Below are 72089 nucleotides of genomic sequence, written 5' to 3' on the forward strand. Positions count from 1 at the left end.
CAAATTGATCCCTTGTCTCCCACCGACCAAGTTTTAATGCATTGGTGGTGCACATCAGTCTTTGGGCGGCTGGTGGTTTGAACAATGTTAATCTCTAATGAACATCACGATTTATTATTAGGTAGGTTCGCGTCAGCAACGGAGCTTTCTCAATCATCATTATTGCATTATGGAACTCAAACTCAATGGGGCAGAGACTTGCTGCAAACTCCCAATTTTCTTCAGTCTTCAATATAGTGATGGCAACCAGACCGGCTCGTAGGGTACAAATGTTGTTAGCTGTAAACATTGGTCCCTTTTTTTTTTTGTTGGTGATTGCTGCTCTGGTAGGCATAAGAATGAAACAGGTCAGTCATTTTCACTTTTTCTTTTTCTTTTTTTGGTGAAAGATTTTGATACTCATTAGCAGTTTTAACTCCATTTTCGCGTTTGAAATTGCAACTAGACGATCAAGAGTAAACTAAGTTCAAATTCTTTTCATCACTCTTCTTTAAAACTGTTGGCTTTCTCAAAAGTTGATACAAGTCTTTCCAGCTTGAAAGAGGTGTTGCAAAAGTGGAAAAGGGTAATGACAGAGAGTCAAATTCATATATATTTTTTAGCTATGGAAATGACAAATTTCTCTTAGCTATGGAGCACCCTTTTTAGGGGTGTTTGGACAGCCATTTTCCGCCAAAAAATTACGTCGTTTTCCGTAATCACATTTTCCTATTACCTTTTTTCATCGTATTTATCAAATCGCTACAGTAATTTTTCTACAAAAAATCCAAGAAAATACAATCCAAACAAGGCCTCCCCACCTCTCTGTTTCCTTTTTTTTTTTTTAATAATATGGTCCGTGTGGAGCAGTCTAAATCATATTTTTCTCATAATTATCTTGTCTTATACGGGACAAATTTAATTGTTGGCAAAAGTGATTTAATTGCAATGGGGACAACATGTTATGCTTTTCATCATGGATTCTAAATAAAGCATAATTATTGAATCAAATCTACCAAAGAATAAATTCAGAAGAATATATAATTCAGACTAATGGGCGCAAAGCACCTGGACCTCAAAAGTAAGGACAAATTCGAACTCTTGTCAAAGATGGATGTGTGGCAATTTGGAAATCTAATACGCTCATAATCTTTGTTTTGACCTCTTCATGTGGCATTATGATGCTTTGCACAATATCCATATTTTTCTTTTCTTCTTTTTAAAAAAGAAAAAGTACTCCATCATGGATCCACATGTGGGCTCAGGTCCGATATCTAGTTACTGCTTAGCTTTACCACGTCAACGTATTTATTAAGATTGTTGGGTTGGGCCACTTCTTGTTGGCCCTCACTTTTTATATTTTTTCTTCTCCTTTCCTGAATTCCTTCCGCATGTTCTTAGGGTTACGCCGCATACCCTTTTTTTTTTTACTTTGTTTTTTTTGGCAGCATATCATTATTTTACAAAACATTTTTCTTATTATTTTTAAAACTTATTTTCAAATCATATTTTTTTATTTTAGATGAATCCCATCAAAGAGTGTCATGGCAAATAATGCTATGGACATGAATCTTTAAGTTTTATCTCTCTTGGAAAAATTTTTTTTGAAACATCTCTTGAAAAATGTTATATGCACTTAACTTTTTTTTTTATAGTGGAACTTCCACTATTTTTTTAAAATCATATAATCTAATAAATGAAGGGGGGTCAAAAGGGTGTGGGAACGGACGGCAGGGTGTAAAAAAAAAATATAATAAGTGAAAATCATATGATAAAAATGATACTAGGAGTGCCGTGTAAAAAAGTGAAGTGTGTATAACATTTACCTTTTTCTTTTATCAAATTATTTTAAAATAATATATTGGTTAATTAGCTGTCCCCCACAATATAGATTAGTATAGTGCCTTGTTGTGTATTCTTGGAATCGGAATTACAGCTAAATTAATGGATCTTTCACATTACCCCCCAAAAAAAAAAAAATCATCGTACAACCGATGACAAAAGACTGCTATGTTTGCCCAGTCCAGAATAATAGTCTCAGGATTAAGTGGACTGCAGAGAAGTAATGGCTACCCTCCCTACTCCAAAACATTCTACATATTTCATGCAAGGCCTAGCCCAATGTTTTGGCCCAACCAAATAAATAGGGAGGTTGCATCACACTTGACACGAGGATCGAATTCTCGATTTTTTATTATTTTTTTATTTTTAAAAAATGATGATCAAACTCAAAATTACTAGAAAGCCATATACCATTTTCAACTTTGGGTTCCTTCCTTGTTCTTCATTTCCGTTTCCATTTTTAATCATTCATTCGATTTCTTACAGCAGCCTCCTCTTACCAGTTTCAATGGCGCTCGTCCCATTCACACCTTATTGTTCTTCAACTTCTCCTCTATTTTCTTCCAAGAAGTGCTCCGTCGTCTCTAATTCTCAACTGATTGTCGTCTCTGCTCTGTCCTCTCGCCGCTCGAGTCTCATCAACACCCGCCGTTCTCTGAGAGTCAGAAGCGCCGTAACCTTCGACTCTCCGGCGTCATCATCCGCCCATAGCAGCGACTCGCTCGAGCTTCTCCTGGAAGTTAAGGACCTCTCAGCCGTCGTCTCCGAGTCAAAACAGCCGGTTCTCAAAGGGGTTAACCTTACTATCCACCGAGGCGAGGTCGGTCTAAATTACCCTATCAATTAAATTAAGTGCTCTAGGTTGTACAGTTTAATATAAGTATCCTCTAGACTTCTAACTCTCTCTCTCTCTCTCTCTCTCTCTGGGGGGCGGTGCAGTTACGTTTATAATTTTCATCTTCCGACTGAAATTGATATTTATTCTCTTGACTTTTTGTTTCGGTCTTAATTCTATCTTCCGGAATTGGATATTTTTAGGTTCATGCTGTTATGGGGAAGAATGGTTCTGGAAAGAGCACTTTTGCCAAGGTTAGTTATTTTCTTCCCCGTTTTTGAGGTGTGAGCTGAGCTTTGCTGTTTTGAACTCATAGCTATATTTTCTATTGTTTTTAGAATTGCATTAAGTTAGTCTTAAATAAGATCATCTCCACGATAGTCTTTTGAATTTTACGGATAGAACTTGTGCTGTAGAACCTTTATTTGCTTATTGATGAATTTGGACTTCAAGATTTTGTCTGGGAGAATTTCTAAATAAAATAGGAGTCTTAACTGATTGAACTCAAAAGTGAAAAGTTGTACCCACCATTTATCCATAACATGGAATTTTGGATGAATGTTTGTTCAGGAATGCTTATTCAATGAGGTATCGGATGTTGGATTACCTAGTAATTTATTATTTTTGGTCCTTTTAACACCCGTTCTTTTGCTTTTGTCCTTTTCTGCATCGATCTAGTTAAGATTTACTTGGAAGCCTCCTTTTCTTTGGCTTGAGGTAGATACTTTCTGGATATTTTGGCTACTATCTGCTTTAACTGATGATGCTAGGAAAACTTAATGATTGTAGGTCCTTGTTGGGCATCCTGATTATGAGATTACAGGCGGTAGTGTCACTTATAAGGGTGAGAATTTGCTTGAGATGGAACCAGAGGAAAGAGCTGTTGCCGGCCTTTTCATGAGCTTCCAGACCCCTGTTGAAATTCCAGGGGTAAGCAATATTGACTTCTTGAACATGGCATACAATGCTAGAAGGATAAAACATGGACAACCGGAGCTTGGACCAATTGAGGTTTGTAACTCTATGTTGTTGTGACTTGCTTTGTTTTCAACTAAGCTTGTAATACACTGTTTCAGGTGCATTGTTAATGTAAAAAGGGTGTTTGGTTGGGGCTTCTTTGGCTGACAAATACACTGATGTTATTCTTTCCTGCAGTTCTATGGCTACATTGCGCCAAAGCTTGAGCTTGTAAATATGAAAGTAGACTTTTTGAACAGGAATGTTAATGTAGGATTTAGTGGTGGAGAAAGGAAGCGTAATGAGATTTTACAACTTGCGGTATGATTCAGTATCTTTGTGATCTTCTCTTTTCACATTTTCTTCAAGTTTATAGCTGGCTTGATAGGCTACCATGGTATTTTGTCTGCTTAGTTATTTTGTGTTTTTGGTGATGTCGTGTGTAATGCTGCTAAATATTCAATTTTTTTATAGGTTCTTGGTGCAGAGTTGGGTATATTGGACGAAATTGATTCTGGCCTAGATGTAGATGCACTGCGTGATGTCGCAAAGGCAGTGAATGGACTCCTCACTCCCAAGAATTCAGTTTTAATGATTACTCACTATCTGCGACTTTTGGAGTTTATCAAGCCAACATTTATCCATGTAATGGTAAGCAAGCTTTTGCTTCTTGTAAGCAAGTTCCCGTGTTACATTCTGTATGCAGTTATTTTTCCCCCCTTGGTTAGTTGAGAACAAATATGATGATATCAAGGAAAATAACTTGGGGATGCAGTGGCTGGGATTTTAGAATATTAACTAACCACGAACAAATTGTTCCCATTTGCAGTCACTTAATTTTACCCTGTTGATTCTTCGACTTCCTGAATTCCATTCCTTCTGCATATTATGTTAAGCAATATGCCACATTCTTGTGAGAATCTCAATAACTTCCACATTTGAATTTATGTTGTCATGTTATGTTACTTGAGTTTCTTAATGATAGCCTCATCACTTTTATTTTCTCCTTGTTCCTTTCGGGTATTGACTGAAACATTTCTGTTTATAGGAGGATGGGAAAATTGTGAAGACTGGAGATATTTCCATCGCTAAACTTCTTGAGAAGGAAGGTTACAAGGCAATTTCTGGGTCATAACTGCAGGCACGTCTATTGAAAGTGGGCTTTTCTACTCTGTGCTCTCCTGTAAACGCTTTGCCACCTTGCTCAATGTCCATGGACGAGAAAAGGATGATTGTCTAACCAGCAAAAGAGCGAGATAGCAGACGTTTCAGACAGCTTTGTTACACCAAAAGAGCAAGAGCCGTCCTTTGATCTCGAAGAACTTGGAATTCGTGATGTTCTTGTATAGCTAGTTGTACTGCGTGCACATATTCCTTCTTTACAATTATAATGTCTCCTATTTCCGTGTTGAAAACTGGAAAAAATTTTGAGATCTTTTTTTTGGGGGGCAAAGAAATGGGTTTTGAAACAATCCTGTATTTGTAATGGCTCTAAATTTGGATATTCTTTCCAAGCTGCCACTCTATCGAAAACCAGATGGATCTCGCATGTGCGACGGTTACTTTTAAGGACGTGTCATCAGCTGCGTATGAATTGTGCCTGGCATATGTTGCAACAGGTGTATCATTGTCGCAAGAGCCACTAGAAGCAAAACCCTTTGAGTTGAATGGATCAGGCCATTTAACAAATTATAACACATATAAAAGCAAATTGTAATGGGAAATTTTCTTGTACAAGGGTAAGTCCGAATCAGCAATTTTAAATTTCCGCGGGAACAATCAGATAATGTACATGGCCGAGAGGGGCTACTGGTTATTCTTTAACAAACACAGGACAGGTCTTAATTGAATATACCTAGCTCGGGTACGTCTAGCTGCACCCAGCATCCGTGCAAGAAAATCTCATCTTACAGAAATAGCATATTAACACTTAGGAAAAGAAACAGAGAAAAGCCAACCAATACTCACTATGTTGATATCTTTGGCTTAACCTGGAGATCTTGAAAGAGGAATCCCATGAACCAACCGTATTCCAGATTGATCCTAAAAAATACAAACATCAGTGGCTAAAAGAATTTTTGACATCATAATCACTCAAGTTACAAAAGTTTCTGGTGCTTTCCATCCATTTAGTAAGGAACCCGTCAAAATGGGAGTATTAGGTCATAGCCAACTCAGGTAAGCACGCCTTTATTGGGAATCATAGAAATCTGCAGGCCTAAAGCAGGTGCTCCCATAAATGGTCAATCCTACCAAGGAGTATTAACAAAATACAGATAATCTGTAAAACGAATCATGAAGCGCTTGTGAAGGGGTTTTTTTTAAGCCACATTCCTCTTTGCTGCCAGGAAATCAACTCTTCTTTCTTTAAAGAGTTCAACGTAAATCAAAGAAAAGAGCAGAAAAGTGATCAACAAACTCAGATGCAAAATCTGTCATGATTCAACTTTTTCAAGCTTCTCAATTTCTTCACGTTGTTTTCTTTCTGCTTCTTGAAGTTCCCTTTCAGCATCCTCCTCATCCTCCTGATCATCACGATCTTCAAATTCCTTACTTGCTGCCATTGCTTTTACAACAGGATCTCTAAGCTCAGAAATGAGGCCACCACCAACCCTGTATTCTTCTTCGTCCCCAATTAGGAAAAGGCGCTGATCAGGTCCTGTTGCCATGGGGATGTCTACTGCCAGTAGTTTCATGTCATACTGCAGAAAATCAAACAGTAAATGTTCTTCACAAAAAAGAAGAAGAGAAACTACGCCCTGAATCATAAGCAGGAACGTCAACACCTTTAACTTTTGCTTTTCACCCTTTTGCACCTTTCTCTTCCTTCTAACTAGGACACAGTATGGAACGACAAGTACCAATATTTATCTATGAACAAGCACACATGCCAATCTTACAGAGATATGACTGACAGATGACAAATAGAGAATACACATGTTTACTAAATTGACCACCAAACACTAACCCAGTCAAAGCAGTTTTGCAATATACAACAAATCAAAACGTCTTCTATATATAGAACACTTAGTCAGCTAGTTCAGAAAAAACCTGGCCATTCTTGTTCTTGACCTCAACGCTTACTAAGCCTTTCCTCTCAGAACCTCGTATTGGAAATATCAGAAAACATCTTTTGTTCCTAAACCTTGGCTTGAAGTTCTTCAGTGTCATACCACCTCCTGACATCACATATGCTCTTAAGTCAGTGCCAGTTAGTGGAGCACCCATGACCTCAAGAATCCCAGCGGATGTGTTAAGTCTTCTCATGGCCATTCTATAAACCTTATCAGGATTCACTGTGAATCTTGAACGAAGATATAAAATCTGAACATTACAGGGAAATCAAACAAAATTAACATTAACATTATCTTAAAGTTGAAAGGCACAATAAAAACTCCTTGAAAAACATTTTCAGAAAATACCAGGACATTTCTACAAGCACAATGATTTATGACACAGGGTATCAATCAAGAAACTAAAAGAAGTTCATCGTGAAAAATGAAAATTTAAGACATCAAGATGTTCATACAATATCTATTCAGCAAAATAACTACTCCAAAAAGAGATAACCGAGAACCTAACAAACTTCTGAGCAACTTTTCACGGCTAACATCATTTGAACTGAACTGTGACACAGATTACCATTTCAGGAAGTTGTCATGTTAAAATAGCAGATGTGATAATTTCTGACTCATTTATTCTGTTTCTTGTAATCATTTTTCTTTTTCCAATTTGAAAATAGGTAGAATCCTAAAGACCAATCAGAAGACTCACACTGACAGGGACCACGACATTGTCCACTGTCAGAGTGCAACATTAGTTCAAGAGCTTCATCTAATTTATCCTAATCATGAGCTTGCCTGCTTATGCAATTGACGACAACAAATAACATCATCTATTAACTGGTACTAAGAGGTCTAAAATGCATTGATACTCATTGTCATGGGATACGTGTTGCACTCCATAGTCCATAATAAGATAATTTCAATGCAAAAATAGGTTGTTTAGTAGCTTGCGGAAAAAACATGGATTACAGAAGCATGCTTACTACATTATTTTTGTAAAATTTGGATGAAAATAACATTTGACATAATCATCAAGGGATTAATTGTTAGACAACTAAAAATGAATCTATCCCGAGAGGGTAAAGAACGTAGTATTGGCTTACAATGAGTTGGCTAATTAACGGACTTATTTACAAACGAAGAGATCTAGCTATTCAGTAATTGAAAACTGAATAACAAATGTAAGTTCCAATTGACAAACTGGAGAATTCCAGAGCCATCAAAAGAGCAACAAAATAAAATAATGCAACATTTCAAGCTGAACATAGTACACATATACAAAAAGTATCCAGGGAAGAAGAGTTCTGAAGTTAGAATGCTTAACCTTAAATATCATCTGAAATCACAAAATTTGGGAAGGAGTACTTACAGCAAATGAGACAATGGCAGTGGAAAGAGCAAGAAAACCATATTTGGCCATGCCCTCGGATAGGCCAACAAACGTATTAGCAATCCCAAACATAATCCTCCAAAGCAAGACGCAAACCAGGACCCCTCCAGCACCCACCAGCACCAGACTATTCCTCTTCCAAAACGCCTCAATCTGGAGCCCCACCGCCTCCCTGTACCTGGAAGCAGCATCCTTCACAGCCCCCATTGGGTTCCTCACCGCCCTTTTCCCAAGATCATACTTCTTACTAGTGAAAGAAAAATACCTAAACCCGAGAAAATTCCTAGAATTTGGCAGCATACTGGGGTTTGGGTTGATCAGCAGCTTTTGAGTTGGGTTTTGGGAAATCCTTGAATTCGGGGTTGTTGAGAAATGGGCTTTTGAAGAATTCCCTAGCCATGGTGAGAAAATGGGATTCTTAACTAGTTTTGGGTGATGGGTTAGCAAGTGAGAAAAGGCAGTAGGATTATTATTAGCAAGGCAAACTGGGGTTGTGAGGGATGAGGATTTAATGTGATGGAGGTATGTGAGGACGAACCTTGACGATGAGTATTTCGACATGTTTTACTTTTTCCTCCTGAGTTCTCAGAGTAGAAATAGTTTTTTTGATTTAAAATTGCACAAGCAAACTGCAGTGATCTTTAATACTCGCTACAAAAGGAAATCTGTACAAACTGGGTTTCTTTTTTCGGAGAAATGGAAGCAGAAAAACGCATGGGAAGAAAAGGAGTCAAATATTGGAAATGACGACTTGATTTTGCTTGTCTAAAGCCCCTGTCCAAAGTCTCCCAGCTGCCCGGTCGAGCACCAGCAGCAGTCAGCAGGTGAACTTGAACGGAAAAGGTCAGCGTATTGCAGGCTCGTAGCCTGAGGCATACTCTTGCTTGGGAATTGCTGACTCTGGAAGGAATACCAACAAGGGTCGGGACCCACTCAGGATCCAGCCTCCTAGCTTAGCAAGCCAGCCCGCCAGTCCTTCAAGCTCCGACCCTTCCCTTAGGTCCATTTGGGTTATCAATTGCAAATGTTTTTTAAACCAAAACCGGAACGTTAAAATGCCGAACCGGTGAAGTGAAAGGGTCGAGGTTCAACCGGTCGGACCGATTCAACCCCGGTTCAATGAATTTTTTAAAAAATAATTTATATAAATATATATATGCACAAAATAAGACATGTAATGGATAATTTAATACTTTATATGATGAAAAGTTTACTATTTTCGAATAACCTGGATTTTTAAAAATAATTTTTTTAAATTATAAGTTAAAACAAATAAATTTCATCTCAATTTCAATTATATCTATCAAAAAAATCTTAAATCCAATCCAAAAATATCACAATATTTGAAATTATACAAAATTCACGTCTATAAGAATTTAGACATTGTGAACTTAAATTTTAATTTACATTTTGGAATTTAAATTTACAATTTAAAAAAGGAAGTTTGGAGTTCGAAGAAAATCAAGAGAATTGAAAATAGAAATGCAAATTTGATAAGAAACAAAAAATGAGATAAAAGTGAGTGGTTGTGATATTAAATAAATTGGGTTAAAGAAAAATAATTCTTTTTTAACTTTTTTAAATTTAATGGACAAAAACAAAATTAAAATATGGAAGAAAACATCAATAAATAAAAAATAAAGAGGTTTGATTAAAAAAATGAGTGGCAAAAGAAAAGATGATAGAGAGAGAGTGTGTGTGTGTGTGTGTGTTGAAGATTAAAAAGAAAGAGTCATGAAAGGATGATATTTTATAAAAAAAAATGGAACAAAAGAAATATGAGTGTTTGTTTTATATAAATAAGTTATCAAAAAAAACTAATAAGATGTGATAGTGCAACGGTTACTACATTGGTCTTCTATTACAAAGGTCTTGAGTTCGAATCTTGATAACTACATTTTGCAAAAAAAAAAAAAAGGAAAACTCAAAAACCGGAAATAACCGGTTCACATCCGGTTCAGCGGTTTCGCGGTCCGACCGGTTTTTGACCGGTTTCTTGACAAAGTCAAACCTGGCATTGAACCGGACCGGAGCCATGGCCGGTTCGCGGTTCAACCGGTCGAACCGGCCGGTCCGGTCCGGTTTTCAAAACACTGTTTTTGGCCCCCACTTAATCATTTTTCTTTTCTTTTTTTTTGTTTTCCTTCCTAACCCTCCAACGTCCAACAATCCAACACAAGATCTTGCTTCAAACCTTTCAATCCATGACCATCAGGCTATCCTTCTCGGCCGATTAATAGGCAAGTTAAAATTTTGAACTTTCAGAAGATACATGATAGCACCTTTTCCATTTTGGTGAGTTTAATTATTCCCCTTTCAATATTTTTTTCTATGTGTTCTTTTTGTAAAGCTAATTGATGTTGAGCTATTTTTTTTTGTATTTTTCATCCTTTTTTCCCCTAGTTTTCATCCTTTTCTTTTTGTAATTGATGTTGAATTTTTGTTTGATTAGATAAGGATGAAATTATAAATCATGAATTATTTTACAGTCACGTTTGAGGAACCCTATTTTTTGGATGAAATATCAAATTACCGAAATTAGTCAAGTTCGGCCTTTTAATTCTGCTTCTTAGAGAAAGCAACCATGAAATAAATTTCATCAAACCAGAAAAATATACTACCAATCATTGTGAAAAGCTATACATGTAAAGTAATGGCATAGAGGCTATACACATTGATTTGTCAATTAGTGTTGGAATGTAATATGTTTCTTTGGAGATTAAGCTCTTAATATGTTGTTGGCTGGTGAGTTCTTGTGTTCTAGATACTTGGTTAGCAATTAGCATTTGGATTATACTTATTAGTCTTATTTATGTTTGTAATGAATTTATAAAAATCTTATGATGATATAAATATTTAAATTCCATTTATCGATTGAGGTTCATGTATGATTTTCCACGTTTAATGTATAATTTTCAGGGATTTACCCAAGCAGCTGTTAAAAAAAATAGAAAATCATTGAATCGGTCAGGCAGAACGGCCAAACCAAAAAATCTGTGAACCGATCCCTCTTCCGATTCACTCACCGATCTGAATTTAAAAACATTAATGCCTTTTTGGTTTTGATAGAAAAGTCTTAAAGAAGTTGGGTACTGTTGGAGTTGTCAGCAATCTGATCATCGTGGGAGTATGGAGCCAAAGATAATTAAGGCCACAAACCGTTCAGCTACCACCTTCCCAACTTCATCAACAATGAATGATGTAGGACTGCAATTGTGATAGCACATACTTGTACAACAACTGTCTGAAGATGCCAGGGCTTTATTTTTACTATTATTTCCTCTTTTTTTTTTTGGTAAACAAATTCTGGGTCAACAGCAGAAGTATGTATGTATGTATGTGAGGATGGATAATAAGTTGGAGCATTATTTTTTTTGTGAAGAAATAAGATATCGTCTGTGAATAGTATTTCATGATTGGGATCAATGAAAAAAAGAAGCTGTCGTGATCCTTTCGACACACGCACACAACTTATTTGACTTTTCATTTTTATCAACAAAAAAAATGCTAGTAGTACTAGGTTATCTATTAGCACACTAACAAAAGATTGCGCAGCGAAAACAAAAATAACACTAAAATTTTGAATAATTGATAAATCAAGGAACGAGAAAGTATAGGTCATTTTACGGCTGAAAATAATTCGAGTCGAATCGAATCAAGTTTTATCCTAATTAACTTAAATTTGACTCAATTTTACCAAGCTTAAATTACATTAAGTTCTCAATATAAATCTCGAGGTTTGAACTCGACTTCGAACCTAGTCGAACTCAAATAAAAAGGCAATAAGTATTATATTTCTTTTACAATAGATAAAGAGAACACTTCATTTCATAAATAATAAAGATATTATGAATATACATTATAAATTCTGTAACACTCAGAAAAAATATCAAAACATATAAATTGAAACCCGTTGAGCCAATAAGTGAAGTATTTTTATACTTAGTTCGACTCGTCAATCTAACTCAATTCTTTTGCAGTCCTAGGTCCGGCAAAACGCTCAGTCTGAAGAATTCAGTATAAGAACAAGAACAAAACTGCATAGGTTTCTTAGATATATAAGAAGAGGAACAATATGAAAGGCAAAACTTTTGGGGCAAAACTATAATATTGGATCAATCGGATTTGTTTTGCACATCGCACTTACCCTTGTACATGCCTTTTTAATGGATTAAAGACTAACTAGAGTCTCAAGCTTATATCTACTACCCAGTGTGCTCATCATTTTTCATCACATCAGATTACCAAACCAACTAAATTGGGAAATTAAAAAAATATAAATAAAACACATCTTAATAAATAAAATTCTAATTATATCCCTTAAATCAAATTCTGGATGGAAACTCGTCCAAAGCCATCTCGAGCAATGGTCTTCGCACAAAATTATGTTCGGGTGTAGGCGATGTACAACCCTAATTTGTAATTAATATCCACCTTCATCTTCACATACGAGGGAAAACGAGCTTCACCCTTCATGTACAATATGGCTACTATTACTAACTCCTGCTTGATTGAAGAACCCATTCATGTTTACTTATTCATTGCTAAAGCCAACAAATGTCTCTCACATGATAACCATCCATGCAATTCTCAAAAACCAAGAATATAAATCGGAGTGTTTGGATAGCACAAATATCTCAAATAATATTTCGCTTGTATCATAAATACATTTCCCAACTCACCTTTTTATATTCCCAATTACCTTTTTATCACACATACATCACATCACAAAAAGTGCTACAGTAATTATTCCAAATAATATTTCAAATAATACTCTGTCCAAACAACTTTTGACAATTACCTCCACTACGAGAATTTCCATAATGTCCAATATATATTTTATCCACCCCAAATTACAATCAACAATTTCTTCCTCAACCAAATGAATAATGAATAACACGTGTCGAAATTTCCCTAAATATTCTTCGTCTTCAATTACCCTAAATAATGAATACAAATAAAAATAATACGTGTCGAAATTTCCTCTTTTCCAATCTAAGCAAGATTCTAAGCCTTATAAAGAAAAAAAAAAGGAAAAAAAAGTTTATGAGTCAAATTAATGACCTCATGATTGTCTAATTAATATTCTCGCTATTTGAATTGGGTCTTGAGTGCATCTTTCAAGACTATAATTAGGTGATACAAAGCAAGCCTCCTTTTTGCCCCTTTGGGGAGGCCAAGAAAGTCCATTTACACTGATACTATTCTACCACAGAACGTGCCCATAAGGTCCATCGTTCAGAAAAGGTTTGATTGAGTCACGTTTTAATGTAAAGATAATTCTTATGGCCAAAATGAACTCAACTAGGAATATGTTTTTCTCTGACTTCAGATTGAGTGCCAGCAAGCCTTTTGCGACAATAAAGATAGTACTTCTTTGTCTAAGTTTGGCCCACTTTCGTACAGGGTACAAAGGCTAAGCTCCACAAGCATGTTCATATGAACTTTGGACTAGTCCAAACAAAATAGTCGAGTAATTACATTTCTTGGATCTAAAAAATTTATGTATCTTTGGACCCAGAAAATAAATTGTTCTAAGTGACATGGAAATTTTTTTCTAAGTAACAACGGTAAATGTTACATTCACGGGGAAATATGAAGTCTTTGAAAAGATTTTTCTTTGTTCTCAACACTTGGATGTAAACAACAGAAAAGGAGATAAATTTGGGATGGGACAAATGCGGCTGAGATTAGTTGGGTAGATACTTGCTCATTTTCTAAGATAGTTTGGTTTGAAAGCTGAATCCTACTTTTAACGAGATCAATTGGCTCATCAACTGTTAACACCAACCTTGGAATTGAGATCCAAGAAAATGGCAATATTGCCATTTTATAGTCAAAATAGTAGACTGGCCTTGTTTGGATTGTAGTTTTCTGCAAAAAAAATTTTACGTTTTTCATGAATATATTTTTTAATTACCTTTTTATCTCATATACATCAAATCACTATAGTACATTTTTTTATATTAATCTTCTGTTCCACCTTTCAATTGGCATATCTTTCATTATACTGCAATTTATCATTAAAGAGAGTAAAAAAAGTTAGAGAAAAAAGGAATATATATATATATATATATTCATATATATATTCGTTTTGTATAATGTTGTTTTTTACTTTGTTATCAGTTATTAAAATTTAAGAAAACATTAAAAAGCATACAAATAGGATATCTATATATAAAAAAAAAAGAAAATTAATAAAAGATGAGATAGAGAATGATATAAAAAGTGAAATAGAAGATTAATTATATACTACAATCTATTTAAACTAAAAAGAGATGCCAGTTACAAGAAAGGTATTCCAACTACTTTGAATTCAAATTAACTGATAAGTAACGAAAACAAAACATTTGTGTAAGAATACAAGCTAAACCCTCCAATATTGCAAGCTAGTTTTTGTTTTTATTTGCATACTTTTTCATTTTTTTTATTTGTTGTTTGAAAGAAAAATAGCTGAAAATTTGTAGCACCACCACGTAAATTTCCATTTACTAGATCCAAATGAATATATTTCGAATTATTCTTTCTGCTTCTTGGATATTGTGCTTTGAAACTTCTGCATGCAAAATTATAATCTACCTATATCTTATGTCCACCATAATCTTATATTAGACGTAATGCGACCAATATAACATCCTCTCCCGTAAACAAATCTATTGGCACTGCCTATTTGGTATTTTGCATGGCAATTTTTTTTTTTTTGGGTAAAAATTTTCCATGGCTATGCCATTTTGAACTCTAGTTCATATTCTGATCATTGGAAAATTTGCACTTTCACCTTGGAGAAAATTGTTTGTTGTTGCATTTGCAGCAAAAGTTGTCGTGGGATGCAAACGAAAATAGAAAAATGCTAAAGAAATACATATTTTATTTTTCATTAAACTTAGCAACAATTGTGACGTTCTCTTAACATTGTCAGTCAAAGACGAGAAAATAATCTCCTAATTCATAGATTCACTAATAATCAGAAAACTCACGATTTAGCTCGACGGCTAATTTTCTTTTCCCCAAAAATACAGATGCAAATTAGAGTATCATATTATTGAAATTAGGGATAATTTCAGAAACCTCTCCTAAGGTTTCTAACAACATCACTTATCACCCTTAAAATTTTTAAAATATCACTTACCTCCCTTATTTTCAAAATTTTGGAACATTCTCAACCCAATTCAAAATATATCATTAAAAACCTAGTTTTGGGAGAATAAAGATAACTTCATTTCAAAGTTACCCTTTTGTTGTGATATCTTAATTGTCATGACAAACTAATTTAAAATCAGTTAACACTTGAAAACTTGATAGATTTGCTTCTTTAATAGAAATTTATATGTTTTTAATAGGGTTGAGAGATCTAATAATATATTATATTTTATAATTTGGATAAAAAATATTAAAAATTGACAGCTTAAAAATATTTTAAATTAAAAAATATTAAAAATATTACTAATTTGGATAAAAATAAAAAAATTCAAACAATCTCAAATAAGTTTTAAATACAATGTTAAACAGTTTTTGTTTTCTAATTTTCAATCCATCAATGAAAAAAATGAAGATTCTAATCAGTTTATAAAATTCTTTAAATTCGCTCAAAACAATTAAGGTTTCTTTTATTTGGTACCCTAAGGACAACGATAAGCATATCCAAAAAAATGAAGTGGGTCTAGTATTAAAGTTTTAAAATCACAACCAACCTCCTGAAGTACAATATCTTTTGTGAAAGAAGTCTACCCTTTCGCCGGAAAAAAAAAGTAAAAGAAAATAACATCAGGTCCATTCCTGATTTTTATGTGACCTTAGAGCATGAAATAGATAAATCCTAAAGAAAAAAACTTTTGTAGTTTGAAAATATCTTAAATAAACTTTTAGTATGTGTTTGTATTTTAAAAAAGCATGCTAGTTATGGTTCCGATTGCTGTATTTTATACCAACATTACATCTTTATACTTTTTGTCTTTGTTTTTGGTTTTTCATTAATATACTTATAATTTTGTAAAATAGTAAGTTAACAAAAGGGATTGTTGGAAAGAAATTATTTTCTCTTTCTTAAAATGAGTATTCTAATAATATATTTTGAATTGGGGTTAAGATGTTACAAAAATTTTAAAATAAAGGAGGCAATTAATATTTTTAAAACTTCAAGAGTGCTAAACAACTTTCCTTATTTTTCTTCTTTAATAGAATAGCCAGAAAAAACAAATTGAAAAGCCTTGTTTTATATGATGCCTCTTTGAGGAAATTTGACTTACATTCCACCAAGCCTCATATGGACATCTAAACAACTAATGGTTTAGCTGCTCACATTTTCATTTCTTATCAGAAATCAAGGAGGAGGCTATAATATGGCACTAAAGATTTTGATCAAATTCACATCAAGGTTTGTAAAATCGGGATCCTACGTAGGATCGATTTTAGTTTCACAGGATCGGATCGTAGAATCGTAAGATCCTACCAAAAGCTCCTAATTGCAATTAAAGGTTGCAATTCTTTGATAAATTACAAATATACCACAAATATTTTCATTTACTTGCAAAATGGAGTTTCGTATTTCACAAATTTACAAAAAAATTGTAGGATCGTACGATCCTACCGATCCTACCGATCCTGCTACGATTCTATGCGATCCTACAGAGATTAATATGATTTGCGACTCTGAATACGATCCGGATCGATTTTGGTTATCCGGATCGTAGGATTGTACGATCCTACGATCCGGATCGCGATTTTGACAACTATGATTCACATGCATTAAAAGTTTTAACTTTAATTTGAGAAATTTGATTTCTTGCTCTGAAGTACCATCCCTCTTAAGTCATTTCAACCTACATGTCCCTGATATGGTTCTTCATATGGTTTATATACTTGAATTCAAACTAATCACATAGTTGAATTAAATCAGTAGTCAAATCTGATCATATGTTAATCAAATAAGAAGTCACTACTTTTGGGCTCTGTACTTTAACTATTACTTTGTAGACTTTGACTTTATTTTAATGCATCTTTATTTACCAAAAAAAAACTACTTTTGGACTTTATCAAATGATGCTATAGCAGCTAGTTCTTTAAACTATTTGACCATGGTACTATGTTTACTTCTTGTCTTGTGAACAAGCCCTACCAGAAAATGATGTCTCCCTTGGAAATTCCATGTTGAAATAAAATTTTTTTCAAGTTAATACAGAGGCAAGTCTTATACACCAAAAATCAAGGAAATTCAAATCTCCAATTGCATGAATTCGTGAAAAAAAGCATCATGAACTAAGTGAACAATACTAAAATCCACTTGATGGATTCATTAATTTCATACATAAAATTCTTCACTAAAAATTGTGAACAAGAGATCCAAGTATATTAGAAAAGAGATTTCAACCCTTTTTTTTTTTATGGGAAAAATCTCTCTCCCTCTCTGTTTTTTTTTTTTTTTAAAAAAAAAAAGCAAATCCATTGCATCACAAGACAAAATACGAGTAGTTACTGGATAAGTCATCTTTTATGAAGATAGAAGCAAATTGTATAACTCCAAGAACAAAACAAAACAAAAAAAAATGCACATACCTGGCAAAGAAGGACGATGAGGCGGCTCCATGCCGTGAAAGGAAAGGGAAGGTGGAAGTGTCCGTTAGTGAGTGTCGGTGACTTTGGAGACAACAAATGAGGGAAAAAGACACAAAAAACCAGCTCCGTCGTGTACAGGCAAGAGCATAACAATAAGGATACTACAATTGGCGAAGGAGGCAATATGATAAGGAGTATCATATCATGTAGAAGTGGACCACATTTGTACAACTTCTAATACACAGCAGACAGCATTTTTTTTTTAGCAGAAAATATGACAGCAAAGTTGCAGAACTGGACATCTTGAGGAGACCAAGGTCATTGTTCATAAACCACCAGTGCCACCACCAATACATTAAGGCTTGGTGGGGTGGGAGGTAAGGTTTGACACAATTAAATGCGGTCTTATTTAAAAAATTCAGGTAGGTGCGTAGCACACCTGTCTGGTCCGGTGGTGGTTCAGTCCCCTCCGGATTATCCCAAAACCTCTTCTGGCCCTTCCCCTCCCCATAGTATAGGAAGCTATCGTTTCGATAAAAAAAAAAAAGATCACTATTCATAAATCCCAACTCCCCCATTTTTATGCTTTTATTTTAGGAATGACTAACATATTGTACAGGTGTCAAATAAGGTCGTGAATCAAGGCAAGCTTTGATAGGGTCAATTTCTTTATAAATCACAAGAAAGAAGTTGCCAAAAACATAACCCTTATGAGAAACCAGACCTAAGAAAGGTCAAAAACAATCTTTGTGTAATGAAGGACATTGCTAGCTCGAATTGTACGAATCGATTGGGAAGTCTTTGCAAACGAGTGGTAAACTGGCGAGTAAAAGGACACACTCACCCAAGTGTTTCACCGTCCCAGGTGTGATTGAGCTTTCGCTGTATCAAAGTCGTCCACAAGGAATAAATGGCATACAAATTGAATTGAAAAGATGACTACTACGGAAAACGAAATGTGTTACGTACTGTTCTCTGCTTTCAGAAGTCAAATGCTGGCAGATGTCTGCGTGTTTGATTGAAAAAGACAAAAATGAAATGGGTAAACTGCATATAATCCCCTTATAGTTTTATCTATTGCCACATGACCCCTCTTAACGTTTCAAAATGTTCACTTCACTTCCTATGATTTTATGTAACGTAGAAATTTGACAAAAAATAACCCATGTAATATTATTGTTAGTTGAAATATCATTAGTGCCCTTACTTAAATGCTAAATCAACCGACGACTTAATCACCTTGTATAAAAATATAAGGAGATTACGTGGATAAATGCAAAAATTATACGGGGTAAGGTAAATATTTATATAAACCGTAAAGGGGTTATATGGATATTAAAATTTTATCACACGAGCTTTTAAAGCGCGATTGGTATGAGGGTTGTAATTGATTGTGCATTTCGTTGATTTTTTATTTTACATAAAATCACAAAGGGATAATGTGGCTATTTCAAAACTTTAGAAGGGTCATCTTACATTATCTAAAACCATAGGCGGTAATAAATAATTTACGCAAAAAAAACAAAAGAATGCTTTGATTGGCTGAGTAAGAGAAGAGTGTAGGATAGCAGCAGCTATGCTTTGATTTTTGCCTAGGTCCAACTCTTTATCTTTACCAAAAAGGGGTAGACTCACTTTAAAATTTCGATATTCTTCCTTAATCATTTGTTATTGTACTTGAAGGTTAAACTTTTGCAGACAAAAAACAATTGGCTCTACTTTAATTAGGGAAACCAAGTTCATTTTGGCAAATGCTGTACACCAAAAACCTGTGAACATAAATGAAATCGAGGCATGTTGTGGTTGATCGAATTCTTGTAACCAAATTCAAGATTGATAACCAAAAAAAAACAAATGCGATAACCGAAAGAACAAATGCGACAAGCCGAAATAAATCAAGAAAATAACCCACAAAAATGTCCCCACTCAAACCACTTGAAGATCTAGTACATTTTTTGTCCATGCATTTGATCCTCAAAAATATCCATAATAACATCAAAGAATAGGGCCACGAGAGAAAAACAATCTAATCAGTCACTATCAAACAACAACTTTTTTTTGTTTTTTAAATAACAAAGTACAATGTTTATTTTCTTCATGTGCAAATTGGCCGTTTACCTCACCACCGCGTTAGCCTTAGCCCACCTCATTGATGATCTCACTAATGCCACGCCAGGCCCTCCGATCCACCAACGATCCCTTCCCCCCGAACCGGCCTGTCTTTGTACGCTATTCTTACGCTTATTTGGACTTGTCTTTTGAATCAACACGCTTGGGTAGTCCTTCCACTTTGACATTGAAAAGTTAAAATCAACAATGGAGAATTTGTAGGCATGGAAATGGACTGTGGCAATACATATATATATGCACACTGAGTTGTTACATGAGCAGTCAAATCCATAGCAAAGACATTCATTCCTCTAGATTGGTGCTTGATACTTGCTCATTGATCACTAGTAGTGTATCCATGGACTACGAAATCTAAAAAGGGGTAATTTTTTTAGCAAGTTTTTATCACTTCAAGAGTCTCTGTTACGTAATAGCTGGTCCAAAATGTTTAAGCCAAGTTGTTCGTCGTCTGCACCTGCTTCCTCTTCGATAACGAGTCAGGAAGCTCAGGTGAAGTATAAAGGAGTGAGGAAGCGAAAGTGGGGGAAATGGGTGTCGGAAATAAGGCTTCCCAATAGTAGAGAACGTATTTGGTTAGGCTCTTATGACTCTGCTGAAAAGGCAGCTCGAGCATTCGATGCTGCACTCTTCTGTCTTCGTGGCAAGAATGCTACGTTCAATTTTGCGGATATTCCTCCTGATCTTGTGGGGGGTCGGACGCTTACGCCGGCTGAAATACAAGCTGTTGCATCTGAATACGCCAACCAGTATGGTAATAAGGAGAAGCAGCAGCAGCAGGGAGAGGGATTGATCGGTGAAAAAGAAGATGATCCATTGCAGTTTGATCAGGATACATCGCCAATATCATCAAATTCAGACGGTGCACTTCAGAATATGGATTGGTCGTTTCTTGGTATGCTAGAACCAAATGGAGCTGCAACAGGGGCAACTTCCAACGCACCAGATTATGATTTGATGCTTTCTAGCCTCGACAACCTGCATGAGGACATGTATATGACTCCACACGTAGGGACCAAGGTTGATGTTGATCACAACTTCAATGGTCAGCACGAAGATTATCAACATCTTGATGAAAACTATTCTCATCAGTCTTTCCTTTGGAACTTCTAATTGCTGAAGGAATTAGAAATCTGCAGAAGAAATCTGCCTTTATTGATCTGTGCAATATAACTTTACAAAGGTATATCCTACTACATTAGATAACTCTCGTGCAATATCTACACTGTACGCTGCTTTAGGCTTTTAATACTTAATATGCTATACATATACAAATATTCTGGCTGAAGCTGGCCAATAATCAAATGATGTTTTCGGGAGTTGCCTATACTGTGTTTTTCCCCGTTTTGTATCATGAGATTGGTGGTACTTCAGCTTTATTCATAAAGTACCATCTTCCTTTAATAATCTAGTAAACCTATTAGGAGCAGGTGCAATATTTGGCACATGTCATCTTAATATAGTATCCATACAGATAAACTCCACGTCTCTATCTCGAGTCCAAGGAGTTTTATGGCATGTGACTATTTATGAAGTAGGAGGAGGTTTATATACCCTTTAAATTGATCTAGATAATATCACTTTCATGATTACGGATGCTTTCTTCTGTAGCTACTTTCCATCAATCTCATAAAGGTGAGAATAAAAGCAATTCTGCACGCATTATGATTTGGTAAGTCTAATTGTTTTAGATGCTTGGGAATGACAATTATTTGGAACTATTTATACCCTCACACGACTAGTACGCAATATTATTTGCACAAAAGGAGACACGACCATGGTTCAAAGTTACGATCGCAGCTCGGATGGGATCTCGTTGAAATGCAATATTCGAAAAATTGTTAATAATATGAAAAAATATGTAAAACAAAAAAAAAGAAAAAATTAATAAAAGAAAATCTGTAAAATGTATTTTTTTTTTATTGGATTCGAGTTGACTCGAGATGATTCGGTATAACTTGATTGTTTCTATCCTTGTCGGAAATTTCTCGATCGAGTTCTCGGCGATCCATATATCTCGAAATTATCTCGTTTCGATATTGAAACGGAGAGTTCCATTTCGATGACAACTCGACCGAGTTCGAGAACCGTGGACACGATACAAACCTATGACAATGACAACCTGCCCTTGATATTTGTTCTACGATCGATTTTATATAGAGTAACAATAGCAACGCAGACGTTGTGTTTTGAGAGTATTTATAAAATAAGGGTGAATGAGCTTAAATTTAGAGATAAGAAAAGAAAATAAACAATTAGTTTAGTTGTAATAAATTACTATTAATAGTTAAGAATAATCTCTAATTTTCAACGTCAGAATATGTACAACATTGCACTTTTACTTTAGATGTTGTAGGCCTGATAGTTGCAGTTATTTTGCAAAGAACATCCTAATCAAATGTTCAACCATTGTGCATACGAATTCTTTGTACATTAAGCAACATACTGGGAATCTTGGGAAATTAAAAGAAAACTTAAGGTCTTGTAGCATCTAGTTTCATAGGTCCCCTAGGTGTCAATCGAGCTCCACCAGCTGCGTTTTAACCAGCCCAAATTCTACTCATAAAATAAATGGAACTTTCGACATTTCAAATTTTTAGGTTCAGATCTAAGTCAGAAGGCTCAAGTTCGATTCATCATTTAATATGGGTTTTGGACTCATATTGGATTCATAATTAACTATATAATTATATATGAGATATTAATATTTATAAATTATTATAAGTTTGTATACAAATTATTAATATTCTGATGTTATAATATGTATAATTATATATTATATACATCATTTAATATGCAATTACATATGTTATATATATAATTATACATATGAATAGGTCGAGCCTTAATCGAGCTTGAGTTCAGTGATATCCAAACTCAGCTCATATTTAATTTGATTATATCACGGAGCATGTGGCTTATTGGGTTTTTGGCGGGTTGGGCTCGAACTAGCCCGGCTTTGTTTACCGTCCTCGGCCCCACAATGAAGATGGAGTGATTTCGTCCGTGTGCGTTTATTGCAGTAGAATTCTTGACAAATTCGTGCCTGTCTTGTCGGGTCTTCTAGTTCAGGAACATGAAAGGAAGTATTTGGGAAAAGAAAAAAAAAAATCTAAAACTGATAAAGTCGCAGAGGCTTTGTTTTGGTTATTGCCTAATTGCAGCTTGAACAAAATTTAAAATAGGGGGACCAACCTAATGATGACGAACAAGGGGCAATTGGCTATAAGATAGAGATATATGCCACATGGAAACAAAAAGCCACGTGATTATTTGCCTAAAACAGACACATGGGATCCACGAATAAAAAACCCACTTTGATTGGACGAAATTCTTGAGCTCGAAATCACATATTGGATTCATCGGAACAACCACAATCATTCATTTTTATTGGTTGATTTCCATTCAGACAAGTTCTAGTTTAGAGTATTAGACAAATCGATTTGCCTTTAATCTAGGCAAGCTCACGGACTAATTTTTTTTAAAATTGTACTAGTTCAACTAGCCAATACTATTTCCTTGACAACATTGATCATCGAAGCACAAAACGAAAGTGAAAAACTGATACAGAAGCGTAAATCCACAGGAAAAATCACACGAACATAACATTTTTATGAATCTGAATCGAATATTCGAAGAAAGGAGAGGAATCTCTCAATTTATTTAAAAAAAACCCCATGAAAGTTCGATAAAAATGATGAAATCATTATAAAAACATCTCAGGGTTGGCTTATTTATAGGGACAACGTTTATTAGTTAAAATAAAATAAAATGAGGTAATCTGACTCTATAGTGGGTCCTATGTTGGGTTCAACGATTGGCGTCCATCATATATAATCTGAGTCTATAAATTGAACAGATGAACTTGACTACGTTGGGCCCTATTACTGGCCCTTATTCGGGTGCCCGACTTGACTAGATTCGATTTTATCCGAGATTTTTTATTTTTTTTTGCGCCATCCATCCTACTCCAATTTGCATTTTCAAGCTGCCGCATCAGTCCCATCTAACTGGAAGGAACTAGCCCTCAAGTTAATAGGCACATTTGAATACAATGGCATGTCATTGAAAGTTAGGGAAATACCAAGCAACTCGGGCAAGTCCACCACATAGGCATTAGGATTAATGCATCGTAAGATTTTGTAGGAACCATACTTCCGTGGCTGCAACTTGCCATAAATACCAACTACAAAACATTTGCTCATAAATACACCATCACCATATCACCTTCTTCAAACACGGTAGCCTGCTGATGCTTATCAACTGTTGTCTTGAACTTAGCATTCATCGACTCCAAATTTTGCCTGATAGCATTCTAAGTATCTTGAACATCTTTAGGGAAGGGTTCAACTGATCAAAGAAGATTACAGAGAGTGGTTCCCACCTTTAGATCAAAGGGGTTACACTACTCTACACCATTTGAATTTTATTGTAGGTGCAGAAGTTTGAATTCCTGATCTACAGTTAGATCTGTATCTTATGCTTCACTTGATAGCCAACTCCCCAAAAACGAGTCAGCTAGGAAAGGTATAGACTATGGAACACAAAGAAATCATTCAAATTCAAGGAGAAAAGGTCACAACAATCAGAAAAGTGTTCTTTTTAATAGAATAAAAAAAGAATATGATAGAGAAGCAAATGAGATTATGAGAAAGTGATCCCTTATCATGGCAGTTAGGAAAGGTATATACTATGGAACACAAAGAAATCATTCAAATTTAAGAAGAAAAGTTCACAACAATCAGAAAGTGTTCTTTTTAATAGAAAAAAAAAATAAAAGAATTTGGTAGAAGAGCAAATGAGAAAGTGATCCCTTATCATGGCATGATGGCGCACTAAACAACCACTTGTCTTATGTTTTGTATAAAGTTGACCAATCACGTATCTTTTTATTTTATGTTGAGTCCACCTAGTCGACCGAAATTAATTAATTAATTAACCGGTCAATTATCTTCTTGCTTTCTATTAAGTTGACCTATTATGCTTTAGGCTAATGGTCAAATTCTTTCGATTTAGTCAGGTATTTTGCCGCGGTGACAGAGCAGCAAAGGATGTTTAATGAAGACTACGGTAGGCATTGTCAACACAACAATGCCGGGTCAATTGTCAATAAGTGACTAAATTGTGAAGTCAACCCTTTTTTTTTTTTTTTGGATGGAAGAATAAAAAATGTAAAAAATGTGAAGTCAACAGTGAGGAGGGCAAAAAAAAAAACTCAGAAAATCTGCAAGGCCCTACTTGATTTGGCCCAATAATAATAATAAATCTACATATATTGATTGAAGGAGGTCCTCGGGTGATTTTTTTTTTTAATATAAGATAGAGGCCAATATTATTAATAAACTAATTGAAAATCGTCCATCACGGTTTGCTTGATAAAGCAATCTATACTGAAGGCAAAAAATACATAAAACAAACATGTCACATATATATTTGATCTGAAAAATTATCACATTTAATAGAGTTATAAAAATATAAAAGATTACACTGTAAATCACAAACCGTTATATTTAACCAATTGTATGAGCTGCTCAATAGATATATATGTATGTCTATTCCCTTAGATCTGATATCCAATTGGTTCAAGCTCAAAATCTGATGAGAAAAGCCAACAAATTTCAAATCTAACATATAGATATCAAAAAACTCTTAGATCTACAAAATAAATAAATAAACAAAGATTAAACAAAACCTCCACCATCATAGCCTAGAAGAGAAAAAAACTCTTACTAGTAAAATACTAGTAAAGACAAAATTTTCATTAAGATACCTTAGAAAAGATTTTATTAAACATAAAATTAAAACAGAGGAAGAGGAAGGGAGACATTGATTTAAAGCCAAGATCTCCCTCCTATGGAGGAAGAACGGTAGAGAGTAGGTAGCAAGAATTGATGGGCAGAGTTTTTTCCAATATCACAAGAACGGTATTGAATACTAGTTAGTGGGTCTCCATTTCGAGGAGAAACAATTACCAAAAAATTATTTAAGAATGGCTTGAAGGACAAAGTGTGCTCCTCAACAGAGGTTCATCATTGCACAATAATTTTTTCATTTTTCATGTTTCTTCTTTTTTTTTTTAGGGGTCATATTTCTTGTGACAAGTTTTCACGGCTACAAGAACTACTACACGAGGAAAATATTTAAATTGATCCCCCCAAAATCATAAATTCTCAGTTTGAAGTTTATTTGACCCTTTGAGCAGAGACCCAAATCCAAGCCATATTAGGTGTTGATGTTGAATGTCCAACCAAAGCTTTTGGACTACAAACATACAGTATTCAACGTTTTTTAAACGTCCAACTCTTTTAGGTGCAGTAGCTGCAGAAGCAACAATGAACCTTCAACGCCCCAAATCACCTTGGTTTCAAACTTTGTTTTGAATAGAGAGGAAGTTGCGTGGGAAAGTAAAATGCAGGAAAGTGAAGTGAAATTCAAAAAAAAAAAAAAACTGAAAATTGTTTTCTGGTTTACCTTTGGTTATCAAGAAAAATTTTGATGGAAAATGAGAAATTAGAGACAGTTATTGGTAGTTATTAAGGTTTTCGTATCTAATCAGCCATCTAAAATGGGAAAACCAAGTGATTAATGAATGGACTCACACAACAAACGCACAGAAAAGGTTCAACCAAAAGAGTGCTAAAAAACTTTTAGAGCCCAACCCTTCCCAATTAAAAAAAATAAAAACAAAATAAAAGGTCGAAAAAGGAAAGATATCATATTGCACCATTGCATACATACAAAATTGTTGCCCTGCATGTATGTTCTTTATCTGCCCCTGTGGGGTAGTTCGACCGATCATGTAATCCTTTTTCAAGGCATTGATCAGTGTTCGAGTCTCGTGATTATCGTATTTGGAGTGAGTTGAAGCGCCCTCACCCGGGCCGCAAGGGGATTAGTCGGACTGAAAACCCGGATACCCGCTGTGTCGTCAAAAAAAAAAAAAAAAAGTATGCTCTCTATCTACAGTGCACATATTGCAAGAAACAATTAGTACCACCTCCATATTCTCTATACCAAGCAAACTAAACATGAGGAGGAAGAACAACACGAGATAATACAGTGAACGAAGTACAAAAAAATTGCAAATGTATCTATCACCTGACATCTATATGTGCTAGACATCCATCATTTTCTCGGACACCTCAGACTCATTTGCCAGCAGCTTAAGCCAAGAGGTGGGAGACCATTGTCCTAGTGGATTCTGGTCCATGATTGTTTACGCTTGGTATGATGTTTGCAGGAGATATAAACTTTACAAAATCTCTGAGTTCCGAAAAGCTGCAATGCTCACTATATGGTACTTCATACCTGAAGATGAGGATAAAGCCTTCATGAGTTTCAGATACAAAGCAGTTTGCTACAGGACCAAGAAGGTACAAAATTTTCATGCCCCCCATCTGAATTTGTGAAACAGTTCAAAATGACCACAAGGTATGGATGGCATTTTCCAGCATGATTCGTCTTAAAAACCAGCACAATACTAAATATATCAAGAAGGATTAGAATTTTTTTGTTCTTCAGATTATACGAGTCAGCCTCAATGTATCAAACCAGCACTGCGGTCTGTCAAATAGCTGAAAAATAGATAAAGGAACATTTTCTTTGTCAATAAAAACCTAAAGAAAGTTTAACAGATTCCACTCAAGTTGTAGTGCTCCTATCCTTGCACTTGGTGACTGCAGTTTACCCTGTGTGATATAATATGCTGGTCATAAAACTGCCAGTCTAATAAAAGGGGTGAAAATATGAGTTATGTTAATATCCATAAGCCAAATTTGAAATTACACAAGTAATCAATAGCAGTACAGTTCACAATTCCAGTGTATAAAGGGTGTGTTGGGATTTAATGTCATACTAACGTCTAAATTTGTGATATGGGCAAACCATGGAACCTATTTTGACTGTTTGAAGATGCAAAATTAGCTAAGGACTAGAAAACACCGTGTGGTTATTCACCATTATTCTGTTATTGTCTGTCACAAACCAACTCATAAATTGAACAATATTAGAAGTCCCACTTTGCACCTATTCCGCCAAAAAGTACACCAAAGTCCTGATTCCTCTCTTATCAGAGAAATGTTCTTAAAAAGAAGCCAGGCATCCCCAAAATTAAGAAAGTTTTCCTTTTACCCAAAATGTCAATTTGTTAGGACCTCTTATCAGAGAAAACGTAACTGAGGAGGAAAATTTTAATCAGAAATCAGCAGTTACGAAGTCAAAAGCATCATCTTAGTCACTTGACCCACTACTGTGCGGATTTTTGACCATGAAGAGAACCTGTCTTGCTCTTCACATTCATATTGTGATGATATTAGCTGGTAAAGTTGACAGGAAGATGTCCTTGAACCATTTTAGACTGAAGTAAAAATTTGCTATCAACCAACGTTTGTTGTGACTTGAATGGCAATGGAAGAAAGTGAACAGTTACAAGATTTAGAAGTGCTTCTAATTGCCATATATTGCAAACAATGGAGACTAAGTGATGTAATTAGCCCTCTGCAGGTGTGCACCAGAAAAAGGAAGGAAATTGCAGATCCTAGTGGTAGGAAATGTATCGGTAATTGAAAGACTGAATTTTCTCAGTGAAAACTTACAGTTTCCTCAATGCATCAATAAATGCTACTCTTTTGACTAAATGTCAGAATCAGCTACATTTCCAGATATAAAATCCATCCATAATTGAGATGTTTTACTTTGGTCTAACAGATTAAATACCACATCTGATGATCTGGTAACCAACTCTGAAGTGTTACAGATTCCCAGACCAAGGTATATCCCTTACTTATAATGTACACAACTCGTGCAAAACTAAATTGCAAAAGAAGAAGGCCAAATATAGTTTATTACTAGACTGACCTTATGATGGTACCCTGCTGCCACCTTCTTCCAGGAGACTTCTTCTTTCCTTTAGAAAACGTCCAGCCAGTTGGAGAAAAAGCTACTATTAGATTGAATCGACCCTAAAGAAGAAAAAAGGATAATAGAAATTAATATATTGCCAAAAATAAAAAATAAATGACAAAAACAATGAAAAAGATTTAAAAATATAAGAAATCTAAAGAGGAAACAAAAGGATTTTTTTTTTTTTTAAATTCTCAAACTAGCATCAGTGTCACAATTAGTCACTAGAAAATGTACTTATAAGAGCAGAACAATGGCATGCTTCTGATATGCCTTCTTGTAAGAGGACATGTATACTACAAAAATAGATGCGAAACTGTACTCTGGAGCAGGCACGAATCAAATGGAACCCAAAGAGCCACCCAGAAGTATCTGGTTTCCCTTGGTAAATGACGAAGTCAAATAATTCCAAAGAAAATCATCCAACAGAACATCAACTACACCACTAACGCCAAATCAAATTACAGAAAGTACATTATTAAGTAAACTAATATAAGCTAATCTCACATGTCAATGGTCAAACTTGTATCTAATAAATGTTTCCATCTTACATTGTGATAGGTTCATTTTCACTTATGGCATGCCTATAGCAGAGACAGTGAAGAAAGAAAGTAAACAAAAGTTTCTAGCGACAAACAATTGAAAGAATAAATTCGCCAAAGAAGTGACAATTATCTGAATGCACATGTCCATAAATTTTCTCGTATACAAACAATGTCAAATATTTACACAGAAAAAAAATATTTCTGAAGCTGACTGTTTATTTTGATTTGAACTGTTGTCACTTTTTGCCTCTTCATTAATGGTTAAAGAGACTTCCTTAGTAAACAAAGCATGTAAAGAAGGACTTAATGTAGCAAAGATGCTACAAAGAAGAGAAATACCAATTCAGGATAACATGGAATGTTGTTGAAGTTGTTAAAAGTTCTCGGTAACAAGTAAACAGCTGACAGTTTCAAACTTTAATTACTTGAGCTGTCCAACATGTTATTTTCAAGCATGGATCTAGGACATCTGGAAATAGAATTTGGAAAGCCCTAAATGGACAAATGCAATTTACCCAACATACCATATTCCAGGATTTATGACCAGCCAACTTATGTACAAAGATAACTTACCGTTCTGTTTCCTTGGTGTTTTTAATGAAGAGACTTGCAGAAACCGGAAAAACACCAAGGAAACAGAAAGGTAAGATATATTTGCATCTAGTTCCCTGTTTGCATAAGCAACTCAGATGGCCATGGATTAACAGTAGCTGTTGTACCAATATTGCAAGGGTCTCATGTAATCTTCTCTTATTTTTGCTGTGTAAAGTTCCCACCTGCCCCATAAACTACATACCTATCACTTTGATCAAGGCTACACAGTTCCAAATTGGTTATATTTTGTTGTAGGTTCATTTGAGGTTCCAATGGAAACTTTCAGATAAGATACCGTATCAAGCCATGCACCCTGAGTATCTGTAAAATGAGAAAAAGATTCATTGTGAGCTTACTGCATATTGATTTGCTATATACTTCAATCTCTTGAAGCTTGCAAGCGTCCACATGGGCACCACATGAATGTGGCTTTCGTGTTCATTTAAAGTAAACCACTGTGCATCTTCCTTTGGAAACTCGAGGCATTCAAGCAGACGCAATTTTGCGGCACTGACATAGACTTTTTTGCGAAGAACACGAGCAACCTCTAAAAACAACCTTTCCTTGCCTGTCAGTAAAACACAATCAGAAAAGCAAAAACTGAGGAAGATTGAAATATGAAAATGATGACGGTAATAGTTATGGTTAAGCAGAAGATGACCGACAACAAATTTAGGTGCAGAACAATAGGTTGACAGAGAACTGTACCAATGGTATAGCTGCCAATCAAAAATAAAGTTTTGGGGTTAAAAGCTTCGGCTTGGATGGCCTCAATCACAAACTGAATTACAGCCTCCTGTTTTGGAAAGTCATACTGCAAGGATAGCAAACAACCTTGACAACATTAATAATTTAACATAAAACAGAGAAGCAACTTGAGACAGTAACGTTTTATGAAATGCAAGTGTTTGTACAAGAATTAGGATCCACGTACCATGAGAAAGTTAATCGGGATGACATTAGCTTAGTGACAATTTATCTTTTAGATATTGAAGCTGCAGTTTATTGCTTGTGAATACCATGAATCACAAAAATAATTGTACATGTATACCACCCATATTAACATTCATGGTTGTGCTTACTGCTTTGACTATTTTAATGGGAGTTTCAAATTCATCGGAAAAAGAAAAAAAATGAAAAGAATATATTGAGCTATTAGCTTGCATCTCATACCACAGCAACTGAAATCTAGAGTTGTAATATTTTATGAGGGAGATTACCTGGGGGTCACAGTATGTGGTGTCGAGAATGAGTGTATGGATAGGACATGTCTGCAGAATTGGAATTTTTGACATGTCCTCACTGAAACGAAAATCTCCAGTGTGCAGTACAGCCTAGGTGCATGAAAGATGCGGGGCATCAGTCTAGGAAACTAGGACATGGTCATTAGTGGAATATGCTGTCAAAATCATAAATATATTTTGGGTCGCACCTTATTATTGGGTGGTTCAAATAGAATTATGATGGCACCTGGACAGTGATTTGCATCAAAACACGTGACAGCAATCCCTGCAATATTGATCTTCTGGTTAAGGGGCAAAACTTGCAATTTGTCCCAAGAAATTCCAAGTTTCATGTTGACAAGCTTTGCTGTAATCGATGAACAATATATCTTCCCATGACAAAAGGACCTTGTCAAACCTTGATAATCTGCAAAGATGAAGGAATTTAAATGCTTAAATAACAAAGAAGAAAAAAGAGGTGACAAAAGGAATGATCTGTTCTAGAAATGACAAAGCTACTGATCTAGACTAACAATAACGCATACCCATGCAAGAAGCTATTACACTATTCAATACCAGGTAAAAATTAAATTATGACAACAGAATATGATATTCCAAAATTCACCAAAAAACTCAACATGAAAACTAATAAAAGCCTAAAACAGATCTAGATGGCAATTATCCTTCATTACATGAAGAAGACATTGACAGACAATTGATAGAGAGACAAATAAGTTAAATTGAGCCCAACAATAACTTGAATTTTAGGTTTCTAAATAAGATATGCCTAGAGCAATTTTAACCTTTACACAGAATCATGCAACACTGGTACAGTTCATTAAGTAAAATAGCGAAATCTGGATATCTTCTTCTTGACAAATTGGTATTAAAAAATTACATGCTTGTATGAGTATAGAAATGTGCATAAACCAATATGCAAATTCAGCAGTAATAAATAAATCATCACGATCAAGAAAACTGCACCATTATTAAACTCTTCTAACTGATTCAGCATTAGAATAAACATCATACACTACTTAGCAGGAAAAGTAACTTTCTCAAGGTCATCATCCTAAAGTAACAACATAAATGCATGAAACTATACTTACGATCCATATGGAAGTGAGTAAGAAACCAATGAGAACATTCTCTTCTTAGATATTTGAATGCATCCTGCAATAAAGAGAGAAGATGAGATTCAACTGAAGCTGGCCAGGAAGTAAAATGTGGAACCATATTTCATGTATCACTACTCCAAGCTACAGATGAATTGCTTAAGGAATAATGTGACACAAGCCAATCTTGAAATAAATCATGCAACTAAAAACATAAACATGTTAAATAGCATAAATGTCTCATCAGGACTAAAACTTATGCAGAAAGAACTTCATGAAGGGAATCCTTTTTTTTTATTTTCAGGCAGATATCATTGAAATTTTTTATAACCCCAGCAACTGTAAGCCAGTAATTAGTAGAATACTGTAAAATGGAGCTAGTGGGAGCATGTTTAAGCCGGGTAATAGTTTGTAGTATAAAATATCTGAATTGAAGTTGAATAAGCAAAGAACCATGCAGAGAAACATTAGTTAGCCCCATCCTTCAAGTGAAATCTCAACACTGGACTTGATTTTGAATCATTTCACCTATATTCTGCTCATTGTTATGCACCTTGTATAATGAAATCTAATGACATCACATTAACCAGTGAAAAATTAGGGTTCAAACAACTTAAGCAAAGGAGAGAGTATTAATCAGTCCATGAGAAAATGCCAGACTACTTACAACACAAAATGGTGTTCCTGGAATGCAACACCAAGTGGGAACTGTCTTGTGTTTTACACCATTTATGCGATTTTTCTTCTGTTGACTCCTCGAAGCAGAACTTGGGTGACTTTTAAGTGTCTCCTTCTGTTCTTTGGCACTAATGCAATCTCTCTTTCTCCTAGCAACAGAACCTGGAAAATAGTCCGTTATCAACTTGTTTGTAGCAAGTTTGTTTCTTTCATCAACAACTAAATTTTGGATATCAGGGGTTTCCACTGGGTTGCCCTCGTCCCTTTTTAGCTCAGCAAGAGCATGAACGAGCTTTTTCCTTGGACCAAGTGCAGTAACACCAATGCTGCAAAGATCCTACAGTCAGGAAGAGCTTAGATCGAAGACACGTCAGGAAGAGCTTAGATCGAAGACACAGCCGCTTATGTAATGTAATAAGTATAACCAATAATTTATTCAAAAATACCAAAAAAAAAGAACTCAAGAAAAAGAGAAAACAGGCTGCTAAATTGCCAAGGAAATTAAGCTTAAAAAAATTTTCAAGATCATAATTTTTGATGCAATGGCTGTAATGGCCAATGCTTAAGATCATGTTGATCACATCTCACACCTAGAGAATAAACAATTTAAATTGGCAAACAAAGCTCCAGCAAGATTGTACTTCCAGAAATTTGGAAGTATAAAACAGGACAACCAAGTCCAATTCTTTGTCCAAATAGACTAAACATACAGCTGATTTGTAAGTGACAAATCATGCAGTAACAAACACGGTTGACCGCATTACAGAGTTGGATCCCACTGAAAATAAACTCCAAGGATTTTGAAACAAAGGTCTGAGAATTTAATTCCACATTGGGAAAGAGCACAGAGTCAACCCTGTCCAGATAAAATCCTAAAGCTAATAATCACAGGTCAAGTTTGATCTTTTCCTCTTTAGGATGCCAAATAAACTACATTCTTTACCTGCTTAAGATGATATCAAAGAGTTAAATCACATAAATCATTGTTTTTCAAAATCTTTGTGTAAAATTTTTCTGGGCAGGCAAAGTAAGTAGTAAATCCTACTACCATACCTGCATCTGCAACCAAATAAATTATTTTGCACACAGTGAAGAGGCAGGTTTTGATTAGTAAGAGTAAACATACCTCCTCGGTCAGCCACTTTAGAGTATCCCAATCAATCTCTTCGCGCACAAAAATTTCTTCATATTTAGCAAGGCCCAGGTTGCGCAGCCATTCCAATACGGGAAACGCAGCTACAACTTTCCTAGAAGATTGACGTGGAGAGCCATCAAGAACTTGCCCAAGACATTGATAAGCTGTGGAATCATGGGGAGGAACCGCGGCCGCCTGGCAAATGCAACATCGTGATCTTGTCATAAATTTATTTTGCGACCTCACATTTCCCACGACAGTCGCTTAAAACAAAAAGAGATAATGACATCACCTATCACCTAGCAGCATTTTATTCAACCAAACAAAGGATTAGGGGAATGAAAGGTAGTCAAGTATCAGATCTATAAATTCGCCTCATTTTACAACATTTATTCTAATTACACTCGGGCATGCAACACCAAAAGGAACAATATGAGTAGCCTTCTCTTGATTTCTCAAATTCTGTAACAAAGGCATACTTTTAGTCTTTCAAAAAAATTTCAATCATAGACCTTTTCTGTAATCAGAAGCTATTAAAAACAATCCCAAAATATTTAGATGACAACCACTTCCAATAAAATCAACAAACTAAGACAAAGATTAACAATCTATCAGCGTAACTTTTATTAAACAGCCTTCATCAAATACATTCAATATTCACTGCCTCAACAAATAATAGCAAAAAAAAAAAATACAATTTTGACATCTTATTAGCATCTCACCTGGCAAAAAGCCTTAAAACTCGCTAAAAGCGTTGTGGATTTTTTCCTGCTACCATTGCTAATGTATCACCATGCAAGGAAAAATCGAAATTCATTTTGTTTTGTAAATAAGAATTAGTAACTAGTATTGAAATTCCAGAGAATTATCAACCACCACATAATATCCACGTTAACAATGAAATCAAAGATGAAGCAGAGGAAACCAGACTAGAAAGATACCTCATTTGCTGTCTCACCTTTATCAAGGCACTCATTTGTGTGAACTTGCCTTAACTCATCACTCAACCCGGAAATATCATTTCCACAAAGTGGACAACAAATCAATCTTTCGTCCACTTCCTCTTCCTCAAAGCCACAAGCCTCACGAAAATCCAAGCCATCATCACTACAAGTAGAAACTTTTTCAGAGCATTCCACATCCTGGTCAGAATCAGCATCACATAACTTGAGCAACAAATCCAGATGCGCCGTTCCCCCTTCAGATTCTTCCTTATACTCATTACCTCCCCACTGCCCCGTTCCACTTTCTTCCAACCCAGACTCTTTTCTTTCCTCATTGTTCTTCAATTTCCCATTTGCCTGACAATCTATGGTGGACTCAATCGAATCCAACCCACAGCTGCCGGCCAAATCCAGCTTAAATTCGTCGATAGTCTTATCATCTTCTCGAAAAAATGAAGGCCCGGATGGATTTGATGATACCCAAATGTTTTCTTTCCCGGGGTTGATCTTTTGCTCCGTGTTCTTGACCTTTTTGGGCAAGGGAAGATCAGAACTATTCAAGTGCTTAAAAGGGTTTTGCTTTAAGGTGGATCTGGAGCTGATTACGGAAAGAGAGGGGGAAGGGTCTTGAAAATCGTCATCATCGGCGGAGATTTTGGGTTCGCAAAGTTTTAGGGGTTGTGAAGATGAGATATTCTTCTTCCTCTTGGTTGGATTGGAGAAGTTGGGGCCGGAGGCCATTGAGAAGGAGGTTGCCCAATTGAACTTGTAGCGTCTGGTCGCCGGCGGTGGGATGGATTGGTCAAGGACTCAAGGGGGTGTAGCTGAATGATTTTTCCTTCATAATTTTTTATAGCTTTTTTGAATCTAGTAAGGCACCAATTATGGAGGGAAGGGGTAGTAGCCTAGTGGGTTAAATTCTAACCCAATGGGCCTAAAGAAAGGAATGGAGTCCAATCTGAGAATGGCATTTAAAAAAAAAAAAATTGTGGAAACCATTCCAAAGCTAGTATCATAACAATTGGGCCAAAGGCTTAATCCTGAATTTCCACACGGCCCATCCCTTTCACAAACACCATTGGGGACCTTATTTATTTAGGAAAGTCCGGAAAACAAAAAAAGGGAAATTAAAACCAGGGGAAAAAAATCAAAAAACTAGAATATAAAAATAAAATAGAGCGGTGGAGATTTTAAAAACATTGAAGAATTCTGAAAAAATGGCCGTTTATTCTGATTGGCGAAATTGAAGAATGAAGAATTCGAAAAATCAAAAAGAAAATTGTTATGCCTCCGGAGATTTCAAAAAAAAAAAAAAAAAAAAGATGACCGCTTTTTTTCTTAGAGAAAAAAATTGAAGAGTGAAAATTTTTTTTAAAAATGCTTTTCTCTGGAGAAATCTCCAAGAAATCTCTATATATATTGCTATTATTCACTCAAAAGTTACTCACAATCAACGTGCATACACACACAAAGACACACACTAGGTCTTCAATTTTATTCATTTCTTCCAAAATTTTAATTCAAATTGGACCCAATTTGAATGCTTTTTTCCAATTGTGATTCTGATTTTCTTCATTTTTTGGATTTTCATTCTTGATTCAGTTAGTTCAAATGTATGAGAAAAGTGTGTTTCGGTGTTTGAAGGAAGGGGAGGAAAGAGTAGAGAAATCAAATCTAATATGGAAACCAGGTGAAATTTTGTTTTTCTATTTCTTTTCTTTCATTAGGTTATGATATTTGGAATTTTGCAGTAAATTTTTAATTTTTAATAATTTTTTTAGTATTATCATATTCTTTCTCTTTCAATGGTTACAAGATTTTTGACAAATATCGTGGTTTTTTATCCAAGGAAAAAATTCAAGTAAATTTTTTTTGAAATTATCAATTTTTTATTGGATTAATCTTTTCTTCACTGACAATGTCTATACTGTCAACATCGGAAGAATGACAATTATACAAAATTTGAATCGACCAACACCGTTAGATCCATGACATATATGCAAATTTAAATTTCAAATTCAACTTTCGCATATATGTTATAAATTCAACAGTGATAGTGTATACATTGTTAGTATATATAAGATTTAATCTTTTTTATTATAAGCTTGTGAATTTTAAAATTTTATTTTTTTAAATTTCTCTAATAATTTTCAAGAATCGTGTAATTCTGTCGTATGTGTTTCCATGTTTCATTTTTTATTCACTTTTCTTTCCAATAACTTTCCACAAATTTTTAACTTATGATATTTCCTAGAATCGTGTGCATGTTTGTTTCATTTTTCGTTTACCCTTTTTTTTTATATGATGCAATTTTCACGATAAGCTTATGTGGGCAGTAAGTGCTATGCTTGGAAAAGAGAAGGAAAAGAGAAAAAGAAAAAGAAAAAGAAAAAGAAAAATCTCTTAGAGTGTAGAAATCATTATTGGTGAATTATGTGGTTCTGTTGCAGGTTTACTTATTTGATATTTTTTTAGTCTTGATCTTCATCTTTCTTGTGACCATAATCATGTGTTGTTTGGTGGTTGAAAGTCTTAATGAACACGCTCGACTTTAGGAATTTTGACTCGATTCATTAGATCATGTGAGGCTATGAAGCAAGATTTTGATATCGATAGACAACACATGATTCCCTCAAGAAGTAGAAAGAAATGCAGCGTGAAGTCATTTTTGGCATAATCATCTCTTTAGAAGGAATTCTTATTTCCTCAAGAAGTAGAAGGAAATAGAATTAGATATCTTGCCTTCTGCATGATAACAAAATTGTACGTAGGCATCTAGAAAATCTGTTTGTGAAGTAGAATATATTTTGTAAAAGAGGGCTTAGATTTTCTATTGGTCATTGACTCCACGTTGAAACTAAAGCCATACTTGATTTAAGATAAGGTTGTGGGTGGACAATGGAAAGATTGGTTCCTAGAGTTTTTGTTTGATGAGACTAGGATACATTAGTTATTACCATAAGCTACTTTGGCAAAGATATTTTGGAACTCTCTTCGTTGAGTTCAGTTCTATATGTCACTTGAAGGAAGATGCTAAGGTTATAGTAAAAAATTCTTGAAAAAGATGTCACGGTTGTATAACCTTAATTGTGTGATTTTTTTTTCTTGGAGGTTGAACATTGTGTTATCCAAGTTGTTCTAGGGAACTTGGTTATTGGATGTCGTCCGATTACATTATAAACTTTCATAAATAATCCACTATCAACTTTTATTTAGAAAATCAAAATATGTATTTGTGCTATAATGTATGGGAGGAGAGGCTAGGGTTTGGGGATGGACGTTAGGGACACAATATGTTAAAGGCATGAAGGGCGAAAAGAGTGGGCATAGTGAGCAGAGTGGGCATGGCACTAATGGCAAGATGTTGGAGGAAGAGCTGGCATAATGATCGGGGTGAGTGTGGATCAGGTACCCGCCTCATCCATCATTTGGCTGACCCGACCTACATCTTGCGGGTCAGTCATTTTCTGACCCTTACCCGCCCTGCATATCAGCGGATACTCGATTATAAAGTACCCATTGAAATATGGTCCAATCAACGAGTACCCGTTTTGCCTCACTTATTATTTATTTTTTTTAAAAAAAATAATTTATACTAATTTAATTTTGTATTTTACACATTCATCTAAGATTTAATAAAGATTTTTTTTCTCAAAAAAATTCTCCCACCAAGAAATAAGCATGCAAAGAAAATACAAGAAAAAGGAAAAAATTAAAAGAAATCAAAATAAATAAAAGTTTGAAATAAGTAGCATATATTTTTAAATATATATTTCACTTTAATTAAATTCTTGTCTATAAAACATAAGATCATGACCTCTACAATTGAATCTTACAAATAAACTATAGTCTCTCATATTTGTAATGTAGGTAAATTTTTGGATTAGCAGATAATTTTGCCCATTCCTACATAATGTAAAAAGGAGCGTGAGGAATAGTGTCATGAGCTTGAGAGAAATAAAGGGGAATGGGTTAGGTAAGGGTATGGAGAAGGGGATAGGCTAAGCAAAGAGAGGAAAGGACTTGGGTAGAGCGAGGGAAGAGAGGTGGGAGCGAGTGAGATGTGTGTATAGGGAGAGAGGAAGCAGTGAGGGCGAGGCATGAAAAGAGAGGGAAGAAAGATGCTAGGATAAGCTGTGCTCTCGATGGGTGGTGGTTGCTAAGAATGAGAAGGTACTAGCAAAGAAGAAAGAAAGGGGTTTAGAATAGGTCAAGGGTATGGGGGGTCAAGGTATAAAGTGAGGAGATTGTTAGAGATAGAAAGAGAGGCATGAATGGGAAGGTACAAAAGCGGTTAGAATATGGTGAGTGAGCAAGGATAATTGCATTGAAGAGAGGGTGAAGCCGTGAAGGTGTAGTGTGAGAAAGAATTAATGGGGTGTACCCATAATTAAGGGAATGCCTAGAAGGGAATTGAAAGAGGCAAGAGAAAGGGCTAGGTTAAGGGGAGGGAAATGGCAGGAGTGACGGAGATGATGAGGGGCTTAGAATAGAAAGAAGGGGATTAGATTAGGGTAAGAGTGAAAGAGGCCAAGGGCAACAGAATAGGGTGAGGAGATTGGGACGGGATATTTTTGAGTTAAGAGAGGATGACAAGTAGTAGGTGAGAATAGTAAGTAGTAGGGTAGGATTGTGGAGAGACATAGGGTAAGGCAATATAGAGTGGGAAAGTAGAAAAGAAATGTTCGGATAGATGATCTGGCATAGTGATAGAGAAGGGGCAGGATAAAAGGAAAGAGGAGGTGACAGTCAACGAAAAAAAGGATAGGATAATACTAATAGGTTAAGGAGAGGGGGGACATGGTGGGGGAAAGGGTGGCGGTGGGGGACTTTGCGGTAGGAAAGAAGGCGTTGAAAAGGATTGAGAGTAAGGTAAAAGTGGAGAGGGCCAAGAGCAGCAGGGTAGGATAAGGAGATTAGGCAGTAAAGAGGAAATAGCAAGTAGTGGGTGAGGGCAGGGTAGCGAAGAGGCATAGTGCAAGACAGAATTGATGCAAACCCGATTGTCGTTAAGGGTTTGTATGCTGGGTATTTTCACATCTTGAAGGGTCCCAAGTCAAAAGTTCAAGCTAATCATTCAAGACGACCCCTAAATGTGCATAATGCATTAACTGACACAAATGGAGGGTTCAATGGATATTTTCAACATCACATTGATTCACCTACAACCATTGAACACTTATGCACTTATTCAAGTTGTAGAAAACATTCGCACTGTACTGACTGTAGGCCATGGCATGACCTATGATGCATTTCTCATGAAAGAATGTGAGATGTTGTGCAGAAAACTTACTCATGTTAGATGTGCCTATGTCTGTCTTTGTATTTGTTCTCCTTTTTCTAGTTTGGATAGAATAAATGACTAAATCCAAGTCTAGATTGGATTTGTCCAAGTAGGGATATTTGGCTATAAATAGCCCTTGTAACCTGTTCTATTGACTGCTAATAAATAATTGAGATATTTTCTCAAATCAAAGCGAGTTTGTTTTCCTATGGGTTTTTTTGATAGAACTCGAATTTTTTCTTGAACTGTATCAAATATTTTGTTTGAATACTCGTGGTGTTCAAGGTAAGGTGATTCACATCATTTTGTTCTTTCAAACCAATAACCAATCCATTAGGTTGTTAAAGATGGTGTAGACATCAAAATTTTATTTATTCCATTTTGTTTTTATTTTATTTAGCGCTATCTCATTTTAAATCATTTTTACCTTATTTGATTATTTGCTTGGTTTTGTAGGAAAAACAGAAAATGAAAAGAAGAAAAAATAGAAAATGAAAAATGCAGTTTTGTCAAAAAAAAAAATCTGTCCCACGAGCGTGTGCACAACACGCGCGCATCATCCTCCCATATTGCAGCCAAGAAACAGAAAAGAAGTATAGGGAAGATCTGGCATTTTTGGAGCAAATTTCTGCCTTTTCTGTATAGGGTAACAGAAAAGAAGTATAGGGAAGATCTGGCATTTTTGGAGCAATTTTTCTGCCTTTTCTTTGATTCCCAAGCATTAGCAGTACAATGCCACCTCATCATAGCAAGAACCATCAAGAATCTTCTGAAAAAAAGGCCATCAAGTGGCCCAAAAATGAGGAGCAAAAATGGGTTCATCTCAACCATTAAGAGTAGGGTTTGGGAGGTTTTTGTTTCATTTAAAAGGTTGAGGATGCAGCCATTAGGGAAGAACAAAAGGGGAGGTGGCGGAAAAGAGAGAAAAAGAGAAGGGAAAGAAAACAGAGGAAAAAAAAAGGAAGCAGAAAATTTTCTAAAAAAATTTTGTGAGCCAGGGCTGGTCGTTCGGCTCCCTTTATGATCGAATTCCGATCTGAATTCTAGTCCTTTTGGATTTTCTTTGATTTCTGCTCTATTTATGTTCATCTAGAAACAATTGTTGTTCAGAAAACTTCTAGAAAAAATGCCATTATAGCTTTCGAATTTGAGTCCAAAGTTCCCATCTTCGCAACCCTTCACTAAAAGTCTACAACCTGGGTTTTGATTTCTGGAGAAATTCACTCGTCTTCTTACGGATCCCCACTACGGTTTCAACTCTATAAGGCAGAAAAGACAACTCTAAATCCTCTCCTTGCTCATTCCAACTCATGTATAAGATTGAATCCACTAAACCTGAGCATTTGGATTATCGCTTCTTGGTCTGGTCTTCATATTTTGCCTAGTTGGCTGTGCTTGATTTTTTGATCATGGATGCGTTTTGATATGGTTAATCAATGCTTTTGTTGTAAAAAGGGGAAGGCCAGATACGTGAATAATTTGACTAGAGTTAAGTTTCCTTTAGTTGCGCATGGCTGCTTCTTTTCGTTGCTTCCCCTTCCTTTCTTCCCGTTTCATTTTTGTCCAAGAATCTACTTCTTTATTTGAGAGTTGGAGAGCCTACTTGATGCTTGGTGATCTTGTTAGGAGGTTGTATAGCCTCATATGCTTGAATCGAAAATTTGGAGACAAGTTTGGTGCGACTTTGGGTAAACAAGCTTCCAGATTGCGAAAACAGAGTTGCAGAAGAAGGCCTTCGAACAAGATGCATGGAAATATTTGAAATTTTCATTTTTGGCCCCTGACTTTTTAGATAATTTAACTGTGGCCCAAATCTGGAAATTTGAACCAATTTTGCTCTTTTTAAGCTTTAATCCTCCTTTTCATATTTTAAGTGGGTTTTTGGGTAGATCATTTATGGATCTTAGGACATAATTAGGGCTTAATTAATTTTTGGTAGATTTAATACCATGTTGGGTTTTGGTAAAATAAATCAAGGTTTGGGTTAATGTTGTTTTGTTGGGCTTTTAGTAAATGACTTGTTTTATTTTTTTGGATTTTGACTTGGGCTTGGAGTATGAAAACCCATGAAATTTGACTGAGTTGATTTGGGTAAAAAAGAATAGGCTAGCCTTTCTCCTTTCTCTTGGGTTTTCAGTTGGGCCAAGGGTGGATTCAGCCCACAAAGGAAATAAAATGGCCTGTTGGCCTTTTTTATTAAGAGATCTGATACGGAAATTGCATTTCAGTCCCTGGACTTATGAATATTTTTATTGTAACACTAAAAACGTTAGATTTCTTTCAATTAGATCCCCAGTTTAATTGTAATTTGGTCCCTAAATTTTATTTTTCTTTGATTTGACCCCTAATCTTTGTAATAATTATAATTTAGCCCTAAAAACTTTCTTTAATTTTTGTAATTAGATCCCTGACAAATTTGATTTCTTAAGTATAATTTGCCTATCTTTTTTAATTGTTAACCATGCTTCATTTAAATGTTTTAATTGGTAGATTTCATGGTTATTTCTATTTTTTTATAATTTATTTGTTAATTAAATTGGTGCCTTGACTATTTTGTTAATTTTGAAGTATAAATAGGACAAATCCAACCTCATTTAATCACTACTTCAAGGGAGGTACCTTCTTTCATTATTTTTAATTCTCTTATGTGCTCATATATGTTTTTTTTATGTGTAATTGCATGTTTTGAGTGCTTTTTCTTTAATTACTCATTTTTATTCATTTTAAGTTTCATTTGTTTTATTTAATTTTGATGATTAGTTGAGAGGTATGCCAATTTGTAATTGATAGATGTTCAAGACATGTATTTAGTTAGGTTATATAATAGATAGGTTTTAGTTTTATCAAAATGTAATTAGTTAGATAAATGTAATAGTTAGATTATTATTTTTTCAAATTCCCCCTTTAGATTGTAGTTAGGGTCCCAAATGTAATAGTTAGGTTTTTATGTGCGTTTCTTTGCTTGTATGCTTGCATGCTATATGTGTTTATGTGTTTATTCGCTTTTTTTAGGGTTTTTGCATCTAGATATTATGTTTATGTGTTATGTGCTCTATGTGTTTTATGTGTTTACTTGTTTTAATTATATTTTATATGATTTATTTAGTTATAATAAATGCATGACGTCACCACACTAGTCCAAAATAGTTGTGACATTTTTCTCGTTTTCTCACTAATCCAACGCTAGTGAGAACCTATAGAAATGGGTTAATCCAATGTTAGACCCCTTAGGCTATTTCCAAGCTAGATTCACATTTTTTGCATGACATTTATCGCATTTCATACATATTTTTCATATTTAGGATCTTTTCTCATCTTGCATGATATTTTCTCTATATATTATCTCTCTTATCCCTATGTCTGCATTTCATTTAGAAAATTAGAAGTAGGCAGGTCCATTTGCTTGACTAAGTTAGGAGAGTCACCCTTCAAACATGGGATATTAATGAGTATGGCTTATTAGTTTTAACATGCTCTCATCCCCTCTATAAAAAAGAAAATTGAGTTATGAATCTTAGTTCCCCATACCTGTTATGATGCATTCCCCTTTTTTAGGTCATATATATTTATCTATACATTATAATTTCTCCTTTTTCAAGTTTCATCCTTTGCATATTCGTGACCTCTTCTAAGAATCATTTTGGGCATCACAATTAATGTGATTTGCACCAATTAAATTTTAGTCTAGATTTGCATCCATGTCGAAACATTCAAATGTGATAAGTTTTATAGGTTAGATTAGGAAAATTTTCGACTAAATCTCACAACTAGCCTTGACTAGGTTAAAAGGGTGTTTTAGGTTTGATTCTATCAAATCTTTGTCTTCCCTTTCTTCAACCGTGACTCTTGAACTCTTTTCTCTTGTTTTCAAAGACCAGGAGTCATCTAAAAAGAGTTTTATGTAATTTTTTATTAAAAATACATTTTTAAGTGATTTGGTACATCTAAACTCGATACTAAGTGGTGACTCCTATTTTTTCTTAAAAACCCTTTTTAGACTATTATTTATGAATCAAATTGTCGCACTTTTTAAGTTCCATTTTAGGCCCTCTTTTTTCTTTTATTTTTCAAAAACTCATTTTTTTCAATTCACTCAAAATTAATCAAAAATTCATTTTTTCTAACACATAATTTTATTTTTCAAAAAATGGGAAGCGACAGATGGGTTTTCTAAAGATCTAACATGGTAGTCATTGTTCCATAATCTAATCAAGATAGATCTTCCATTGCATGGTCGACTTGGTTCTTCAGGAAAAATTCTTGAGGAGTCAAATTTGTATTAAGAATAGTGTGGGAAAGAAGAATGTTTGGTTAGATAATTTGGAAATTTGCAAACTTATAGGATGACAATCTTACAATATATCAAGATAAATAATAGTGAAATAATTTATTTGTGAATCAAGATTGAAAAAAATATTCAATACTTGCACTTCATCATGTGGTATGGATCCTTTTTCTGCTAATTCAAAAACAAATTTTTTTGATAAGTTATCAAGACTACCTATGAGCAAGGTTATGGAATCTCTTATACTGAATAAAAGCTTTTTGCCAAGGTTGAAGACATATAGGGGCATAAGTGATTGGATTAAGGAAAGGGGTCTAGAAGTAGCGGGAGCAAGGGAAAGGTTTGAAAGAGTGTGGGGATGGATTGGAGATGAGAGAGGAAGGAGGGGACACTGGTAGCTAAGGAAGAATAGCCACCGGTATTTGATGATGGAATAAGATAAGGTGAGGGCATGAAAAGGGGAGATAAGGTATAAAAGGGTGGGAAGATTGGGACGGCAAGTAGTAAATGGGGACTACAAAAGGGGAGATAAGGTATCAAAAGGGTGGGAAGATTGGGACGGCAAGTAGTAAGTGGGGACTACAAAGTAGGGCAAGGTAGCAGTGAGACCTCCTAGAGATATAAATGAGGGCAGAGTGGATTTGAAAGGAGAAAGAAAATGTACCCATGGGGTAGAAGGGGAGGCTTGCGGAGAGAGGCATGATGGGGAAAGGGAAAAAGGTAGCTAAAGTAGGGTAAGGATGAAAGTGCTTGGGTTAAAGGGTGGAAGGTTTGAGTAAATTCCTAAAGAGTGTTGAGATTTTAGAGAAAATTACCAAATGGTGGAATAGAAGATGTACAGGAGGGCAGAGTGGATTTGAAAGGAGAAAGAAGATGTACCGATAGAAAATCTAGTGAAGTACATAGGGTAGAATGGGAGGCTTGGGGAGAGAGGCATGATAGGGAAAGGGAAAAAGGCAGCTAAAGTAGGGTAAGAATGAAAGTGCTTGGGTTAAGGCGTGGAATGTTTGAGTAAATTCCTAAAAAGTGTTGAGATTTTAGAAGAAATTACCAAATGGTAGAAGCTTTCATACCTCTTCTGAAAAGGTTTAAAAAACATAAAAGCATAAAATGTATTCAGTGAATGCAAAGCTTACACAAAAGTTACATTTGCAGAATGCATTTTTTGATTTTCCTAGACATTTATTTATCAAAAGTTACCACTACAACAAAAATGACCTTTAACGACGTTTAAAGGTGTCAGTATAGATAATCTAAACTGACACTTTACTTTTTCTCACACCTCGGACAAGTGTTGTCCCTTTCAACGTGGGGATAGGCTCGTAGCATTCAAATGTGTCATGAAAACTATGCTATTATCGCATTCCATTTGCCAACAAAAATCTCTTTTCTTGACAATCGAAAGTGTCAGGATATTGTCGAAGTTGTTGAGCTATGCTGACACTTTTAACTGCCAAAAATTTTTTTTTCTTTTTTTTTTAAATAAAGAAGTAACCTGGTTGTACTCCCTGCTATACATTCTGTCAATCAGATACCCAAAGGACTTGTAAAATTATCCCAAAGAACAGAATGCATGTAGTAATTTAAAAACAAAAGTCAATGCTCAAATATCATTTGTGGAACTAAAAGGCAGCAACAAGTACTAACATAGCTAATCAAAATCCAAAACCAACACCAGCTAATGTAACTAATTGTCTACACTGTCAGTATATAACAGCCAAAACCAACATTTAAGGTCCCAAATAGAAGTTCCTTTATCTCTGGAACCTTGGTGCTCAATGCGTCGTTAAGCAAAGTCTTGAACAGGAGCAGAAAGCTTTAGTTCATGTACGGCTTGGAAGTAATCTGCGGCTGCTTGTTTCAAGCCTTGAGACTTGGATAGCACTCCAAGAAGGAATCATGCATGGTGGTTTGTCGGCTCTAGTCGGAGAGCAGTCATCAACAAGCTTCTTGCAATAGGAAGATTCTGTCTACCCAATTTTATCAACACTCCAGCACTTGAGACAATGCTTGGTACATAATCTGGCTCTATGGAGAGTGAAACTGAGAATGCAACAAGAGCTTCCTTGTATTGTTCTTGAGCTTCAAATGATTTACCTGCAGATATATACCAAAAATGACTCCCTAGTCACTTTAAAACCAGAATTTACTAAAGTTTCTATCACTTAATAATGGCAAAGCATGGAAATTGCCTTTCAGACCTTTTGTATGTAGGCCTGTCAACGGGCCAGGTCCGGGCCGAAATTCATTATTCTGGACCCGGACCCGACATATCATATCGGATCCAGATCCGACCCGTTTACCCGACGGGTCTTCTACTCTATGTTCCGGATCCGGATCCGGATCCGACGGGTCTCGGATCGGGGTTGGATCTACCCGAAAAAATTATCAAAAACTTACAATTTCTAATAAAAATGAGAAAAAATATATATTTGTAAACTAATTTCTAACTAATACAAAAAAAAAACCAAATAAGAAAAGAAATCAAATTGATTTTACTCAAATACATCACCCTAATCTAATTATATTGATAAATAAATATATTTTAAATTATTAATCCATTTATATCCGAATCCGGGTCTAATACGGGTCGGAATACTATATTTCATATTCGACCCGTTTTTTTGTTTGACAAAATGGATCCGGATCCGGGTAACGGAATTAAATCCCTATCCGTACCCGCAAAAAATTCACGGATCTAGTCCGGGTCCGGGTCTAGACCCAGACCGTTGACAGGCCTATTTGTATGCCAACCTCGAGAGTTGAAAATATTAGTTGCCTTTGTTTTGCCGATGCATATGTCTGCATCAGGCCATGTCTCGAGGTCTAAGTAGATTCTAGCCAAATCTAGCCAAGCTTGTCCTTCCAATTTTCTAATTGATATTACCTGCAAATTCCGCAAAAAGAAACTTTGAGGCAGAAGTTTATTTTCCACAATTTACCTCTAGAGCAAGAGAATGTTATTATGCATTAGTTCTTGCTGAACAACAAAGGGATTTTTAGACTTCCGACTTCATATTTCCATATCCTTTAACTTAACAGCAGCTTTATCTAGTAGTAGTATCATACAACAAGAACTAAGGAAGTGCTAGATTTTAGGCTCTAATATTTGTACATAGGGAGTCTCGAAGAGAAATTTCAACAATATGTTAACCTCATTTCATTTAATTCTATTTTTCTCTAAGAAAAAAAAGGCACGTGAACCTATCTCTTCACTACTGTTTGGAGCTTGAAGTTCGGTTTGTGATTGAACCAAAGCTAGCAAAATCCTGTAGTTCTCTAGGGCTTGCTTGGGCTGTTCTTGAGCTATTTCAAGAATGGCTTTCAACCGTAGAAGTTCTAGCTATTCAATCCTTTCAGTCTCATCTAGAGCAAGGTCAACTACGGACTCAATATCTTGAAGTCTCTGCTGGGCAGATACAATCAGAGCCAATAATTTCTAACCTCTTGCGCAGCTCCCGCTCAACATGTTTGAATACAAAATTGCATTATCAAAAGCTGAAACCAAATTTCTTTGGAAAGCATTCTCCAAACCAAGATTTAACATGATCTCAAGGTCCTCCTTGTCAATGTGAGCTGCATGATTCAGAGAGTTCAGTGATTCTCTTTGGAAAAATACTCTTTCAGTGTCTGAACTGCAAATTCTTGCTGCATCATAGTGTCTGAAAGTTTGGCAAATAATGAACTGCAGCATACCAAATCCATTGCAAGCATTGCAGACCCCATATTGGTCGTAGCAAAAAGTACACAAAAAGGATTCATCTTCGTGTATGACACCCTCAAAGCTTCTATTGCATCGTTAAAAACCTACTCAGTTAAGCCAAAAGGGCATAGGAAGAAACATCAGCGGGCAGGGGGAAGAAACAAAGCATAAGAAGCTAAAGAATCAAGGAAAAAAAAAGCTATATATTTCCATTATGGTGCTTCTATTTTGGCTGACCGACAACCAAGGGGCCAATTGATATTAGCTAAGGTAAGGAAAAACATCTTTAAAAGATAAAGAACAAGGGATTTAAAAAATCTGTAATATTCTTCACTTTCTCACTTAATACATCGAAGTAATGTTCAGGTTGATCATTTTACAAAAAAGAAAGGAAAAAATGCCATTTAGCATTACCAAACCACAATAGACAAGCTAAAGAAATAATAAAAAAATGTAATACATTTCTACTATGGTGCCTCTGTTTTGGTTGACCCAAAACTAAAGGGTCAAGTAAGATAATAACAAAGTCAGAAAAAATAAAGAAGAATGGACTGCAAATATCAAATAAAAAGGCAAGTAAGAAATAGTTATCCTGTGCAAATAGTCCCAAAATCAGAGTAACCCAGAGGAGAACTTCTTATGTTGCCTGACCGCAAGCAGAATGCAAGAATAAAGAAAAATAGATTCATAAAAATCTGCAATATTCTTCACCAAGAACAATGTTCAGGTTGGTTGGTCATTTAACGGTAAAAAAAAGTAAGGAGAAAATTGCATTTAATGGTATGAAACCACAACAGACATGGGAAGATGAATCCTCCCAAATTTTATTAGAGGTATAAAAGGCAATGACACCAAATTAGCATAACCAAAGATATCCTTACCAAGAATAAACAATGAACAAACAATAGGCAACCCAAAACAAATGGGGATTATAGCAGCAATCTTCTCATTGATGACCCAAAACCCAGTAAAACGCCTACAAAAATCAAAATGGAAAAAGAAAATAAGAACAAAAGCAGTGAGATGGTTAACCTAAGCAAATGGTCCCAAAATAAAGCCGCAAATGGCCCCAAAATAAAGCCGCAAATGATTTATGCAATGCCTTAAAAGCAAAGGAGGAATATAAATTTCAGGTGCAAATGAGAATGAAGCAGTGACAAACCCAAGGAAAACACACCCTTCTTGGCAATTGAAGGAAAAAACGAGAAGAAAGAGAAGAATATGGAATAATTTAAATGAGAAAGAAAAAGAAAGGATGCGATGAGGGATTGGAGATTGGAGAACCAGAGGAAGAAAGGAGAGCAAGAGCGGTGGAGGAGAAAACAAGAGGTGAATTTGTGTTTGCCCTACTTAGGTAGGAGAAGAAAAAGGAACACGTGCACCTCACATGAGGACGATGAAAAACTTGTGAACAGTAACATTTTTTCAAGTGTCATAATAGGTAGTCTAAAGGCACATTATTATTCTTATATCGGATAAAATAAAAAAAATTAAAATATATATTATTGAGTTGATAATAAGTGTCATAATAGAAGTACTATAATGACACAAACCAACAAGTGTTCTTATAGGCATGTCAGGAAAAGTCATTTTTGTTGTAGTGTACATTCATCATTTTTTAAGATTTGCAGTCGTTGGGTAGGTTTTTTTTCTTCAAAGGTCTCACTGTTTTGGAACTCTTTTGAAAAATCACCACTATTTGAAAATTTACTCGTAGGAGGTTGGGAAGTAAGAGTGTGGCAGGTAATGGGACAACGTAGCACCTAAAGGCCTATAAGTATAAGGGAAGATGAAGTGGGTGGGAAAGGAGAAAGGGAAGGTGTACCAATAGAGAAGGGCTAGGTATGAAAAAGGAAATGAACGAGGCATGAAAGGTGAAGGAAAGATGATACGAACTCAATCCAGTAAGAACCTGTCTTGAAGAACCAAGTTGATCAGGCAGTGAAAGGATCTATCTTGATCAGATATTAAATAATAACTACCTTATTAGACCTAAAGAAAAACTGTCTCTAGAAACCTAGTGGATTGGTTATTAGATTGAAAGAACAAGATGATGTGATCATCTTACCTTGAACACCACAAGTATCCAAGCTAAATACTTGATACAGTTTAAGAAAGAACTCAAGTTCCATCAAGAAACTCCATAAAAGGGGAAAACTCACTTTTATTAATTCATCTCTCAAAAAGATTTTTTATAGTGGAATAGAAGAAGCCGATTTATAGATAAAACCTAAACTACTAAAACTAATCTAATTTGGAAATAATACAAGTTTCCTAATTCGACTTTGGAAAAACTAACAAAACACAAAACCTAACATGAAAAGACTACTTTATTTCGGCCCAACTTGAGGCTTAATTTGGCCGATTATTTTACCACTAATTAATGACTAAATTACACTAAAATATTGAAAAATAATATAATAACTCAAGACTTAAACATCAACATAAATTCCACATTAAATGTGACTTCCCTACCACTTGAATGAGATGAACACGCTTCCAATCTTTATTTTCAAGTCCCTCATTATGTTTTGGGACAATTTCTTGACTTTGAACCATGCGAACTAGAAGGCTTCATGCATGTTAGACATGCGTGCGTCTAACTCAGTTTGATAAGGTGGCTAGAGTAGGGTGAGGGTGAAGGTTGAAGGATGCTAGGATAGGTTGGGAAAGAAGAGTGCAAGGAAGGATAATGCCTAGAGACATGAAGAAAAGTAGATTGGAATGGAAAAGGAGAAAGTCCAATAGACGATCTGGCGGAGTAGGGTGAGGCATGAAAAGGGAAAGGAAGAGAAGAGCTGGATTAGGGTGTGGATGAAAGGAGCTAGGGAGTGGGGAGTTTTACAAGTGGGAAAGTGTGAGAAACTGGTTGAGAAACTGAATTGAGGGAATAGGAGAACCTACGGCTTGCAAGACATAATAATTAGGTATGATTGTGGCATATACGACATAGGATACGATAAAGAATGATGCATTTGATGGCTTTTTCCTTCTTTGATTAGAAATGAAATTAAAAATGAAAACTAATGGTGTCACTGACCTACGGAACAAATTTGTGATCATACATGACTCGACAAAAAAATTGAACCGTTATCGATCTACGATCATAAGGTACCCAGATGACTGAGTACCTGCCTCCTAGTTTAGGTACCTGTGAGTACCTACTCCAGTATCTTTAGAAAAAACACATTTCAATAATTGACAATTTAAAGCTAACTAAATGTCTAAAAAATGTCATTATTAATTCATCATTTTTTAAACAAGATGACATAACCGTCAATCCTCATATTTTCATAGTAAACAAGTTTTTAGAATAACATTTATTCACAACAACAAAAGACAAAAAATTTATGTAATTGACATGTTTAAAAAGTTAATAACTTTGTATTGTTGAAATAATAAAGTGCATCATCGTAAATGAAAAATTGATGAAAGATGGTTAGATCTTCTCCTATTACCTTTAATTTTAATAAGTAAGATTATAAATATACCCTTGTGTGTGAATAGTGTAGGGAACTATGGTATCTAAAATCTATGAACCATGACCTGACTCGCATCCACATTGACCTGCCTTGTTTCCTGAATCGTATGCTAAAACCAATTCGAGTACCCTATCTTTATGGTTCGAGTAGGGTTGGTTTTTAGTTTTTTAGTTTTGCAAATCAAAATGAATAGCCTTAATGAAACCCTTGGTAGGGACCTGTGGTATCTAAAGTTTGCGAACCATGGTCCGATCCATACCCGATATTTACCTGACTTATTCCCTCAACCATATGTTAAAACCAATTTAGGTACCCTATCTTTGGCGGTTCAAGTAGGGTTGGTTTTTACATTTTTTCAGTTTTCCAAATCAAAATGAACATTAACCCTTGAATCTAGATGATGAAAAATAATTTAACTAGAAATTTGGAGATCAAAGACTATGCAACATAACTTTCAAAGGCCAGTGCAAAATTCTTAATTTCTACTTCTTTTTCCTTTCATTTTGCTTAAGTTTGTTGTGTTGATTGTTTTGATTATTTGACTCATGTGATGTATATGTCCCAATTAAAAAATTAAATAAAAAACATCTTGAAGGGTTTCACTTCTAATTGAATTTTAGTACAATTGGGTCTCTACCATGATTCGTGTTAATCTTGGAATTTTTTTTTTGGTTTTGCATCCTCCTGGGCATAAATAATTTTTTTTTCTAATGAGCAATGTTGGATTTAAGAAGCGGGGATAAGGTAGGGGATTTATAAAGTTAAAAAGTCTATAGACTCCTTTTCTTTAATTTTTTTTCCTAGCAGGGGACTTTTTTTTTAAAAAAAAAATAATTTTCCTAGCAGGAGAGGTGAGATTTAAGAAATGAGAAAGAGGTAAAGGGATTTGAACCTAGAACCTTTAGACTCCTTTTTTTAAAATTTTTTTTCTAGCAAGGGAGATGGGATTTCAGAAGCAATGGGGAAGAAGTTGAGGGATTTGAGCCTAGTACATCTAAATTTTGAAATCTCAACCTTAATCACTAGATCAAGACCTCCTCGACTTCTTCTTCATCTTCTTTTTTTGTCATGCCATCCTCATAGACTCTTTTTTAGTTTGAAACTTATGATGGAATTTTGTTGACTTAGTTATTCGACTAGAGTTAATTAATGTAAATGTTTTTTGTTTATTATGCTAATGTACGTATATTTGGTTTATTTAAAGGAATGAGTCTTGTTAGGTTTAAGTTTATATTGCGACCGTCTTCACACGATTCTTATCATTATTCAGTCCTATTTTCACCTTTTTTTTTTTACTTCTTTTAGACTGCATTCTATGTTGATTGCTTTTAGTTTACTTGGTTCCTATGTGCCTGATGTCTTTCTTCTTTGAAGCTAATGTTGGCATCAAAGAAATCCTACTAGCTTCTTTTATAGTGGAAAAAGGATGTTACAGTAGCTGTACAGCCCTGTAATGTGTTATCATTATGTGTTGTTGGCGATTTTCTTTGTAACTATAGTCCTTGTACTCGGTTTTCATGCTGTGAGTGGTATATAATATTTAGGTTCTGTTTAATAATTCAGTTCAACACTTAAATTTAATATATTCAGATCTTAATATATTCAGACCGTTTGATAACAAAAAATTGAACATTTCAATTAATTAAGTGGCACTGAATTTTCTAGATAAAACTTGTTCTGAAAATTATCTGAAAATTAAGTGATAAGCTATTCACTTATCATTGAATGTGATATGCACTCAAACATATTAGATTTAATACTTAACAATTCAATAAATTAATGGATTCAGACTTCAGATTTTAGACTTTAGTTTTCAAATTTCAGTTTTATTAAACACACTCTTGGTTTCTTTTACGTGTAACTACATTTTCTTTCCCCTTTCTATTTGAAAATATGGAAGGGAAATTGCTTTTGCCTTGCATTCTTGTCTGTGCTTTTTAATCTTTATATTAGTTTGTTAAGAATTTATGTTGTACATAGGCATGCTTTGGTTGCATTTGGATTATCTTCTTTTGGGTATTATTTGTGTTAAAGGTCCTTACAACATGCTCAATAACCTATATATTATACGAGAGCATTCTTCATGACCTTTTTCTTAAATTGTTGTACATTTATTCTTAAACTCTCTTTTGAAATATTCTTACTTTAGCAGCAAATGAGAAAACATTAAGTAATGTGGAAATTTCAGAAAGGGAAAAAATGAAAAGGCATCAAAATTGTCGGGGTTTTTTATATTTTTAACTAAAAATTATTGATCAGATTCACCTGGAAATTGTTACTTATGTTGCTTTGAGCAATTCTTATACCTATTTCGACATGCCGTTGTGCCGTTCTTAGTCTGAAGCAGTAACTTGATTCTGGCGTGCCTTAATATGTGAAAGCCCGGTCTGATGCATTTTAGTTTTTTGGATAGATTACATACTAAGTCTGATTTGCCTTGTGCCTGTAATTATCTTGCTGGATTAGTGAAAATTCCTTTTTTCCTCTTTCTTTTTATCTTGCAAAGTTCAGGAGCTTTTGTTGTTACTTTTTTGGATATTCCATGGTGCCACATTCTATTTAGTACTAAGTAGAAGAGTGCTAGGGTGCACCACCAATTGCTCACTAAGCTGCCTTTATTGAGGTTCTGAAGCCTAAATAAATGCAGAGGAGTCAATCTCGAGATGCAATTTTGATCCCAAATATTTGACGCATAAGCAATTCTAGTTCCTAAAGTTTGTATGAAAGCAATTGCTACCGAAATTAGGTCATGTGCTTGAAAACAATTTTTTTTAAAAAAAAGTTTAAAATTATTGTTAGCCATAATTTGCAATAAAAGATGACTAATTATCCACATGCTGATTATATAAGTAATTACTCTTTAATCCAAAATTTTCTTTTTTGTTAGTTGAAATTTTTATTCTGGGCTAAAAACTAAATTACTCATGCGATCACCATGCGATTAATTAGTCCTTTTTTTATTTAAAATTTATTGTTTAAAATATTTTTGCATTTTTTTAATTTTTTTTAAACCGAGCCTTGTCTGCACATGATTGGATTCCGGTAGTAATTGACAAAAATTGGTCTGTGGGACTAAATTTGCAAAGAAAATGAAACATTAGGAACTGCATTTGCTTTCATCCAAACTTTGAGGACTAGAACTGTTCATACCCAAACATTTGAGACCAATGTGCGATTCTCTCTTCTTGTCTATCATGTTTAGCACTAAAGAATTCCTCCTGGTGTCTCGAGGCCTTACTTGTCTCTGTCAATTGGAGCTTTCCCATCATCATCATATATGGTGTTCTCAACAGAAAAGGATTTCTTTTGGGTTTCTTTTTCCTTTTTTGTTTCATTTTGCTTATGTTCTTGTTACTTCTGCAGAGTTGAACGGATTGCTGCATTGAGTCGAGAAAGTGAAGAAGGCGAAGAAAGGTAAGTATGGTACACAAAGGCTAGTCAGGAGCTCACTGATAAAACAACTAGAAGTAGCGCAACTGCTGATAAGACAAAGAAAGAAGCAACAAATTGATAAACAAGAGAGCATCGCGTGAGGTTGATATGTTTGTTTTTGCTAATGCCAAATGAAGCCACAAAGGAAGCAGAGAGGTTAGTACGGATTGCTTTTGCCAAGAATGAGAAGTCAGAAGAGGATTATGCTATCGTTCAAGGCAAATGAGGCTAGAAATGAAATCAGAGAAGTTACAAAGAGCTGCATTTGCAAGGATTGAGAAGTCAGAAGAGGATTGTGTAGGCAGGCATCTTTAGCAGCAACTGAAAGAAGCTGAAGCAGATAAATAGTTTCTTTTGGGAAGATTAAGTTCATGGGCATCGCAGAGCAGTTCTGGCATGTACTCCAAAATACAAGACCTGCTCAAGAACATGAAAATGTACCATGTAAGATGGTGATCTGCATTCTCTAGGTGCTATTCCATAATTATCTCGATGGGAATGGCTAAGAACCTTCACGACTCACTTTGCAGCTCCAACCATCAGATGAAATGTGAATAAGCCATCTTCTCTTTGAAAGAAGGTGCATTTTTTTATCCTGATTATGCTTATAACAACCAATTTATCGAAGCTGAAAACCGACTTGTATTGTTTGCTCTAGTTAAGTAATTTAATTTCATTAAAAGATCGCTTGGATTTAAGAAAAGATTACTTGTGAATTTGTATAATATCCTTCAAGCCATGACATATGCTTGAAGCAGGATGTTTTCTAATTAGATTAGGCAGAAGTTGTTCTAACTTTTTAGAAGTGATATGTACCTAACCTCATCGACTTTAAGTTGGTAGAAATGATCAAGAAGTATTATTGAAATTTGTAAGGTATACAAATGACAAGAAATAACTAATTGGTTTCTTTTCTTTCAGCCCTCTTCCGAAAGCCATCTATAGATTCAATTGGATCAGCTACCAACCAAATGGAAGGCAGAAGAAGGGACTCGCTCAGCCAACGTCCAGAGAATTTTTGTGGGAAAATGTGTGCCTTTCACAATCAACCTAGACGAAATATCCCTAGAATATGAATCAATTCAATCGCAACTTCCAACATGAAATTCAAATTCATTTGATATCTCAGTTTTGTAATTACGGAATTCTCCTTTTCTAATTTCTATGCATTTGGCACTATTTTGCACACACATTGGGTGTGCCAGGTTTAATTTACAAATGCATTACTTCCTCCGTTCCACTTTGATAGTTCTATTTTCTTTTTTCGTTTGTCTCAAATTGTAGTTCATTTTTCAATTGAAGCATGTAGTTGTCTTTTAATTTCTCTAAAATACCCTTATTTAATGTAAGCTGTTATTACTATAAACTACCTTATTTAATATAGATTGATAGTATTGAATACAACATACCCTATTTAATGCATTTAAATTTTCTAAAACATATTGATATATGAAAAGCCAACTTTATTTAATGTAAGGGTATTTTAGAAAAATAGCAATCTAAATTTGTTTTTCCAACAAAATTGTGAGGCCCCAGTCCGTTCGTAAGTTAATATTAGGGTTATTCATTATTTTGTACGGTTAAATTAAGGTTTTAGGGCTAAGGAGAAACCCTAATCTCGGCTAAGATTGAAAACCTTGCTTATGATAAAACCCTAGTTTATGTATTATTCGTAAGCTCGAGCTATAGTTTATATGCGGTATTCTAGTGTGTGTTAGCAAACCTCTAGTGTTACAATATTAGAAAGCTTAAGTGGAGTTTTATTTATCGCCCGCCTTTTTCCACATTTTCTTTATTAGAAAATTTTTTCCAAATCATTTTTAGGAGTAAATATAGATTTTAGATTATTTTCTAGTATCGGTTAGTTTTTGAGAAATTAAGAACGTATATCGGACGTGGGACCCATTAGTGCGGTAAGTTCGGAAAAATTCAGCCGATTACGTTAAGTTTCGGATACTGGGTTTAATTTATCGGGTGTTAAGAGATAAGTAGAGGATGAGATGTGATTGATGTGAGAGGAAACAAAAGGATTGGGATGCTTTTATGGAGTGACAAGTGTCACTTGGTGATTGGTTTCACTTGTTGGACACTATTCACCTTTTTGACTTTTCTTACCAATTGAATAAATATCTCAAAAATCACCAAAAATTCACTCTTGTCTTCTCCATTGTGGCCGGCCACCTTGAGCAAAGAAGAAAGAAAACTCTTCAAGGTCCTTGCTTCCATCTTGCTTAAGTATAATCATCCAACCATTTGATCTTGTTTCTACTCCATAAAACCTTTCCATTTGGTGATAGTAAGTGGTTTGGTGAAGTGTTTGGGGAAGCTAATGTGACAAACAACTCTTCCTCTCTTGTTTACTAGGTGAGTGGTGATTGAACCTTCTCCTTCACTTAATGAACCTTAATTTGTGCTTAGTGGTAGTTAAAATGTTGAATTTTGTGGTTTATTTCTTGATTTTGGATGAAGTGGTGAAGTTTTCCATTTATTGGTGATTTTTCTGTTTATATATGAAATTGATGGTGTGGCCTTGTATGATGATTTGCAATAGCCTAAAATGAGGCTAGTAGATGTAAATGATTGTTAATTGCAAGCACTTTTTGGTTTGGAGGGAAATTTGGAAGACTAGGGTTTCATACCCTTCAATTCTGTTCGGTTTTGTATCTCCTGGTTAGAGGCCGAATTGACCTTAGCTTAAAACATAAAAGTTGTAGGGAATGACATTTTAGAGGTGCCTGCAAAATTTTAGGATAATCGGAGTAGCGTAGAATGAGAAAAGTCGAAATTACCCTTGCTGTCCTGTTTCTACCCGAACCTGAGAACTGCGATTGTAATTGGTTATTTTGGTTTGGAATGTTTCAGAATTGGTTGTTTAGGTCTTCTGATGAAATGTAGCCCTGTTTCTAAGCTTTCGTATGGCTTTGGAATTTCTGGATTTGGACTTATGTAGGCTGTTTTATGATGTTTGTACTAGATTACGGTTTGTGAACCTGTTTTGCGATTCTGGTGTAGTATGTTACATTTTTGACATAGTTACACTCGAAATTTGACTGAGTGGCCTTCTTCAACATTGTAGCCTCTTAAGTCCTGAATATTCCTGTAAAATTCCGGGTCAAACGGATTAGTGTATCATGAGTTATAGATGAAATACTCAAGCCTGTTTTGAACATCAGGTTCTGTGCGTTTTTAGTTTAGCTTCTGTCCGTGACTTTTTCGGTTTTGATCCCGTATGATCTGGGTTTTGACTCCTTCATAAGAAATGTAGATCTTAGTTTTGGCTTCGAAACGGTATAAAGTGCGTCGACATCCGAGTTTCGTAGCTCCTGTTATGACCAAAACAAAATCGATTGTCAGAACTGCCTTGAATCTGGACAGTTCTGACGAGTACTTTGACACTGAAATTTCGTTCTGTTCTGAGTGGATTCAGGTCTTGGCCAAAACATCAAAATTTTAGCCTTATGTTTCAGCTTTCTAATGCCTTTGGAATTTCCTGATTTGGATTTATGAGCTGGGAGTTATAGTCCAGCAAACATACCCTGTCCGTTACTCTGGAGTGCAAATTCCTGGAACGGTTTTCTGTACTTTCGACCTATTTCTGTTCAGATCCGGAGTTAGGTGTCTTCATGAAAGTTATAGACTTTTCTCTTAGTTTCGCAACGGTACCTCATGTACCTTGATCCGATACTCATAGCTTCGATTAGATTCAAAACAGTTTTGACGGCAAAATGGCTAGGCCGCCATTCCCGTTTCCGTGTGTCGTTTCCGTACTCGTATGAGCCGATTTTGCCGTTTTGCTTGTTTTAGGCATATTAGTAGCCGTTTATGATATTTTGTGACGCAATCTTCTATTTCAGACGGTGGTGAGCTAGGTGGAGCCGGTGGGGCCTACTAGCTACTCTTCGCGGCACAAATTTCGAATTTTGCTCTTTTGTTCGTTGTGTAAGTATTCAGGCCGCTCTTACGTGTTAGTTGCTTATGTGTTTCGATACGTGTGAAATGGGTACCTAGGCGAGGGTGTACTTTATCGCACTCGACCTAAACCCTAATTTGCGTACATATTTGTACATGACATATGTATATGAATCATTTTGGAACTAAACCCCTTGAGCTTGTGGCTCGGGGTGACTTTTGAATACATTTTGTGAAGTTTGTGAGTTTGGGGCCCGATCTCATGACCTAGATGGACTATTCGAGCCGGTTAGGGCTTGGTCGAAATTAGTCCAAGCTGGTTTGAGGTCACTAAGTTTGTGAATCCGGTTCACCGATTATGTGGACCAAGTTTGTGACCCAAGCTTGTGAACCAAACTCAATTTCGTTCGCTCAAGCAAGTTTGTGAGGTGCCTGGCCAGAGAGGGTGATAAGGTGTACGGTGGGGGTATAAGTGAAGTTCTACGGACCATTATTTAAGGTCGACGGAGTGTCGGCAGGAGGTCACACACGGCAAACGATCTGGCTTTGGAGCCACCTGTATCCTTATTATGTGATGTTACTTTTCTGCTTTTGCTTTACTCTTACTATGTAACTGTTGTTACGTGAAATTTACGCTTTTGCCCCTGTTTACTTACTAAGCATATAGCTTACCCCATTTCTTTTGTTTTCCTTAGCAGGGGCCGACGTGGGGACTTTTGACACATACACTAGTATAGTTAGGTTTGATTGTAATAGTTGGACATTGAGTATGTTTGTTTTTGTTTTTGTTTTGGTGGTTTGTATAAGGACCCTCCTTAGGGTCTACATTTTGGTTTTGGTTGTGATTATAAAGATGTAATAGTGTGAGCAGGTACTTTTGGAGAATGTAATTATAACTCTTTTGGGATTGTATATAGTATGTATATAGTGCTCTTTCGATTTCTCTAGTTTTATTACTTTAAGTTTTGAGTCCTGGCGCGAGCTAGGCAGGCGGCCCGCCGATACCCTTGGGTTCGCCCTTGGGAGAAGTGGGGTCGTCACAAAAATTAACTACTTTTTTCTTAAACTGTGTGAAAAAAAAACTAGGACTATCAAAATGGGACAAAAGGAATATAAATTTAACCCCAAATCTGGCATTTGAAATTCAAAGGATGAGTTTCACTCAAACTCCTTACTTAGTATAAGGAAATGTATGTAAAGAAGTTCTCAAAATTTGGTATAATAGTTGAAACACTTAACGCACATTAATATTTTTAAAACTTCAAAAATCTGAAATGGTATTTGTAGTAAAAGATTTGGGTTTAAAAACCTATAATGATATTTGTAGTAAAAAAAGATTTGGTATTTTTGGTTTCTTATTCATTTGTTTTATATTTCGCTTCCATCTTTATTTATTTATTTATTTATTTTGTATTTCCCTTCCATCTCTTTTGTATTTGAAGAAAATTAAAATTTTGTAGACCAAATTATAGGTTTTCAAGATAATCTCTTCTCTTCCGAGAGAGAGAGAAGAGAGAAAAAAAGGTGGTGAAAGAGTGAATTTGTTAATTTATTAGTTTGATTTTGATTTTTTGCTATTGACCGTTAGTTTAACGAAAAACTAACAGTGACACTTTAACTAAACTATGAAAGAGTTATATATAGGTTTTTAAATTATAGAGGATTATATAGTAAAATACCCAACAACAATAACGTAAAAGGTAATTTAACCAAAAAAATGGCACCTTTTACTCATTAGAGCCAAGTGATTTTCGATGCAAAACAAGGAGCAGAACCTCACGAATGCAAAAATTGAGACGTCGTCTTGCATTATATGACTCGCACATCTTATCATTCACGATAATAGACTAACTAATACATATCTTCACTTCTTGCTGCGGCTGCTTTTGTTTCAACTTTCAAATTTTTTTTCTTTTTATCTTCATTTTTTAATTCATAAAGTTTTCTTGGTTTTATTGTATGGAGGCAAATTTTCATTCTCATTGATCTCATGTTTTTCTTGCTTACAGTAATTTTGAAATTTGTACTCTTTTTTCTTGGTATTGATAATCTAAAATTTTCTTTTTGATAAAAATTTAGTTGGATTATGCCTTCAAGGTTATCAGCAAAGCAAATGCCACGTCCTTGGTTCTTGGAACGAAAGGTAACCTTCTTGACATCAAGAAGAATTCTATCCCTATGTTTCAAGACTAAGGCTAGATGCAACCCACCCCTCCCTCTGAAATCAAATCATTCACCTACCTTTTTTTTTTTTTTGGTCTTTTGTTCTTACAATTTTCCTAGCTAAAATTGCTGCTTTATTGTCAATGGAGGTTTGATAATTAGTCAAAACTTTAGTATGCAATCGTGATTCATTATGAATTAGTGAAAACATGATTATAATATTAAACTTTTTGCTTGCTGCCTGCCTTGGATTTCTTTGCTGAATATTTCTAATTTTGGGTTTTTATTGTCAGATCGATTAGAAAGTTGTGAACCCTTATACAGATGTCCCTTCTCATTGTATCAAACGGATCCCTCAATAGAGCTAGAATCATGGTTTCATGACAAAGAAATCCATATTTGGCTTAAGCATGTTATCTTGATGATATACCAGAGGACAAATGATTATGATTTGCTCCATGTTTCCTTCGAATCCTGACCTAAAAACGATGGCAAAGTAGCTAAGAAACATGATGTCAAGGAAAATCAACAAGGAGTCCGGCAAGATTTCTCAAAATGAATGCAAACTGGTGGTGATCCAACAAACTAAACATAATGCGGTATTTTCAAATAGAAAATCTAACATCACATTGAAAAATGATCCTTAGCATACAGCGTGTACTTTCGGAACTCATCACAAATAACATTATTTTTTTTAAAAAAAAATCATCAATTTACTTTATATCAAATATATATATATATATATATGTATAACTCTCTTACTTTTATTACATTTTCTAAAACATTTCAACTATAGATTATGGCAAAGGTACCCTGGTGGATTGGTTTTGGCCTTCTTGTTTATCAAGTGATTTCTCACCCATGGTTACATGGAATCAGAAGCCTTACAAATTGATTTTTATTCAATTTAAACTAATTTGTATGATTTGTACAACTTTTGGTGTAAACTCATATAACTTAAGTGCTGATTTCTTAACTTGAACAATGAAATTTACGACTGTACCAAAACTGCATGAATTTACACCAAATGCAAGAGTTGCATGAACTGATTTGAATTGGATAGAATTCAACTTTTAATGTCCTTGATTCGATTTAATGCTTGCGCCTCAACATTTTTTTCAGCAAAACATGTCGACCTTATCTTGACTGCACATGCTAAGGGAATTATTTGAGGCCTCTGCGAGTATGGTTGGATTTCCCTGGTGAAATTACTTTTTTATATACAGTTATTACTTGGGCCGGGAAATAAAAAGAAACTGGATGATATAAAAATTTGCTAACACCACAGACTTTAAACTATTTATTAGTCCAAATTGCAACATGCCTTAAAAAAAGGAAAAAAACCATATGGTCCTTAAAGGAGAAAAATAGAACTCTTTCCATAGATTATATATATATATATATATATATAGAAAGTCAGGAACATATTGATCTATTATCAATTTGGAGTTTAAGGTGTACAATTTTGAATTTTGTATCTTTTTACAAATAAATGAAAATTCCTTTGATCCTTGCTTTTTTTTTTTTTTTAGAGTAGATCTAGGGACAAAAATTGGGGTGAATCTACCAACAATAATTTGGTACCAGACAGAAAATTGCCGAACAATTTCGAAAGTTACACACAGAGGATTTGAAGATATCAAATCCATGGAGGATAAAGTCTCATAATCCCCGGAGGATTTGAAAATATCACCATACTTAAACATGGATGACTTGATGATGATATGAAGATCTCCATGAACTTGACAGATTTGATGATGTTTCAAAGGATTTGAAATGAGGATTTGACAAATTTGAACTCCAAGAACTTGACAAATTTGACGTTGATTCAAAGGATTTGACGACCTTCAAGGAATTGATAGACTTTATCCAACATCCTCTCTCTCTGTCCATCTATCTGCCATCTGTTTTATTTATGGTTGATAGACGTTATTTAACATCCTATCTTTGTGTCTATCCATCCGCCATCTATTTTAGGGGAACACCCTAAAATAGTACTCAGTGTACAACTTATATGTGTGCAATCACAAAACATAATATTTATGCTCATACATTTTAAATAAATTTTTTATTACTGAAGCAAATTTTAATTTTTTTAAATATTTTTCATAAAATAATTTTATATTGGTAGTTATGTTGAAAACATATATTTAAATAGTTAAAAACAAAATTAATCATGGTTAGTTATAGGTAGTTAAAATAAAAATAATTTTTATAAAAAAAAGAAAATTCATAAAATAATGATAGATATTAATTCTAGCGTTAACTTCAAACCCTTTCCTTATACTTTATATATAGTATAGATAAGCCAGGGGTTTCTAACCCTAAGTCACGCACTAGTAATGACAAGACCTTAAGTAAGTCCATCAACATGCCCAAAAATGTCCCATCAATAGGAAGTCTAACCTCCACCCTGGTCCCAGATTTAGTTAAACCCAATCACTTGTGTAATCTTGGACTAAGCACTTAATTAATTAACTAAGAAAATTATATTAATTTATTTTCTTGACTAATTAAATGTCAAAATTTCAATATCAATACATGGCCTCACTTTAAATGTCAAAATTTCTTGGATTCAAACTTTCTGGTCAAGGGTTGAAATTGGGGGTTGAAGTACTTTAATTTTTTTTTTTTTGGCACCATGAATCGCAACCTGACCTCCGTCCAACAATTTAGCGGCCCAATTATGCTGGAACCACGAAATGGATGAAATGCCCATTTAAAAGAAGCCCAAGCCTTAGTAGTGGTGCATCACGTGGGATAATACCCTTGAATTTTTGTGCGCTATCAATTCTTTTCAGAAAGAAACGTGAACTTACATAGAATTAGCGTCAACAGCAACTGAATCTTCCGCAAAGAATACCGCAAATCGCACCTTTGTTTTTAGCCCCTTCTCTCAACTCGCTTTAACTACGATGAGAAATCCAAGTTCAAATAGGTTACAATTTTCACTTCTCAGGAACATTGGATTTCTTGACGACCTTGAACTCCAAAAATTAGGAAATCTACTTTTCAACTTAATCTCAAGAGACTTGAGGTGCTTTTGATAAAACTGAAATCTATATCCATGAAATTATTGAATTGTTAAACATTGAAATCCTAACATTTAAGTATATTTTGTACTAACTGATAAGTGAATAATTTTTTATTTATTTTTAAAATAGGTTTTGTCTAGACAATTCAGATCTACTTAATTAATTAAAATTTTTTTTTGTTATAACTTAAACTCAAGAGACTTGAGGTGTTTTTGCATGACTCCACATTCTGAATGATATAAGTATCACAAAAAGTAATACATATAATGTGTAACGCGCATTCTCTTGTACTAGTTATGGATGGATATTAGATTCTTTAATTAAACAGTGAGAGACTCCACAAATATATTAATTTTTTATTGTTTTGCACGAATTTATGTAGTTTTTTTTTGTGTATTTTACTGTTTTTTCAATTAAGTTTGAGTTGAATCACTAGTTTTCTAGTTGAGTTTTGCATTTTGTGGTTAAAAGAGAAATGTTGCATTTCTATGAAATTAAGTGGTTAAAACTTCTTGTTTTGTAGGTTTCATTGATTAAATCATCATTTGGAATAATGCGAGTAGAAGTTTGAATAATTCTTCATGAATTAAAATGCATTTAAAATGATCATGAAGTGTATAAATGAAGAAATGCAATGTGTGCGGCACTTGAGCAAAGGAAGGAAAGATTTGCTAAGAAAAAGGTATCCAAGGCAATCCATGGATAGGTTCTAACCTCCCAAAGAATGGATCAAATGCAGAGAGTGAAAAAACTCACGAAGAATGAAGCTAAAGAATAGATCCGAGGATGGATCCACGGACTTGGATCGTATTGGGACTTGCTTTTCATGTGGATTCTTGGCAGAAACAAGGGAGGAATCCGTCCTATAATCCATCAGTGGATTGCGGACAAGCTTTGTATCGGCAGAGCAGCACGATTTGCGCAATAATTCAACCATTCCTCTTCCCTATAAAAGGGACTTCTCATGGACGATTTTGCAGAGAAAAATAGAGGGGAAAGAGAAGAAAAACCACAACAAAATGTAGATCTTAACAGAAATTAGTCTCTTAGTTTAGATTAGGATTAGTTTAGGATAGTTGTAGTCCGTTCTTGTGTTGGTTCAACAAAGAGGCCAAGAATTAGGAGAAATCCTTGTGTAATCTTGATGCAATGGATTCAAGGATGAGGAGTTGTTGGAGGAACTCTTGGCTCCATTTGACCAATGAGTTTTTGGGTGTTTGAATAAAAATTTTACTGTAATTTATTGTAGAAGTTGTAGGAAAAATTTTTAAATGTGTAAATTTTTGGATATTCTGAAATATATAGTTTAAAATTTTTGAGAAGATTTTATGGTTATTGTAACTAAAGTTGTAAAAAAATTTAAAACAGACAAACTTAGCCAAAAACTTATTTGCCAAATAGGCCCCTTATTTCTTCAATATGAATGAGCAATCTCTTTCCTTCCCTCTTTAGTTTTTGTTACATTGTGTATGATTATATGAGTGACTTGTACTTATTTTTGTATATATTATCATTATGTCTAGCTAATCTTTTGCTTGGAGATGGATGAAACACTTGACTTGAGATCGTGGTTGATGATGGTTAATCTCATTGATGGCTTGTACTTGACTTGTTTATTTATTTGGCTTTAACACTTAGGTTGCTTGATCACCAATCTTAGGTTACCCTAGTTGATGGACAGGCAAAGAAATTTGCTATTCATTAATGGAAAGAAAATAAATGAAACTTAACGGGTAGGCACATGAAAGTAGTGATACCTTAGGTAGGTGTTTACTGCAAATTTCATGTAATAGATTCACTATTCACTTTGGATCTCCCCACAAAAGTTGGGGAACCTTAAGATTGGTAGCGCTGGTTAGCCACTAAAGTGTAGATCTCAGTTACCATTGGAAATGACCCCGAGCAAGACAAAAGCCATTAGGGAGACCCTGGCCATTTGATTACCGATTACGGTTAGGTTGTGGATTATATACCCCAGAGTCTTGGGTTAGTTGATTTCCCCCTTTTTTTAGCCTGCTTTTACTGTTTTCATAGTGTACTTTATTTTGCTTGTCTTATGACTTTATTTGGCAGTCTAGACAACAGAGCAAGTTTAAGTCCCTAATAATTGCGTCAAAGTGCTTCCTATGGGTTCGACTCTTTATGCCGCTATACTCGTTTATGACCTATATACTTTCGGATATGTTGTGTGGCATATATAGGAATTTATAAATATAAAATTTGACTGTGAAATTGAGTTTAATTTTATATGTATACCTTTGCATGTTAGGTTTGAATTTGGTAATGGGGGGCTTTTCTTCTTTTTGCTTGAATAGAATCATATCCTTCATTTTCCTCATAATACTTTCACTTTGAATATTCAGTATATGGATGTACCAAACTCAAGAAAATAGTTGTCAAGTCTATTATAATTTCATTAAATTTTTGGAGGAGTTTTTTCGAGAGCTTGATGTGAGTAGTTTATCTTCTCAATTTTAATTTAGTTTGATATTAATATTCAATGATTTCCAATAAGATTGAAAATCAATTAAAGTATGTAAAAAGTTTTTTATATGCTTCGTTGAAGACAAAATTAGTCTTAGTACAACACTTTACATACTTAATATCTCTTCTTCTTTTTTTTCTAGTATTCATGATAAGAAGTAGTACGTACAATGTGCAATGCACATTATCTAGGTTTTTTTTTTAAGTAAGTAAGTACATTTTTGGAATTAATTTAGTAAGAACTTATGCATGAATTCGTCATATTGAATAACGCTAAGTTTCTTCCTCATATTCTTCTAATGTTAATTCAGAGTCAAAATCAAGTAAATCTTCCGTAGAGCTGAAAATGTTTTTTGATTTTTTATTTTAAAAAAATATCCAGTATAAAAGGATACTTCTTTTTTTGTCTCGGAGAATTGGTCAAATTGGTAAGGTGGAAGTGAGAAAATGTGATTTGCATCCGTTGGGGTTGATTTTGATTTTTGAGTAATTGGTGCCCAGGTCAAGAGATTAGAATGCTGATCTATACTGGGTATATTGTAAGAATTACATTAATTGGACAAAATTCAATAGGAGAAGCTGTAGACTCTTTCTGTCTCCCTCATATATGTATATATATGTATATTTTGGGAGAATTACGTACAACTTTTTGAGATGTAATTAATCATTTCCAGATGAATTTAATTATGTATAGCACGTCGTCGCTTCTTATAAGAAAAGCACTCATTCATATACTCCCATTTTATTGAACATCATGATTCACTCTATCTCATGAATCACGTACTGATATAGTACTTGGCATAGTTATACGATCCCACCCTCGCGGAAACCGAAATACACACTAGAAAGGGCATATATTATACCCATTATTTAGTACTCGTTTAGAGTACTATATGTTGTAAATTCCTTTACCAAACCCCAATTTTTGCACAGGCGGCCATGTCCAAGTACAAATCTCTTCCTTTCCAGTAGTATAGCGAACAAGACAGCCGTCGGAGAAGCAGCAATTGGTGCAGTTTGTCTCCTGCTTCACTCCATCACATATCACGTACTCGACAATTATGCAATAGAGTGGGCAAACCTTGTGGGGCCCAGGCCTGACGGCCGCGACCTCCACATTTGCTTCCAGAAGGATCATCCCTGTTTTCAGTACCAAAATCATTTTAAACCAATTGAGAGATTGGATGAATCAATTGAGAGATTGGATGAATAGTTTTCATTTTTTGATATATATATAAATAGGATGAATAGTTGTCTTTTTATATTTTGAAACTGCCCCAACATGGTATACCAAAGAATAAAATTGAACATACCACAAAAAAGAATAGCCATTGCACCAATCTTGTTGACTGCCATCATGATTCCTTCTCTTTGTCTTCCAAAAGTTTGCCTTTGATTTGAAATGGCTTGGACTAATACCTAGGCTCTTATATAGACGGTGAGAAGCGTAAAGAGTGAGAGTCTATCATGCTACTAGGTGCAAGTATTCTGCTTAGAATAATCAAAAATTAATCTTCCTTAGAATTTTGGGACCATTTTTACAAATGAAATGACATCCAAACAAACCTAATCTTCCTTAGAATTTTGGGACCATTTTTACAAATGAAATGCCATCCAAACAAACCTAATCTTCCTTAGAATTTTGGGACCAGTCCATGGTATTCAGAAGAATTTTAGGACCACTCCTTTGTAAATTATTGGAAGGCAGTCGGCCCAGCGTACGTTTCATTTACGGTACCCAGCCATAATGTGGCCCAGTGGATTTGAGGTTGTTAGCCATCCAACATTGTCCTTCAGCACGTTGGAGGCCGGAGGAGGGTTGATCAGGGCTGTTTCCACAAAATGACTCATTGGATTAATTTATTTGGTTTCTAAAATTAAGTTTAGTTTAAACTTTTTTAAGTTTACGCTACATAAAGTTTACTCTTTTTTTTTTTTTTTCCACAGAACTAGTTTTGTTGATAATGGTCAACCTAATTGGCGTCTTCCAAGGAGAGAATCTTGAGAATCTTTCTTAAGGCTTAGACGTCTCCTAATTACTACATAATTTAGTTATCAACTGGAATACCTACTTTAGATTTTTTTGGAACATGCGTTCATGAGATTAATTTTTGAATTGGGAAATAAAATTTTTGCCACCGATTTTTATTCCATCCACCAAAATGATCCCAATTGTTTCACCAAAAACATATCTGGTGCCTCCCAATTATTTTAATATCCACCACTAGAGTTATTTCAATTTCTAAATGAGCAAAACACTTTGCAACTCATTGAGCAAGTCCCAAGGAGGACAATTAAGATATCAAATTCAGAAAACCCTCAAATTTTCAGGAGTAAATGAAGAAGAAGTAGTAGCTGCCTTCCTGGCAGCTGGTAGCTACAAGCATTGGTGAAGCATTTATGCGTTCATCTTAAATATCCCATCTCTCAATTCTGATCAAAGCTTCACTGCCAATCACCCAATTAATTTCACAGAGAAAAAGATGGTGTGGATCAGGGTAGGATGTGTTAGAGAGGAAGCCAAAGAAAGAGAGATGGGCAGACGTTCCTCTCAAAGAATATATGTCGTCTTTGCGCATGATATGTAGTCTTTTTTTCTCATTGTATTTGATTTGCGTGGATGACAAATAAATAGAGGTTAGTGATTGTCGACCCTCTCCAACCCTATACTTCTATCTTTATACTCCTTTTACTATTTAAGATTTGTTACCTTACTTTTACCCTTCCCAATGCTATACGCCTATCTTTCTATTCCTTTTTATTATTTAGAATTTGTTATCTCACTTTTCAAGTGTTATTTTTTTCAAATAAAAAGTTAGAATTATAGTCGTCAAGAAAAGTAATTGGGTATAAATTTGGTAAAATACTACTATTTTTGTAGCGACCACCCAAGATAATTGTTCAAACAATATTTTTTAAAATTTTTTTAATAAAAACTCCAAAAAAACCATCTAAATGCCCTTTATTAATTCAAAATTCATATAAAAATTTTGTTTTACGTGCAATTTTTGATATATGTGTTATATGAAAAATTATCCTGATGGAATTTGCGCATGTGAAAAATTATCTAGGTGACTTGTGTGTCAGAATATTTATTTCATTGGTTGGAATAATTGTTTAATAAGATAAGTTTAAGGCTAAAAAATTGATGGTGTTGCTATAGGTTAAATGGTTAAGGAGTGTTCATAATTGAATATGTCATTTGAATATTTGACAAATCTATGTATATACCAGGAAGGAAAGTGCTACAAATATGACTATGTAAATGATTAAAAAATAGGACTAATCATATTATTCCCCAGATTCTATTTTTGGCAAAGGCATATTTAACGTTGTTTTTCCTATTCTTTAATTTTCTTTTTTTTTTTAGTTTTTGTTAAATTTCATCCTACTATGTTATGACAATAAGATATGTTGAATTGTGGAAATTGTTATTTAAACCGGCACCTAAATTTTGGATATGTGAATTGTCATAATGGTGAGTTTCTTAAATTATCAGTGAGTTATTACTATCGTCATTTGGTAAGTGTTAGACGTGATTTGGGATTTGCAGATGAGATTTTGCAGCGATGGATATTGTTTGTTAATTAAAATTTTAGAGTTTTGATTTTATGGTTAGTGGATCTCATAAATTAGAAAGTGGGATGGGATAAGAAGAAGCAATAAGGATGATCGAATTAAAATAAATCTAAAATTGTAGTAAAATGGGATTTAGATTTCTGACATTTGTGGAGGGTCTACCAAAAAATCTATTCTCTAATATATATAGATATAGATTTAGTGCTAAAATGAGTCACAGGTCATTAGTCCGGATCGAGGGCGGGTGATTCCAAATGGCTGGGTGAAAGGTGTTAAATTTTTGTTCATGCATCACACCTGTCCCGCCCACTTCTCAGCCAAAAATTTGAGTGGTATCAGCCCGGACTATCAAGCAATTATTGTTTGGGTTAATTGCAAAATATATACCATTAAACTATTACTAATTCGTAACTTGCACCTCAAATTTCCACCATTAAACTATTACTAATTTGTAACCTAGTGGACTATTTTGCACGTTACTTAATTATTTTTTGGTATATTTTTCTTTTTATCAAGCAATTATCTTACTAGCTCATACTTTTTATCCAAGAATAAATTTTCTTACTTTTTATTTTAGATAAAATTCCATGCAAATCATTTAACAAAAATTTGACAAAGGACAAGGGAACTCATTAAGATATCTAAATAACACCTAACTTACTATGTCATTAGATATATTCATTTGTAATGCTAACTTTCAAAAAGATATTATCCAAGAATATATTTTCTTACTTTTATTTTGGATAAAATTTCATGCAAATGATTTAATGAAGATTTGATGAAGCATAGGAGAAATCATTAAGATACTGAAATAATACCTAACTTACTATGTCCCTACATATACTCAGTGAAGTCCTTACTGGCTCTCAGATATTATCCAAGAACAAATTTTCTTGCTTTTATTTTAGTTTTCATGCAAATGCTCACTTGCACTTAGATATTATCCAACAATAATTTTCTTACCTTTTATTTTAGAAGAAATTTCATGCAAATGATTTAATGAAGATTTGATGAAAGATTGGGGAACTAATAAGATATTTAAATAATACTCAACTTGTTATGTTGTTGCATATACTCACTTGTAATGCTCACTTGCATTTAGATATTAGCCAAGAACAAATTTTCTTACTTTTTATTGTAGATAAAATTTCATGCAAGTGATTTAACGAAGGTTTGATTAAGGATAGGGGAACTTGTTAAAATTTTTAAATAATACCTAACTTACTATGTCATTACATATATACTCGTTTGTATTGCTCACTTGCGCTTAGATATTATCCAAGAACAAAATTTTTTACTTTGCATTTAAGGTAAAATTTCATGCAAATGATTTGATGAAGATTCGATGAAGGATAGAGGAACTCGTTAAGATATTTAACTTACTATGCCGTTACATATACTCACTTGCATTGCTCATTTACACTTAGATATTATCCAAAAATAAATTTCTTACTTTTTTGTTTTAGTTACTATTTCATGCAAATGATTTATCCTAGAATACAATACCACAAAGTAAAGTGATATCAAATATCGTCTTGCAATATACTAGTGCTATTTTTCCTATTTCTTTCTATTTATATTTGTAAAATGTGAAATACAAAAAGAAAATGGCAGTTATTTGCCTCTTAAGATTTTGAAACTAGTCACGTTTACACTGGATTGGAACCCACAACAAATACAGAATGGACCATTAGGCAAAACATGGCTTACGAAGGCTTTCCTATTAAGTTTCAAGTTAGCCCATCCTGGATCAAGCTAAAACAACTTTAAATTGACCATCGTCTTGTGTGACACCAACAACCCAATCTCCATTACATCTATCTTTCAAAGATCCCACTTTGCAGTCAATTT

At 34.7% G+C, this 72089-nt stretch overlaps 4 protein-coding genes and 1 pseudogene across 4 annotated transcripts; 2 read left to right on the forward strand and 3 right to left on the reverse strand.

The window, feature by feature from the left end:
- The first annotated feature begins 2247 nt into the window (after positions 1–2247).
- Positions 2248–5203, forward strand: LOC113779296 (ABC transporter I family member 6, chloroplastic-like). Its single transcript, XM_027324844.1, has 6 exons — positions 2248–2641; positions 2860–2910; positions 3446–3667; positions 3812–3934; positions 4088–4264; positions 4662–5203. The coding sequence occupies exons 1-6, from the start codon at positions 2330–2332 to the stop codon at positions 4746–4748; spliced, it is 972 nt and encodes a 323-aa protein (XP_027180645.1). The 5' UTR covers positions 2248–2329; the 3' UTR covers positions 4749–5203.
- A 371-nt stretch (positions 5204–5574) lies between these two features.
- LOC113781737 lies at positions 5575–9002 on the reverse strand. Its single transcript, XM_027327721.1, has 3 exons — positions 8048–9002; positions 6665–6937; positions 5575–6315 (listed from the first exon to the last, which is right to left on the reverse strand). The coding sequence occupies exons 1-3, from the start codon at positions 8627–8629 to the stop codon at positions 6049–6051; spliced, it is 1122 nt and encodes a 373-aa protein (XP_027183522.1). The 5' UTR covers positions 8630–9002; the 3' UTR covers positions 5575–6048.
- Positions 9003–20038: 11036 nt separating this feature from the next.
- On the forward strand, positions 20039–20953 carry LOC113781741 (ethylene-responsive transcription factor ERF017-like). The gene has a single exon (XM_027327730.1). It carries the CDS (start codon positions 20174–20176, stop codon positions 20858–20860), a length of 687 nt encoding a protein of 228 aa, XP_027183531.1. The 5' UTR covers positions 20039–20173; the 3' UTR covers positions 20861–20953.
- A 5549-nt stretch (positions 20954–26502) lies between these two features.
- Positions 26503–35665, reverse strand: LOC113781313. Its single transcript, XM_027327232.1, has 11 exons — positions 34880–35665; positions 33930–34133; positions 32793–33140; positions 32120–32183; positions 31429–31437; positions 31220–31296; positions 31008–31121; positions 30496–30601; positions 30144–30355; positions 28604–28707; positions 26503–27055 (listed from the first exon to the last, which is right to left on the reverse strand). Exons 1-11 carry the CDS (start codon positions 35621–35623, stop codon positions 26911–26913), a joined length of 2127 nt encoding a protein of 708 aa, XP_027183033.1. The 5' UTR covers positions 35624–35665; the 3' UTR covers positions 26503–26910.
- A 10683-nt stretch (positions 35666–46348) lies between these two features.
- Positions 46349–48177, reverse strand: LOC113780623 (annotated as a pseudogene).
- Positions 48178–72089: the final 23912 nt, after the last annotated feature.

The sequence above is a fragment of the Coffea eugenioides genome, chromosome 8, assembly GCF_003713205.1.
Source record: "Coffea eugenioides isolate CCC68of chromosome 8, Ceug_1.0, whole genome shotgun sequence".
NCBI classification, from domain to species: domain Eukaryota; kingdom Viridiplantae; phylum Streptophyta; class Magnoliopsida; order Gentianales; family Rubiaceae; genus Coffea; species Coffea eugenioides.

Coding starts and splice junctions, on each gene's coding strand:
- LOC113779296 (XM_027324844.1), top strand. CDS start 2,330: ATGGCGCTCGTCCCATTCACACCTTATTGTTCTTCAACTTCTCCTCTA. Junction 3,668..3,811: donor CGGAGCTTGGACCAATTGAG/GTTTGTAACTCT, acceptor TCTTTCCTGCAG/TTCTATGGCTACATTGCGCC. Junction 3,935..4,087: donor ATGAGATTTTACAACTTGCG/GTATGATTCAGT, acceptor ATTTTTTTATAG/GTTCTTGGTGCAGAGTTGGG.
- LOC113781737 (XM_027327721.1), bottom strand. CDS start 8,629: ATGTCGAAATACTCATCGTCAAGGTTCGTCCTCACATACCTCCATCAC. Junction 6,938..8,047: donor CTGCCATTGTCTCATTTGCT/GTAAGTACTCCT, acceptor TGTAATGTTCAG/ATTTTATATCTTCGTTCAAG. Junction 6,316..6,664: donor TCAAGAACAAGAATGGCCAG/GTTTTTTCTGAA, acceptor GATTTTCTGCAG/TATGACATGAAACTACTGGC.
- LOC113781741 (XM_027327730.1), top strand. CDS start 20,174: ATGTTTAAGCCAAGTTGTTCGTCGTCTGCACCTGCTTCCTCTTCGATA.
- LOC113781313 (XM_027327232.1), bottom strand. CDS start 35,623: ATGGCCTCCGGCCCCAACTTCTCCAATCCAACCAAGAGGAAGAAGAAT. Junction 34,134..34,879: donor AAGGTGAGACAGCAAATGAG/GTATCTTTCTAG, acceptor TGCATTTGCCAG/GCGGCCGCGGTTCCTCCCCA. Junction 31,122..31,219: donor TTGAACCACCCAATAATAAG/GTGCGACCCAAA, acceptor TCATGCACCTAG/GCTGTACTGCACACTGGAGA.